Below are 70,680 nucleotides of genomic sequence, written 5' to 3'. Positions count from 1 at the left end.
TCTGGTCGCCCAGGAACCAATTACAAGAATTTCCCAACCAAAGTCTGTTCTTTGAGCAAATATGGATGTTGCTATTTTAAAAGGTACTCCGACAGAGCACACAAGTGGCGTTCCCTACGCGCCAAGTCCTGTTCTGAGCCTGTCACCAGCGTGGATCATTGAATCAGGCCCCAGCTCCGTGAGGCCTGCTCAGGCATTAGCCCGGTCTTATTACCTCCGAGGACACCGAGGCAGAGAAAATCCGACCTGCTCCAAATCCCACAAGAATGTCTGAGCTGGGATTTGCTTCTGGAATCTGTGAACTGAACCACGGCCCTCCGCGGTGAAGGAAAAGAAAGATCCCATAAGGAAAGGAGAAGCCGGTCCAGCTCATGAACAGGATGGAAAGTCACTGAAATGTAAGGGCAAAGAGGCCACCGGCCCGCAGCGTCGGAAGGCTGGTTGTGACGCACGCACCATCGACTGGAGACGGTAGAGCCACCGGGTAAGGGGCGAGGGCACGCTGCAGACCCCTAGCTGTGTGCCCAGGCCACTTCTCGAACTGGCTCAGTTTCTCCAACTGTAAAAAGGGGGTGGGAGTGGTAACCCAAGTTCTAGGCATTAAGGACTGCTCCTAAAGCGGCACTGGCTCTCATCTCCCCAGAGCACAGCCTTTGTTATTCCCGTGTCTCTGCTCATTTCGACACACCCTGCAAACAGCCATCACTCGCCCCTCGACCGTCTGAGAGTGGTGGTGAGTCAGCATCCCCCACCCCGGCCGACTCCATGATGACCACGCGTGGACCACAGTGGCTGGTGATTTATGACTGACTTTTTCAAAGGTCAGAAAGGGGTTGCAGCTGGGGCTGTGGGTAGTTGCTCTCATTTCAACACCAAAGCCCTGGACGCGATTTCAGTCAAATGGAAAACTTGGTTTCCTCACTCTACCTGTTTCCTCATCTGTGAAATGGGCAACTCCCTGTCAGAGTTACCTGTGTTCTTGGCATTCAGAGCGAGGTCATGGACCAGCAGGAGCCCGGGCTGGGAAAAGCTACCGTCCCCACATTCCAGATGAGGAAACAGATGCTCAGAGTGGTCCTGTGATTTGCCCAACTTCTGAGGCTGAGGCAGCTGGGGGACACAGTCTGTCTGATGCTGGGGCCCTCATTTGGACCACTGAGTCCTCTGCCCTCTGCGTCTCCCAGCTTGCGCCCTGTGGAACCCCGGGTCTGGCAGGCTGCCTGCTCCCACTCTCCACCATGGGCTTGTGTCCCCACGACTTCCTCCCCACGCTGGGGAGGCGGCATCGTCCTGCAGGAACCAGGCCCCCCAGGGCCATCCCAGGAAGTCTGGACACACACATGGCCCCAAGCAGACAAGCCAGAACTTGAACAAAGAAACCCCCAAATGTCACCAACTTGCAAATTCAAATGGGCATTTGGGGCTGCCAGGCTGGCATTTTTAGCCAAGTGTCCTTCCTGGCCACTCTGGTGCTGAAATCCCTTCCTTCTGACTGTTGCTCACGGGTGTCAGCAGGGCAATCACTGGGACAGGGAATGTGACACCAACAGTGACCCTTCAGGAAGAGAAAGGCCAGTTGCCTCCACATTCCTGAGAGGAAGTCCTCAGACATGCCCGGGGACGTTGGTGGCCAGTATCCCTGGAGGCACCTTCCTCAATGGCTCGAAATCTTGTCTCTGGATTTGGAAGTCCTGGTTTCTTGTTGGGCACAAATTTGGTCCCCACCCAGGGACACCCCGGCCATCTCCGGGCTGCCGGAGTTAGGCAGGCAGGGTCCCGCCACCCTCATCACCGGGAGAGACAATGGACAGAGGGCCAGGGGGAGGCAGGAAGGCCCCCGGGGGAGCGGATGCTGGACTGAGCCCTGATCTCATCGCTGGCGCGGCGTCTTGGCTGCACGTTCACTCAGCCGTCTTCGTGCGTATTTATTTGTTTCTTATAAAAGTAACAGGACTCCCTTCAGAAACAGAAGGCAAGAAATCACCCACACGCCTTATGTTGAGGGTCCGCAGGACCATCTCACCACAGAGGTTTGCTAGAAGGATGCCTGTTTCCGGCATGGGGGTGTATTCCTGGCTAAAGTGTACTGCAGCAACGGGGTCAGGACACGTAGCCAGATCCTACGGAAAAACCCACAGTTACGAGTGTTTCCAATGGAAAGTCAGCGTCCCCTCCAAGTGCATCTGCTGAAGCCCTACCCCCGCCTTTGATGGCATTTGGAGATGGAGGCCTTTGGGGGTTCCGGTGGGTTGGGAATATATGAACCCATGATGGAGAAAGAACAGGGTTCAGTTCGCTCCTTGGTTTTTCAGACCAACAGTTGGCACCAAAAGGCAGCCATGCAGACACCTTACGGAAAGGCACAAGGGCACTTTGGGGCTCTCCCATGTGTGCTGCTGATGGGGCCCCTAGGCTGCCCTGGGCGAAGAGAACCTTTTCTTTGCTCTCACCTGGTCCAGACCCAACTCTCCCCTGCTAGGCACCTATCATCGCCCCCTCTGGGGCTCTTGGAATGCAGTGCTGTGCTCAAGCCCTCCTCCCTGGACCCTGGGCTCTGTCTGCATGTGCCCTAGTAATGTGGAATGCATTGGCGTTTGCTCCCAGTTTCCACCGACCCACCCCCCCCCAGCCTGGGCGGGGGCTGCTCTCCGCCCTGCCAGACATCTGCCCCCGGGATGCCTTTTCCTCCTTGTAATCATCCTGGACGTTTTCTGTCCTCTGCAGTTCCCCGGCCCCCTGAAGTTCTAGGAGGATTCTGAAACCCCTTTCCTTTGAGTGGGAAGACACCTTTCCAACCAGGTCTGTCTTGCTCAGGTTCCTTTAGCTGCTGGTAAAAGGGAGTCCGTAACCTGGACAGTCACACGGGGCCCCAGCTCTGCTGTCTCCACCTTGGAGTCCTTGTAAATGTTCGAACAAGAAGAGCCACAGTTTCCTTCTGCCCTGAACCGTGCACATTACGTAGCCGGTCCTGCGTAAAACCATTCAGGAAGTTCGAATCACCGAAGGAGAGTTGTTGGAAGGAGCAGGAGGTGTCTCAGAGAACACAAGGCGAGACTGTGGTTGGATCTCACAGGGCCGGAACCAGGGCTTGGAAAACCAAGAGGAGCCCAGAAGGCCCCTATGCCCCTCCTCAAGGGAGACACAAGGACGATGGCCTCACCCAAGATTTAATCTCATCTGTTCCAGGTTCCATCCTGCCAGCCATTTCCAGGGATGGAGACGCTGACCGGCCCGGCTTGGGTCAGGCGTCCAGTCCCCGTGGAACCAGATCTGGCTGAGGGGTCAGTGTCCCGCGGCACCCACCCAGCTTCCGTGTGGAAGCAGAAACCAGAGTCAGCAGTTGGCAAAGAACAAGCCTGCCTTGAAACTTGCAGCGAGACACATTCCAGAGCCCCAGGGCTGCAGGGGCTTAACCATTTCCTGCCCACTCCCCCTCCCCCCACCCGCCCCAGGGCCTCCCTTCCGGGAGGGGGAGGGAGGTCCTCAACCCGACCTTCAGACCTTCAGTCCGTTTCCAGCGGAGCTACGGATTGAGGGAAAATCCTACCGCATCTTGTCATTTTCCTTCTCCTCTTGTTCAAAAACCAACCAACCAAGTGAACAAATAAAACTTCATTAGCGGGCCGGGACGGTGGACACAGGTGTCTGGGAAAATGGCTTTTTGGAAAGAAGCTGCACCCGTGCACACGTGGGCACTCGCGTATGTACACACACACGCACACACACGCAAGCACGCATGGATGCGCGTTTCCTAAGACTCTCAGATCCCTGGCCCTCCCGTGTCTCACGGCAAAGCGCTCTCTGGGGGGCACTCAGAGCTCCGGGCGGGACAGGGGCCTCTCCGAAGGAAGTCGCTAAGCCTCTGGGAGATAAACCTTGTTCGCTTCCTTCCTCTCAGCGATGATTACAGCCAAGTGCTCCAGCAGTCCTCGCGGGAACAAAGGCCCAGTGTCCAGCCAGGCGCCTCCAGCCCGACCTCTTCTCCATCAGGAGTCGTGACCTCACCGTCGTTTCACAAAGCTTTCCCGGCTCTGAAATGGCCACTGCCCGTTCTCGGGCTGCGTCCCGCAGAAGACCCCCGCCACCACCTCAAGACTGCCATCCTTCCCACAGTCCCCTCTCCAGCCCCGGGGGGACTCCCAGCCCCCCAGCCGCAATGCAGCCAGGCCTTCTGCTGATGCCACCCTGGCTGTCATCCAGGCTGGGGGTGGGGAGGGCCTTCTTCATGGGGCTCTTCTGCTTCCCCTAGAGGATCGCCCTGGTGAGAGGACCCCGACCTGCAGGAGGGCCGGGTACCCTGGAGGCGTAATAAGCACAGGCTTTCCGGTCTGCCCAGGGCCCACTTCCCGGCCGGCCCCCGGGGGTGGGGTGCGGTGACTTCCCAGCTCCCTGCCTCTGTCTCCTAGTCTGTGGAAGGGGGATGATGACAGTAAGGCTGAGCTCGCAGGGGTGCCGAGCGGCTCAATGCGGTCACGGTCACGTGTGCGGAGTGCTTGGCAGAGGGCCGGGGCAGTGGTGAGTGTGCGATGAACTCTGGCCAGCGGCCGCCAGGGCAAAGGAAAACTCTGTGCCTCCTCGTTCAAAGGCAGGAAAAACCTTTCTCCTTTCTTCTGCAGCCCCCCATCCCCCACCTGTCATGGTGTTTTTAATTTATTATTTAATGACACTTCCCTGGGGCAAAGGACGCCCTTGGATGAGTCAGTGGAAAGCAGCCTTGGTTACTGGGGACAGCCAGGGGATGGTGCGGGCCGGGAGGCCACCAAGCCCCACGCGTGCTTAACTGTCCCCATCGCGCTTCACTTACAAAACACAAACGAAAAGATGAAATTATCAAGACTTTCAAGAGAGCTGCCACAGAGAATCAAATCCCGAGCGCAGGCCCCCCTCGAGCAGGGACCCAAATACCCACAATGCCAGCCCTGACTGTGGCCTTGCCTTCGTTTACCCATCCCGACTCCTGATTCCAGAAAGCCGTTCGTTGGATAAACAGTGCCTAACCCTCTGGGAGTCTCTCCTACAGCTGAACTCAGATGCACACGAGCCACTCCACTCCTTGGGACGCACCCAGCAGGATGGGTACACCTGTAAGAACGTGTACTAGAAGGTTCTTAGCAGCACAACTCACCCTGAAGATGACCCCAATACCCATCAAAGGTTGAATGGTGAAAAGAAAAAGAAGTGGTCTGTCCACAGGACAGAAAACCACCCAGAACAAAGGAGGGTGACCAGTGGACACGGCAGCAGAGCCGGGTCCCACGAACATCACACAGAGCCAGAGGAACCAGACACGAACGAGCACACCAGGTGTGTGTGTGTGTGCATGTGGACGCGTGTGTGCGTGCATGTGTGGATTGTGTGTGCATGCACGTGTGTGTGTGCATACAGAAGCAGGACAATGAATCCATGTGGTTAGGTCCAGGATGATGCTTAGCATTGCAGGGGGGCTCGGGGGACACGAGGCAGGGCCAGGTGGCTGGTCACGTTGATCTCAGCGCGGCAACCCAGCTGTGTTCAGTGCACGTATGTGCACTGCTCTGGGTATATGCTGTCTCAACAGAAAGTAGAAGTGAAAGGCTCTAACAGCCTTTCCCAGATGCCCACCATGGGGATGATTTAGGGGGTCAAGGAGCTGGCTCTGGACAGCACCCCAGGTCCTCGCTTTCCTTTGTCTTCCTGTTTGGCGCCTCACACGAGATGTGATTTCGCGACACTCAGAACGCCTCTTAGCGTGCAGTAATGGTCAGAGAGAGCCAGCGGGCTCAGTACCGAGAAGGATGGTGTCTTGGCATCCTCTCGGAGGCCCCAGAGAGGTTCGGCCAACATGGGATGAGCACCTACTATGTGCCAGGTCCTAGGGACACAGGATAAGGACGTCTCTGCCCTTGAAGAGCTCAGGGTCTGGTGACTGTCAGAATGATGACTTCCCTGTACAGCTCGGTGTGTTCAGTGCTCCCCAGGGGGAATCGGGAAGATGGGAAGGCTGACACGGTTCTAGGGGCTCGTGGCGAATGGGGTGGGCACTACCCCAGCAGCTCTGATCTGTTAGGCCTCAATCTATTATGGGATCAAGAGGCACGATAGGCCAATAGCAGGGGTCCTGTCCTTCGACTTCTGACTTACCGCATGGAAATAGTCACATGAGAGCAAAGTTCAGCTCCAAGACTGCTCCCTGCAGCATTGCATAAATAGGGGAAACGTCAGAAATAAACTGTATTTCTGACAGTGGAAGACTGGTCCTAAGAGGGACAGAAAGCAAAATGAGGGAATGTTGTACAGTCCCTGGAGTAATGTTGGGGAGGACCACGGAGTGGCCCAGGGACCATGGACAAGCAGAGACTCCCCTGCGTGCCAGCCCATGCACTAGCCCACCAGTTCCAAGGCTGCGGGCAGAAGACGTGAGCCCTCTGGGTCAGAAGAGGGGTGCACGACTCACAGCCCCACAGCAATGCGAGCTTCCACTCTGCCTCCGTCCCCTTTGGTCCAGGCCCCTGAGGGGCGATGAGAAGCCACCCAGTGTGCTCCTCCCCAGTGAGGAACCTTGAGCTCAGGAAACCCAAACCTTTCTGCTGGGCAGGAAGCCTGCCTGACCTCTGGTCCCAGAGTGAGACTCTGTGCCACAGGGGGCAGAAACCCACGTCGCTTTTGGATCGGAGGAAGACACTACGTCTAACCAACAAGACATTTTGCTCCACAAACAATCTTAAAAAGAGAGTCCCGGCTTCTCCTTACAAGACACCCAGATCCCTGGGAGAGCCACAAACTGTGCCCCACACATGATGCAGAGAAACAGGGGGGGTCACCGTGAAATGGTTTACAAAACAGTCCCCAGGTCCTGTGTGACCTTGAGTTCTGGGGAGGCACACGGGCGCGTTCTTGTGAGCACGAACCTCGCACAACCTTGGAGGCAGGCGCCATGTATTATCCCCATTTTCCAGATGAGGCTGACTGAGGCCTGGAGAGGTCACGTCATGGGCAATCAGCACAGCTGGATTCTGAATCCAAGAGACGTGTCCGCAGACTTCATGCCCTTAAAACCAGTTTCCGGGGTGCCTGGGTGGCTCAGTCGGTTAGGCGTCCGCCTTAGGCTCAGGTCCTGATCTCAGGGTCCTGGGATCAAGCCCCGAGTCGGGCTCCCTGCTCAGCAGGGAGTCTGCTTCTCCCTCTGCCTCTGCCCCTCCCCCCCGCTTGTGCTTGCCCTTGCCCTCTCTCTTTCTCTCTCGAATAAATAAAATCTTAAAAAACAAAACAAAACAAAACAACCACACCACTTTCCTCTGTGCCTTTTTATTACTGGACAAACACCTCCCCCCACCAAAAAATACTGACTGAGGCTAAGACCAAGCGTAGCTGGATAGGAAGGCCGCGTAGTAACAGGCAAACGCTTAGGATTAAGTCAAAAAGGCCGGCTAGGTGATGTACGGACAGCGGTATCAGCGGCTATAAGAAGTGCGCACACATGGGGGGCAGGGCGCCGGCACAGAATACACAAGGCTACCCCGATCGGGGCTCGCTCTCCGACGCTGAACTCCCCGCCTTGCGTTCTTCTGGTCTCCGTTTCCTCTGTGTTCTACGATGCGTGATACTTTCACAGTGACAAAAGGCGCACATTTAAGATGACAGAGCCCATGTGAGGCTGACTGCGAGCTATGAGGGAGAAGGGAGGTCGAGTCCAACCCAGCCCAGACATGGTGCGCTCCAGTCGCGGAAGCGGTGGAGGGAGAGAAGCTTGAGCAGACTCCCCACTGAGTGCGGAGCCCAGTACAGGGCTGGATCTCAGGACCCTGAGATCAGGACCTGAGCCGAAATCACAGTCAGATGCTTAACCGATGGAGCCACCCAGGTGCCCCTTAAGAGTTTACTTTTAAGTTATCACCATACCCAACATTGGACTCGAACTCACAGCCCCAAGATCAAGGGTCCCATACTCTACTAAGCCAGCCAGGTGCCCCAACTGAGTCCTTGTTTAAACAGATATTCAGGAGCACCTGGGGGGCTCAGTTGTTAAGCGTCTCCTTCGCTCAGGTCATGATCCCGGGGTCCTGGGATCGAGCCCCACATTAGGCTCCCCGCTCAGGGGGAAATCGGCTTCTCCCTCTGCTACTCTCCCTGCCTGTGTTCCCTCTCTTGCTGTCTCTTTCTGTCAAATAAATAAAATCTTAAAAAAAAAAGAAAAATAAACAGATATTCATTGCTTTCTGTCACTGGAAAATAGGGAGATTTCAGGTAAAATCCATCTTTCTTGGAATACTTGCCTTGCTCTGACCCAAGAGTCCCTCTGTTGGGATAGATTCAGTAGAAACGTGCATGCGTGTCCCCCAAAAGGTGTGGGCTAGAGTCCTCAGGACACTTCTCTCCATTCCAGCCCCCCAGCCCGAGGGACCACCCGACACTCATCGCGCTACTGAGACTGAACATATGTGTTACGTTCACAGCGTCAACTACAGTATGTTAGCGGACAGTGAATGACTCACAACTTACACCCAAAACCTGTGTGAGTTTCAGATGGAGTGTGGGGATGGGTTGGGCAAGAAACCAGACACAAGAGAACACCCCATGTGCAAGGTGTCAAATACTGTCAAAGCCACCCAGGTGCTAGAGATCAGGACCTGGCAGGGAGTGGGGAGGGGATGGGGGTGGCCATGGGGACAGTGATGGCAGGGGGTGGGGATAAGGTGCATTTGAGTACCTTTTTTGGGCATGGATGTTCTACTTTAAAAACCTCAAAATGACAAAAGCAAGTATGACAAAAATCTTAACATTAAAAAAAAAAATCCAAAGTTGTGGTTTCTTTTGAAAAGGCTGAGGTTCTAGAAACCCAAGCTCTCATTCATTTCCAGTGGTGAGGAGAGGCTGGCTGTGCTCCCGCCCCCCACCCCAGGGCTCACTTAGCCCGACCACCACCTCCCTGGGGCACCTGGGTCTGCAGGCTGTCATTTCCGAGGAGCGAGGAGCGGAAGCCCGAGCTCCCTCCCAGAGAGGAAGTGGTCAGCTGGAGGCCACACAGCCCAGTGGGGGGCAGAGCAGTGGACGGAACTCAATTTCAGGGCCCTCAGGCCATCATCCCATGCAGATTAATGTCATTTGGGCTGGAGGGAGGAAATGTCACCTTCAGGCTGATGCTTAAGTCTATGACCACAGTGATGGGGGTGGGGGGTTGTACAGTTGGCCCTTCCCCTCTGGGTGCTAATTCCGTTGATAATCAGGGATGGGCATTGTTTCAAGTTCTGCTGCTCTTGAATTTTTCTCGCATTTTTAAAGCAACTGGGACCCACTGGGAAAGAAGTACTGACCTCCAGGTGAGTCCAAAGGTGAAAGGTGACAGTGGCTGAGAGCACCACTGGGTACCCTTCCCAAGATCCAGGACACCTGGGGGCATTCATGCAGGCCGGTGTCCACTGGGCTGCTGAATCAAAGCAGCACAGAAATGGAAGATCTGGGATTCAGCTCTCTCTACAACCCCCGCCCTCTTACTACAAGCGGTTTCCCCGGGGGCAGCTTCCAGGAGCAAGGCAGGCAGGTCTTCAAGCGTTCTCCCCCACCTGATGCCTGCAATCCCACCACAGAAGTTTCCATCCCTACAGCCATCGCTCTTCCCCTGGAGGGGCACTCCTTTGCCACTCGGTCCTTGGCACCTCAGTGTGGAAAAGTAGCTGAGGGCAGGTTTTCCTGGGTGGGAGGAGGAGCCCTCACAGACGGCTGGACACCTGCGATCTGAGGGTCCAGGTCGGGGAAGGACAGGCCAGGGGACTGTGTCTGGGTGCAGTCCTTGCCCTCCAGAGATGGACAGTGAGCCAAAATGGAGCCACATGTCCTGGGCACGCAGGAGAGACAGCAAGCTACACAGATGGGAAGAGGGCTCAAGTCACTTAATCTGGCCGAGCCTCCATTTCCTTATCTGCGCAGTAGGTGACAGGAGGGCTCCTGGAGGAGGACCGTCATGGACATCGCAGAAGAAAGGTAGAGCATGAAGCATGGTGCCTGCCGTGCAGTCAATACCAGGGGGTGCCCGTGGGGCTGGCCTGGGCCTTGCGGTTCTCAGCCAGTCTTTCAGCGCAGTGTCGTTCGCCCGGACCCGGCAAGCTGCTTCGCCCTCAACCCTCCCTGGGGAACTCTGTTCCCCTGGGTCAGAGCAGGAGGGATCCCTGAGGACACGGGCGGGCAGCGCGGTGGCTAAGGGACAGAGCCAGCCACCCCGAGGTGCCCTCCCCGTAACTTCCGGCTGTAGGAGGGGACCTGGCGAGGGGACCTGGCGAGGGGTCGGAGAGTCCACCAGCGAGGGTCTATCTGCTACGTCGCACGTTCCTGTACATGCGGATACAAGGAATGAAACCTGCTCGTCTCCCGCTGCTCACCTTAACTCTGCCGCAGCCTTTCGTCCTCGGGCATCTTCTGAATCGCCAGACGACAGACAGGCGGGCGGGGGGGCTCCGTCCCCGAGCCCACCCAGCCTATCTGCGGCGACAGTGTCCCAGCCCCCGCCTTCCCGTCAGGAGCCTGGCCATGTGACCGACGTGCCACGTGACCGACGTGCACCTGGCAAGTCGTGGGCCCTGGCTGTAGCTGATTGGACCAATGGTGGTCACCTGACTCAATCTGGGCCAATCAGACGCTTCCCCTTTGCGCGCGCCTCCGCCATGCTGTGGCCCTTCCTGGGGGCTCACGAGTTTAAGAGCCCAGGGCAAGCATCTTCGTCCCGGGTGGGGAGCCGGCAGACTGGCAGTGACGGAAGGCGGAGGACGGGTGGACCAGGGTCTCTGAGGGCCCTCCTCTGGCTCTCACTCCCTCCCCCGGGCCCCGCTGCCCGTGGTCCGTGCGAGGACACCACGCGTCTTGCCAGAGTCTGCCGTCTCCCCTCCCGCCGGCCGGGGTGACCTGCACGACCGCGCATGCGCAGCTGCGCCGCACCTCGCCACTGGGCCCGGGGCAGGTGGCTCGTGTTTGAAACGATTCAGAGCTAAGGTCTTGGGAGCAGAGACCGCAGCCTTCTGGAATTCCAAGTAGCCGTGTGCGGGCGCAGCCTCGGAGACCTGGCTTCTGCCGATCACCGGGGAGGCCTGCTTCTCCCTCCTTCTGAAGACAGCGTCGAACAGCCGCCTCTAACAACAGAAGAATCAGCCGCTCTCTGATCGGGCGCATCTCCCCGAGTCGCGAGAGCAGCGTGTTCCCCAGCCTTCCCCGCTTGCCAAATGTCTTGTTACTCTCCTGTCTGACGCTCTTGCCACCAAAAAGGAAACACGCTGTCATAGACATTCTGGCAGGGGTGGCTGGGAGGACGACGCCACTTGTAATTGTGTTTGGGTTGGGAAGCGAGGGAGGGGTGAACCGTGGGGGCTCATCATTGGCTGTGTGGCCTTGAACAAGACTCCCCAGTCTCTGGGCCTTGTCGGTGAAAGGAGGAGCTGGACTCACGTATGTTCGGCTCCCTTCCCTGGGGGCTTTGTAGACCCAGACAGGGCCGTCCTTGCCCCAGGGCTCCCTCCTGGCAACCCACAGATGGGCCCGGATCCCTTCCATGCAGCGCAGCAGCCAAGAAAGCAAAAGGGCAAAGGACAAACAGGTTTGCCCCCATCCGACCCCCATCGGGGCTTCTTGCACACCAGAGCCATGGTGTCTCACCCTTTACCAGGAAAGCCGTCTCCGCTATTTCCTGGACACGGAGGCTTGGACCCCCCCCTCCGCCCCCCCGAGAGCTTTTGAAATATGGATTCATTCCCCTTTAAATTGGTACATTTCACCTAGAACCCAGGTTTCTTTCTTTTTTTTTTTTTTTTTATAAACATATATTTTTATCCCCAGGGGTACAGGTCTGTGAATCGCCAGGTTTACACACTTGACAGCACTCACCATAGCACATACCCTCCCCAATGTCCATAACCCCACCCCCCTCTCCCAAACCCCCTCCCCCCAGCAACCCTCAGTTTGTTTTGTGAGATTAAGAGTCACTTATGGTTTGTCTCCCTCCCAATCCCATCTTAGAACCCAGGTTTCTGAGTCTTCCTGAAATATTGGATGATCTGGCAAGATGGAGGCTCACCCCTAACCCGGTGAAGTTTGCTGAGCTGGGGGGTGCCTGTCACTTTGGAGGGAGCACCAGCTCTGCCTGGTACTACAGTCTACACAGGAAGGACCCACCATTCTGAAGTGCCTGGAACGTGCGTCTTTCAGTTTTCAAACCAGACAGCTCAAATGCCAAACCTGGGCAGTTAGTGACCCTTGTCCCCACGCAGACCGTTGGCTCATACACACTCCCTGTCTGGCCCTGGAATTAGAGTTTGGCAGACCCCTTGTTAATGATATGCTAATAGTATGTTGACCAGGGGCATCTGGGTGGCTCAGTGGGTTAAAAGCCTCTGCCTTCGGCTCAGGTCATGGTCCCACGGTCCTGGGATCGAGCCCTGCATCAGGCTCTCTGGTTGGCAGGGAGCCTACTTCCTCCTCTCTCTCTCTCTGCCTGCCTCTTTGCCTACTTGTGATCTCTGTCAAATAAATAAAATATTTTTAAAAAAATAATATGTTGATCATACACCACCCCCCATTCTTTTGCCTCTAGCCTGACCCCCTTACACCTGCTCTCCACACTGACGAGTTCATTTCTCTTGTCTGGTGGACAAGACCACTTTGCACACCAGCAAGGGAAGGGAGTGCTGGGGCCCGATCCTCCTGAGAGCAGACCTGAGCTGGTCAGGGGGAGCAGAGGGCCGGCAGCAGCCGCCTTGACATTAGGGGGAAAAGACACACAGTGTAGTCTTCAGGGTCGCCTGTGGAACTGAGTCCCTGCTGCCTAGGGCTGCTAGGGTGGTCACAACCCCTCCCATCGCAGCCCCTTCCCCTCCCCATCTCACCTGGACTCCCCTGCTCATGTATCTTGGACCACTTCACGCATAAGCCCCTCGCACTGGAATCCTTGCCTTGGGTTCTATTGGTTTGGGAACCAAATTGAGCCAACCGTGCAATTCCCAGCACGCAGAGGGGCACTCAGGAAAGCCTTTTTGAGCAAATTTGTGAAGCAGTGGGTTTCCCGACATGTGCGAAATCTTCCTGCTAACCCAGAGGTGGCCCCCAGGGGGCCCAGAGCCAGGGGCTGGAGTCAGACCTGGACCCTAGAACATCGATGTCACCGGCCAGGGTCTGTCACTGCCCCTCTGAGCCTCACCCTCATTTGTGCAATGAGAATACTTCTCCCACAGAGTGCTTGGGAGGTCAGGGGGGTGGGGGCCGCCAGGCAGGAAAGCTCACAGCACGTCCCGGCTCAGGGAAGCACTCTCAGACACAGGCTTGTATGTGGTTCTCGCCATGTTACTGGCATCTCTACCCAGACCCAAGGACAAGACCCCCTGCCCCCGCCCCGCCACCCAGTGCCAGACCAGCAGCAGCACGGGAGGTCTTGTTGGCAATGCAGATCCTTGCGCCCAGCCCAGACCCGCTGGGTCAGAACTGCTGGGGGTGGGCCCAGCCCTCTGCATTGTGACGTGCGCCACAGGTGTCAGGAGGGCTGAGGGAAGGGTGAGCTTTAATACATTCCAGTGATTATGTAGCAATTAATGTAGCAACTGTTCCTCCATGTGGCCTGACGTCACCACCCCAAGTCGCCAGTCTCCTGCCATCACATTTAGGAAGAGTGACCTCATCCCAAGGGGACCACTGAGCGCCAGAGAAGGGACGGGACAACCTTAGGGCCACAGGACCTGGACAGGCAGGCTGGCTATCCCTTGTGTGTGGCCCTCAGCCAGGAGATGGAGTCCCAGGGCCCTCCTCACTGGGCTAACAGGGGCCTGAAGGGAAGGGGCCCTCAGATCATCCTAGGGTGGAAGTAAGAAACCCTGAAACAGGAGCCCAGAGTTTCAGAGTGGAACCCCCAGGACACCATGAAAATGGCCTCTGGTGTGAGCTCTTCCTTTTTCAATGGAAATGGTGTATCATGAATAATCAAATAGCTATCTTGTCCTGTCTCTACAGTGGGTTCCCCGGGGTTCCCAGAGCATTTGGGAATGTGGAGTGTGGGTCATCACCACCAGGGGTCCCCAAGATCGGGTCCTCTCACTGCCAGGGGTCACCAGGACAGGACTGGGTTCTCACTGCCAAGGTCCCCAAGATCGGGTCCTCATCACCAGGGGTCCCAAGGACCAGGTCCTCACTGCTAGGGGTCCCCAGGATTGGGTCACCACCAGGGACCCCAGGACCGGGTCCTCATCGCCAGGGGTCCCCAAGAGCAGGTCCTCACCACCAGGGTCCCCGACGGGGGTCGTTTATCCCAAGTGGCATCTATACCTTCTTCCTCCTCACCCAGCACCCGCTCCCCTGCCATCCCTGACCCTCCCTTCCACTTTACGGAAGATTCTTCTACTGCAGGGCACATAACTGGCGATGTCCCAGGGGCCTCTGGAGAGTCTGTGTACAACCATCTCAGTGTCCCCCAGTGTTTATGTCACAGGCGTCATCAACACAAGGTTTTAGTATCTCCCCACATTCCCTCCCAGTCCTTGTCACACGGCTAGTATTTTAGGACAAAGACAGTAGCCCCTGTTTACTGGGCACCCACCATTGGCCCAGGTGTCCTCCCCAGTGCTGGGAACAGAGAAGGGAAGCCAGTAGCGGGACAGGGAGGCAAACGGGGGTGGGGGTTGGGGAGCAGGGAGACAGACGGGGGGGGGGGGGGGCGCAGGCAAACCCGTGGTCTCAATGGGGACATGGGCTAGGAAATGTGAACCGGGCCCAGGGCCTAGAGAAGGACCCGGGGTACAACCTCAGAATGGGAGTCAGGCAGGCCTATCCAATGAGGGGCCTTTGCCGACAGACTTGGGTTCAAGTCCCAGCTTCGCTACTTGGCTCTGGGATTCCGGGCAAATAGCTTCTGCGCCTCTGTATTTCCCAGTCCCACCACCCTCACAGACGACCGCGGGCCATGCTTGTCACAAACACCGCAGGCCACTCCTGCAGTGGGAAGGGTTCTCGCTCCCCTTCCCCACACTGCCTCCCAGTTTCCCCATCAGCGTGGAGGCTTTCACGGCTGGGCGGCATGGGAGGCCCGGAGCAAGCGCTTTCCCACACAGAAATGAAGCCTGAGAGCCGAAGCTAACGTGACTGGAGACCTTCTGGCTTGATGGCCATTGTCAAGAAAAGCCTTTTAGAAAAAGTTCCAAGCCTGAGCCAGGTTTTAAGGCCCCTGTGGGCTTGTTAAAGCCAGCATTTCCCTCCACATCCAGGCAGCCCTAGGGAGGGCGCCCCCCCCCCCCGCCGCCGCACCCCCAAGAACTCTCCAGCACTCCCCTGGCATTGGGCCGGCCCCTCCCTGCTCTAGGACAGCTGGCGTGCCCCCAGCCTGCTCCCAAAGGCCTGGCCGGGTGGGTGGGGTTTTTCTCTTTCCCTCTTTCATCCAGGAACAGCCCCAGCCCCCAAGGCCAAATCAGCACAATGCACCAGGCTGGGGAGGTCAGAGCCCTCCCACAGCATCTGCTCCTGGTGAACATAAATCCAGCAAACCATCCCCTCAGGGCATCTCCCTGTCACGCAGGGCTGGGGGTGCGGGGCCCAAAGGGGGCCTCGAGATGCTCGGGGGAAAGTGACACACACAGGCTTGCTTTTCCTTAGATGCTGGGCAGTGCTATGGAAACAGCTAGCCACACAGGCAGCTGAAGAGAATGTTCTAGAATCTCTAAAGAGCCTGGCAGGAGCACGCTGGGCCTGGAGACCGACCGAGCTGGGGGTGTCTGTCTGGGGCTTCTGAGACTCCCTCATCGTGGAACCTGCTGTTCCCGTACCACTTGTTCCCTTGGCAAAGGAGCCAGCCTTTGGGGCAAAATGGCTCCCTGCTCCCCACCACCCCCGCCTTTCCACGCCCCCGCCCCTCCATGCTGTCCAGAACTGCTAGAACGTGCTTTCTGAAAAGATTCCAGTGCCTTTTCCTTAAATAGCCAAACCTGGGGCCTCCTCTGCAAATCAAAAGGTCTGAGAACACGCAGCCACCACCATGTGGGCTGAGAGCTGCCCTTGGAAGCGGGGTGCGACTGCTTCCCTGGGCACAGTCCCCACCTCTCTGTGCCATTCCCCTGGGCACTCAGCCTCCTTCCCAGCCCCCCGCCCAGAGAGGACACTGGAGGGCCACTCTCCCAGTGAGGATGACAGACCGCACATCAGAGGAAGGCGAGGAGGGGTCAGAGGTCAGGCAGGCACTCAGCTGCTGTTTGGGGGGCCTCTCCCACAAGTCGGAGCTTGAGGAGGAGAGAGCACGAGCTGGCTTCCTTCCGTGTGCGCCATACCCCCGCTTGCATATCCGACCTGCACAAAGTAAAAAGGTTCATGAGACATGGAAAGCAGAGTCGGCTGTCCTGGGTTGTCTGGGGGGGAAGGGAGTGGCAGTGGGGGTAGAGAGAGGCTACTTAATGGGTAGGAGATGTTCTTTTGGGGTGATGGAAAGTTCTGGAACTAGACAGTGCTGGTCGCTGCACCATGTTGCGAATGAGTGTAATGCCACTGGACTGTTCGCTTTAAAATGGTTAAAATGGTAGATTTTATGTTGTGTGTATTTTACCAAAATTAAAAAAAAAAAAAAGGCATCCTCTCCAGGTCTGGTGGGGGCGTGGGGAGAAGGGGGCGGCGTGCGGACAAGCACAGGGCTTCCCCAGGGTAAGCGTCCTCATGACTTTATAACTGAGATCTTCATCTTCTTGCTGCCCATCGGCCAGGAACCTCTCTCGGCCACCTGGCCCCCAGCAATAGAGCATCTCCCTCATACCAAACCCTCTCACGCTTTGAATGTCCCCACCAGGGAGGCCCCATCCATTTTAGGTCAGGCCCACCGAGGAAAATATCCTTTTCTTAAAATCATCAAGTACCGGGTTACAGGTCCTAGCCCCGGGAGGGAGACCCCTTCCTATTGTTCCTTCCTCTGTACTCAAGGGCAGGGATACCCCAGTGTCACTGGCAGTTGTCAGAGAATTCTGCCTGCCACCGTGTCTATCGACGGGGACCACCTTGGTCAACTAAGCTACCTCCACCATCTCGAACACGAAGGAGAATTTAAATAAAATGAGCTCTATCTATGCAAACTGTTGGTGACCCCTCCCCTTGATGCATTGTTAAGTGAAAAAAGCACATTGCAGAACTAGACACAAATATACATAAAAATAACATTTCACAGCTATGCACAATTTCACCTACACATAATTTCCTTTATCAAGAAAATTATATCTAGGCCTGCCTCTGTGTGTGTGTATGTGCACAAAGTCTGGAAGAATACAGGTGTTGAGGTGCCCACCATTTACAGTTTGGTCTGTTTCCTTCCAGACTTTTCCTTCTTATCGTATATACTTCTGAACTACTAGAATTCATTACACTTGTGATCTCCGTCTGTCAAATAAATAAATAAAATCTTTTAAAAAAAGAGAAAAGGAAAGAAAAGAAAAAGCTCATGACATAGTCACTAGTTTAATTTGCACATTTTTTAAAAAGATTTTATTTATTTGACAGAGAGAGAGATCACAAGTAGGCAGGCAGGCAGAGCGGGGGGGGGGGGGAAGCAGTCTCCCTGCCAAGCAGAGAGCCCAATTTGGGGCTCAATTCCAAGACCCCGAGACCATGACCCAAGCCGAAGGCAGAAGCTTAACCCACTGAGCCACCCAAGTGCCCCAAATTTGCACATTTTTAAGGCACATAAAGGATAACTGGTTCACCCCCACAGGCCCTTTGAAGGGATGACCCTGGGCATCCTTTTCAAGCCAGTCTTGTTCTTTTTAGCTTTGAAATATCCCTTAGTGACTCTTGAACTTACTCATTGCTAAGTGAGAGATTCCAGAAATCGATGCGGTGAGAACCGGGAACAATCCCCCCACCCCACCCCGTGCAGTGTTCTTCTTGAGGAGCAGGAACCGAACGCCTCTGAACAGGGGGGCAGCGGGCTGAAGTGGGTTGTCTACACTGGAGGTGAGCAGCAGCTGGAGATCAGAGTCAGGCTGAGTCAAGACGGAGCCGCCATGGCAGGTCAGGGCAGGCACAAACCCCGGGAGGCCAGCAGGGATGGGTCAGGACCCAGGGAGGTAGCATGAGTCAGGCTCAGTGCTGAAAGTAGAAAAGATTCTAAGTATTTCTGGCAGAAAGTTAGGACAAGGCATTAGATGCTTACAGAGGCGGCGGCCGCAGTCAGGACCTCCAGATGTCGCAGGACTAACCTGCCTGGGCAACTGCCACACTCCAGAGGACTGAGCATCAGACAGCTACGCAAGAGACCATCGAGTCAGGGCACCTGGGTGGCTCAGTCGTTAAGCAGCTGCCTTCGGCTCAGGTCATGATCCTGGGGTCCTGGGTTTGAGCCCCGCGTTGGGCTCCCTGCTTGGCAGGAGGCCTGCTTCTCCCTCTCCCATTCCCTCTGCTTGTGTTCCCTCTCTCACTGTGTTTCTCTGTCAAATAAATAAATTTTTTTAAAAAAGAGAGAGAGAGACCATGGAGTCAAGGACACACCCTCAGAGTGGCATCCTAGGGCCAAGAGCCCCCACCGCGGCCCCGCACCTGCCTGGAGACGCCCACGGAGCTAGAGACAGGACACCCGCATCCCGAAGACCTTGGTGGCCAAGAGGAAACAGGTCACAGAGACCCCCGTTCCCATGTCCCCCCGAACCTTCCAATTTCATGCGAGCACGTCTAGCCAGCACACCAGAACCCTAAGGCAAGAGAGTTTGGGGAACTCACTCTGCTTTAGCCTCTGTGTGGCTGCCCAGATGAACCCCTGCTGAGCTCACACCCTGATTCGCGTCCATTATCCAAGTTGTATTGGCCGTTCGGGGTCCAGTGCCTGCCAGGATTAGCCAAGTTCTCTCCTGAGCGTTTCCTGCGTCACCGTGTATCAGACACTTCCCAGCAAACGTACAGGACGGGGACTGTGTTATGATTTAAAAGGTGATGAATCAGAGGCCCAGAAGGGTTCTGTAACTTGTCCGAGGTCACACAGCAGCTGGATGGCAGAGCGGGGATTAGAACATTATTTAACCACCTGACTTTCAACTGATGACGTGACCTCAGAGCTCCCACAGTTCATCTGTGATTGTCTTTTGAAATGAGAAAACAAATCCGTGCTTCCTAAGTGCAGTTGGTTTGGCAGACAATTGTTGCAAAATATGGGACGTAGGGGGCCATACACAATAGAAGGAATCCTCTGTTGGGGAAGGGCCAGAATCTACACAGATCTAAATGATCCCTGGGGCTCCCTTTCAGAGCTAACGTTCTGTTCTGAAAGCAAGCCTGTTTCCGCGATTAGCGCCTGGAACCTTCGGAAACTTCTCCGAGCTGAAAGTGACTACCACGGGGTTGGAGGGGTGGGCGGGGGGTACTGCTTCTTGGAGGATACTCTGTGATCACTGGTGAAGCAATATGGTCCCAGGGTTGCCATAGCAACTCCCTATCTGGGCTATTCGAACGACAGAGAGGAAGCATCTTCTGTTTCCAGCCTGTTGTGGCTCTGAAGAGGGAACCCTTCATTCATTCAACAAATATTTACAAGTGGCATCCTGGGGTGGCAAACACAGACACTTATACCGATCAGACTGTTAACATCAAGGAGTTTTTGTGAAAGGGTAGCAGGGGATTAACCAAGCATGGGGGGCTGCGGGGCCCTGGAAAGCACCCTTCCCCCCCATCCAAATGGACATTCATCTCAGTTCCAGACCCCCTCAGCCCTGCAAGAACGTGACCCCAGTGTGATAGATCTTTTTTGGATTTGTCAAGAGCAGTCGAGAGCTGGGTTTCGATGTGAAGTCTTTCCATTTCAAAACACGAATGCCTATTCAAAATTGGGATGGGGCCTCTGAGAACGGTTGTGGAGGTCGTGCACTGCTCTGGGGTCACCCGTCTCATGTAAATTCAAGGGAACAGTGTTCCTGCCGTTGTGCATTGGCAAACTATGCAGTCCCACTGTGTGACAGAGGACCAAGTCTGGCTGGTGGTTCACCAGCTTGCCAGTCCCAACTCTAAATATCCAGCCTTGGACGTGGGACTGAACTAACGATTGTACAACCATCCAGCAGAAGACAAACACCATGGCTCTGGTAGTTTTCGCGGATGTGAAAAAACACTCACCGTATATTAGTAGGTGGAAAGAGCAGGTTATGGAAATATCGACAGGGGGCCCTTGGGGGGGGGCTCAGTCGTTAAGCATCTGCCTTCGGCTCAGGTCATGATTCCAGGGTCAAGCCCCGCATCGGGCTCCCTGCTCTGCTGGAAGCCTGCCTCTCCCTCTCCAGCTCCCCCTGCTTGCGTTCCGTCTCTCGCTGTCTGTCTCTGTCAAATAAATAAATACGATCTTTTAAATAAAAATCAACAGAGTATAGCCTCAGTTTTTGAAAATAAAATGTATTCTCGGTGAAAGTCAGAAAGGCTGTACCCTAAATGTGAGAACAGCCGCCTGGGGCCGGTGGCAGAGCCGCTCATTCTGGTCTTTGTATTCCGAGTCTCCATTCTCTAAATACATTAATGATGGCAAGTGATACTTACCAAATGGAAATTTCTCAACTTATTTCAAAAATTCTTCGGAAATGCCGAGTTTCTCGTTGAGCCAAAGGGAGGAGAATAGGGCTATGGTCAAAAATAGTGGCCCCCAGGGCGCCTGGGGGGCTCAGTCGGTGAAGCGTCTGCCTTCAGCTCAGGTCACGATCCCGGGGTCCTGGGATCGAGTCCTGCGTCGGGCTCCCAGCTCAGCAGGGAGTCTGCTTCTCCCTCTACCCCTCCCCCCCGCTTGTGCTCTCTTTCTCATGCTCTCACTCTCAAATAAGTAAATTTTTTAAAAAACTATTTTAAAAAATTCGCGCTCCTCCACATATGCATGTGTATTGCCCTGAGGTTTGGACACGGACTTCCCGGCCCCCCACCCCCGTCCCGGTCTGTGACTGCACCGCCCAGGGACCTGGCTTCTTGCCTTCACCACACTCCAGGTGTTGCTAATGCAGGCCCAGCCCCTGCACGTGATGAACCACGGGGAAAAACCACCATCAGGCTCTACCGCGGCAAAGATGTTCTCATGAGAGTAGCTAAGAACCGCTTGCTACATTTGCTGGAAATAAAGATTCTGAGACAGTCCCCCAAGTCATGGGCCACGGGTGGGTGAGTGGGGTGTGGGAATTTTACCTGCATTTTAGCAAATGTGCCACGTGATTCTGCTGCAGGCTGTCTGGGGACACCCTCTGAGATACAAGCCCTTTTAGGTGACACCCATTGGCTGAGGATTCCCTGGACTCCGACTGTGTGCCAGGGACCGGGCCAGGAGCTGGCAGAGCTGGGCGGCCGCAGAGACACGCCCCTGCCTTCTGGACAGGACACAGGTCAGAGCCCGAAGCAGGAAGCACCCCCAGATTTGGGGGAGTCAGCCTGGCGGAGGGTGCCGGGAGCCTCTAGCAACATTCTTTCTCTTGATCTTTCAGACCAACAGCGTGGGTCCAACAGCAACCAGCCTCCTTTCAGTCGGTGTTTGGATCTTCAAACTCCAAACTCACGCCCCTGCGCAGCCATCCGCCTGCTGGGCTCCTCGGCCAACGGGCTTCTGGCTTTGTCCCTTCGCTTCCCCCGACTGTGCCATCAGTCCTACGTCAGCTGAAGTCACCTGTTCCAGGTGAGCGGTCCGACGTGTCCTACCTACCTTGCTGTGTGTGCTCTGTGAATTCTCTCTTTTCAGATCTGTCTCAACATCTGTATTCCCAACAGACAGGAAAATAGAAAAAATAATCTAACATAACATACCCCTACCCTCCCGTAACACAGATGCCTACCTTTCATCGTCTTCTGTTCAGCTCTTTTAAAAAATAAAGGATACCAAAGAAACGCTCATAGAGTCTCACTCAGACACCACCTCCCTCCTCCCTCTGGCCCCGGGACTCAGCACCCCTCCTCCCGGCACTCCAGGTTCTTGTCCCCGTATGCATATATTCCCTTATTTTGTTTGAAAATGTAGCTCCACAGCCTGATGACTTTGCACATTTTAGCCCCGTACCTTGATGTTTTGGGATTTACAGGTAGAATCCCATCAGGTGTTGCCCACGCATGGTTTGGCGTGGCCTTGGCTGTGACATCAGACTCGGGAACTGCTGGGATCAGCCAGCCTGAGAATGCGTTCAGGTCTGCCCTAGCTCTCTTGAGTTGACAAAATAACGCATGGCAGAGTCAGCTCTCCGTTCCAAAGAGCCTCTATTCTCCCTTATCCCCCAGCTGCAGGGCGGTACCCCCAGACCATGGATGGGGCTCCTCGTTCCAGGTCCCAGCCAGCCCCCTTCCCAGGCTCACAGCCTGCAGGTCTCCACAGAAGGACTGGCATCGCTCTTGGCCTTGACAATATTTTCTCCACCAGCCCCTCCTGCCCCAACCAGAGGGAGCCAAGATCCCACACCTGCCCCAGCCCTGGGACAGACACACTCCAGCCTGGGCAGCAGCCTCCCTAGCGGTATCTTAAGGCCCCTCCAGGGACAATTAAAAGGGAGTAGCAGTAGGGGAGCGAGTGGAAGCCCCTGGAGATGGGGGAGCCGGTCAGTTGCCCCAGCTAGGTAGACAGACACATAAGCTATGTCCTCGTCCTCCAGGGATGGATGGGGGACAGAGCCAGAGGCGGGAGCCAGTTCCCAGGTGAGGAAGCCGGGACTCTCCTCCTGCCCTGCCTCTTTGCCTAACTCCGCACGGAACATCTGACCCAGTGGGAGCAGGTCGGGGTTCTCCGTAGGCTTGGACAGCAGGGCGGGGCCCCACCGGCTCCAGGGCCCTGAGCACTGATTGTTGGCTGAGCGCCTACCATGTGAGAGGCACAGGGGACACTGTCCCTGCCCTGGTCACAGTTACTGGGGAAGGGGGAGAAGCAAATGATGTGAGGAAGTACCCTGGGCTCCTACAACTGATCACCGACGCTGGGGGCAGGAGTGCCGGGGTGGGGGGCTTAAGGCAACACAAAAGTCTTCCCTTACAGCTCTGGAGGTCTTAAGTCTGAAATCAAGGCGTGGCCCAAGCTCCAGATGAAGGTGGCTCTGGGGGAGGACACTGCCTGCCACTCCCGCAGCTGCTGTGGCTTCAGGCGTCCTTCCTCCGGCCCCTGCATCTGTCTTCAGCTGGCCTCCTCCCCCGCGTCCCTGTCTCAAGCCTCCCTCTGCTTTCTCTTATAAGGACCACCTGCCGTTGGTTCAGGGCCCGTCCTAAATCCTGGATGGTCTCGGCTGAATATCTTTAAACATAAGTACATCTCAAAGACCTCAGGCCCAAGCATGGATGTATCTCTGGGGACCGCCATTCAGCCCAAGACAGAGAGCGGGGTGGGAGGGACCTTCTAGAAGAAGCAGCTCAGAGGAGAGACCGGTCACTATCCAGAAGGAGGGAGTGAAGGAAGGACGACCAGATCGGGGGTCCAGGGAGGGAGGTGCACAGTCCTGGTCAGAGAGACCAACAAGGCCTCCTGGTCCCTTGTTCCCGGGAAGCTGAGACTTGAGCCCAGGGCAAGGAAGCACTCTTAAGGGCCTTTAGCAAAGGGCTGATACGCAGCTGTAGTCAGGGAGGGGAATTCTCTTCTAAATTTGGGGCAAGCTTTTCTGATGGGCAAGGAAGGGCCTGAAATTAAAGCACAATGTTGGGAAGAATTAAGTCTTAAAAATGTCTTTCTCTTAGTTTTATGACTTAAGAACTTAGGCTCAAACATAAAGGGAGTCTTGGAGGCGCCCGGGCTGCTCGGGGCTGGGAGGCTCGTGAGCGCTGAGAACCACGGCGGGGGACAGGTAGGCCCACAGGCTGTCGTGGAGACGACTTCTCTCAAAGTCCTAAGCGAGCACAGGTGTGACGGGAGTCCCCCCTCCCAAGCCCCATCCACATGGCAGCCTGCTCTAGCAAAACACACCACAGGAGGGGTTTGTGTTCTCTTCCGCCAAACTTAGAGCTAGCATGGTGGGACCCTGGGCTGTGGCACCAACCAGCAGGGATAGAAGGGTAAAGCGGAGAAACAGAAACCTCCCCCAAGGATTGATGAGCCGGGAGCAGCGAGCTCCCCAGAGGGCACAGAGACACCAGGGCAACGGTCGGCTTGTCCTACCTTGGGTGGCCTCTGCCCCTGAGCAGGAGGGTGCCCCAGCCCTGGCAGTGTGCCTGGCCACAAACAGGGTCACACAAGCTTTGGCACTCCTCCCACTGAAAGGGGAGGTCCGTGTCCCCTGCCCTTGAGCTTGGGGAGCTCATGACCGCTTCCCCAGGAGGGTCCCGTGGAAATGCTGCCATGTCACTTCTGAGGCTCAAAGGCGAGGCACCTCCCTCTGGTCCTCGGGGACTCGCGCTCTGGGGGAGGAGGTCCACAACCCCGCCGGGCCAGAGCAGGCGGCCACGCTGGGTGCTCAGGTCCACGCCCCACTGAGCTCCTGCACAAGCCCCTGTGTCTGCCGCCAGCCACCAGGACGTCCAGCCTGTGGACCTCAACCAAACGAGACCCCTGCCGGTGAGAACCGCCTCGCTGGGCCTTTCCTAAATTCCCGAGTCCCCAAATCCAGGGCAAAATAAGATGGTGGTTGTCGTCCGCCATTCGATTTTGGGTAATGTGGAGCAGCTGCTGGACGACCAGGTGGTCATTCCGAGCACATGTAAGCAGAGACTTGGGTCCCCAGAGCTCCATCCCCAACTCCTCCATCAGTGGTCAGGGCTCAGGGCCAGCCCAGGCTTTGGGCGGGGACAGGAGCTGGAAGAGGGAATTCTAGGCGATGGTGCCCGATACCTACTGGGTGCTGGTTACAGGGATGGAGACATGGACCGGCAGGGCCTCTCTCTGCCCTCAGAGACCTCCCAGTGTCAGCAGGTGCCTCTGAAATCCCCACAAAGGCCTGAGCTGCCTCTTGACATTCAAACCAAGCTCCTTGACACATAAACCCAGCTTCATCCTCTTTGCTCTTGCCGGGAGCAAACATCCCCATGGAGCCTCTGTCTGCAGACCCCTTGACCCCCCCAACCTCATTCCCATTGCCCACGTCACTGCTCCTCTCCGTCAGTTCCCAGGTGGTGTCACCTCCTCAGGGAAGCCCGCCTTGATGCCTCTGACCAAGCCCAGTACCTTCAGAATTTTCCCTCCTAGAACCCGGCTTCGCTTCCAGAAGGGGCTTCTCCTTATCTGTAATTGTCCCGAGTTCTCTGACCAGAGCTAACTAACACCCACGAGCCGCAAAGCCGGAGACCTAGTTTGGCTCCCTCTGTTCCAAGTGTCAGAAAAATCTGGGGCATGCAGAGCTAACAAAACCCAGTGGTGGGCCTGACGTAAGGAGAGCTGAGCCCCTACGGGACACCTTCCTGATCGCGGCTGCCCCTTCTGCCTTGCGACCCATCCCAGCCGTCAACATTTCTGCTAAATTTGCAGACGGGGAACCCGAGGCCCAGAGAGGTTAACTAACTTGCCTCAAGCCACACAGCTACAAGCAGAGGGGGCAGATATTAGCACCCAGTCATGGCTGGGGGCGGGCTAGAGGACTCCTTCCCACTCTGATTTTGGGTTCTGCCCCATCCCCAACAGAGGACAGGGAGACCTGGGTCCGAATCCCAGCTCTGCACTTGCTAGCCAGGCGGCCTCAGGTGACGCACATGCTCCATCTCCCTGAGCCTCAGTTTCCATAAAACAGGGACACAAATGGCCCCCGTTTCCTCAGGCTGTTGCTAAAAATGAAATAAGGGACTGAATATGGATGGACCTTGCCCCCAGTGGCTCCACCAACGCCTGTTAGATCAGAATACGACGATGGCCTCCCTCTGTCCCGTCAAAAAAGCCGCTTTCCCAGACAAACCAGACAAGCCTGTTTTTTGAAAAACAAAAAAAAAACATTTATTTCTGTCAACTGTTTGAGGACAGATGCTCTTCCTGACCCCAGTACAGCACAGATTTCCTACCCCCAAATGAAACGAGCAAGGAAAAGAAGAAAAAGAACAACATGAACCGTGCTCACGAAGGACCAAGCCAATCTCATCTTCCTTTGGAAAAAAAAATCCTTTTGAACGTGCGCTGCTGACCCGGGATGAACGCCACAGACCTTCTGGTGCCGAGGGCGGGGACCCGCTCCACTGGCAGCTCGGTGGCAGCCACTCACCGCCCCCAAGCACAGAGGGCCTCCCCGAAAGTGATGCATCGGCCCCCAGTTCTACCCGGAACTCCTGCCGCGCACCCCAGCCTCCCTCCCAGGCGTCCTCGTCGCTGGGGGAGCCCCTGAAGGGAAACTGGAAGGACTCCTTGTCCCTGCTGGACTTGGACCTGTGCCCCCGCTCTGTGCCACGATGAGACTTCAACCCTAAGGGTAGGAAGGAGCCGCTGCAGACTGCAGGCCCATGCCGCGGCCGGGCAACTGTTAAGGCAAATTTTCTTGCTTCTGTTCGGTCGAAGTCGGGCCTGAGCGTCTCACTGCCGAGCACCGTCCCCGTCAGACGGATCCCCAGCTTAGGCAACCCTGAATCGGGGGGGCGGGTGAGGGGCCCCGGAGCACGCTCAGGGGTTGGGGGGGGTGGCCTGAGCCTGATACATGGGATAGACGTGTGTGCGGGTCAAGGCGACACCCCGACGGGCACGGTGGCCTCCTCCCCCAAGCAGGTGGGTGCAAAGGGACACCAGACGGCGGCCTGGCCCCCCGGCGATGCAGGCTGGTGGCGGGAGAGGCCAGGAAAAGGGTTCACCACAGGAGAAGCTTCCACTCTGCTGAGGTGCGTGGCCTCGGCATCAAAATGATTTTTCCTTAGAACAAGCAAAAGCGGGGGAAAAGGAAAGGGAGATGAAAGAAAGATGTTCCATGAGCTTCGGGAGATAAGGCGTGGGGGGGCACTCAGGAGGGGAGCGGGGAAGGGGAGGTGGGCTGCAGACAGGGGGCGCGTGTTGCCTCTCACGGCGTCTCCTGTCCCTGATGGGCTGGCGGGCTGGTGGCTGAGGCCGCGGTCCCCTCCCCCGGGGAGCAGGCGGGTGACATTGCAAGGGGAAGGGCGAGGGCGGGGTTACTCGGTCTGCGCGTCGTAATTGGCGCCCCCTGCCTTCTTGAGCTCGCTCTTAATGAAATCTTCCTCCAGCTCCTTCCGATCGCTGATCACAAACTCTTTAGCAAAATTCTGCAAGAACAAAATAAAACACAGAGTTCCCGTGAAGAAGGGACAGGATGAAAGTGTTGCTCACAAAACACACCACAAAGTCCTGGCGCCGAGAATACTATGAAATGATCAAAATAAAAATTTGGTGGCAGCATGGTTTGGCAAGAAGAGGAAAAAGTCATGACTGGAGATCAGGAAGTGGGTGAAATCGGGATACAGTGTAGAGACAGTATGGGGGCCGGGGATAGGGGTGCTAGGGACAGGTCCTGAACGGTACCTTGTGCCCATTTCCATGGTGTGAACATTCGCACCATGGTTGGCTGCAGTCACATCAGCCACTGATGAGCTGAACAGGAACAGCCACTGTCCGCCCTTGGAGTGCACAGACTTCAACCATAAATCCCCATGAGCCTGGCCCACGTGACATACTCAGTAAATCTCTGTGGCATGAAGGCGCGCGGCAGGTGACGTGGCTCATCTGAGAACACCGAGCCACGAAGAATCAACAGTTATTTTGCTACGTGGATCCCCAAGACTTCAGCAAACACGGACAATTTCAGGACGGTGAAAGAGGAGAATACAAAGAAATTTGCCAAAATAGGAGTAACAAATCAGAAGGTCAGAATATCATCAAAAAAAAAAAAAAATCCACAAGAAAATAGCATAAACAATGACCACCATTCCTTAAGTGCCTATGGGTACCAGGCATGGTCACACATTGGCAAACTTAATTCTTTTTTTTATTTTATTTTTTAAAAATATTTTATTTATCTATTTATTTGACAGAGAGAGTGACAGAGCACAAGTAGGGGGGACAGTGGAGAGAGAGGGGGAGAAGCAGACTTCCCGCCGAGCAGGGAGCCCGATGCGGGGCTCAATCCCAGAACTCCAGGATAGTGACCCGAGCCAAAGGCAGACACTCAACCATCCGAGCTACCCAGGTGCCCCAGCAAACTTAATTCTTAAAACCCTTTAATATGATCCAGGAACTCGATCCCTAGAGAACTACACAAAGGGAAAGAAAGCACACATCCCCACAGACACTCGTCCACTAATATTTGCAAAAGCATAATTCCTAACAGCCAAAATGTGGAAACCACCCAGATGTCTTGGACAGAAAAGCTCTATAGTCTGTCCGGGCGATGGAGTATTACTCCGCCGTAAAAACGAATGAGGTGCTGATACACAATATCCTGGATGATCAAAACCATTGAGCCAGACATGAAAGACCACGCATACTGTATGATTCTGTTTATAAGAAATGCCCAGAAAAGGCAAATCCACGGAGTCAGGAAGTAGATTTGTGGTTTGAGGGGAAATGGGAGGTGGTGAGTGCTAATGGGGATGGGGTTTCTTCTGGGGGGATGAAAATGTTTGGGAACTAGAGAGGGATGGTGGTTGCACAATACTGTGAATGTACTAAATGCCAGTGAATCGTAGAATTTAAAATGGCTAATTTTATGTTCTCTGAATGTCACTTCAATTAAAAAAAAAAAAAAAAAGACTACCAAAAAAAAAGTCACCAAGCCTCCAAGAAGAATGAGTAAACCAAGAGAACACTCAAGGTCAAGTTTCACAGTATAAAGACAAACTGTCTGCCATGCCAAGCCATTAAGATACTAACAGGGAGCGGGAGGGAAGGTTAATATTTATCAAGCAACCTATACGCGCCAGGTGCAGCCTCACACATCTTCTCACTTAATCCTCCCTCAGTATATTAGCTTGCTTTCTTTCTTTCTTTTTAAGATAAGACCCACGGGGTTGGGCTTGAAGAGATTGTGTAACTAGCCCAGAATGACTAAACAACCTTCTGACCCTCTCTATTCCCATCCCACCATCCTGTGCGGCTAAGCATCGGTGTCTATCTTCAGCACAGTGACTGAACACAAGCTGGACGTATGGGCCAGGAAGGGGAACCGAGAACTGACATGTTTCTCAACCTGAGCCCCAGTGCCAGGGAGCGGGGGCACGTTGGGGGGGTACGCAGAGAGAAGAGGAGGAGGAAGCCAACAGCTCAAGATGCCTCTAGCAGGAAGTGCAAAGTTCCCCTGCTGTGTGCTATCTATATATGGTGACTAAAGAAATATGAGCACTCCTGTTCACGTCTGTTAGCCATTAGGAGATTGAGATTAACAAGAGGTTTGATAAGGCACTAAGAAATCTACAGGGAAACTGTACATGGAGCTATGCAGAGTCCAACTTAAATCCAGAAGCATATGGAAAACAAATCACAGCCAAAATAAGGAGCAATCCAGAATAAGAGAGTCTAGTAAAAATGTAACATAACAATAAACATAAATGAGCAAAATTACCCCCGCAAAATAGCTATGTATCAGACTACCAAAAAACACCCCCCCAAACTCTATACTAGATACCACAGACATGATTTAAAAACCAGAAGGTGAGGCAAAAATGATTATAGCAAAAAAAACAAACAAAAAAACCCCACAGAGTGGCAACTTCACCTGCTCCCCCGATGGGAGAAGCATCTGCCTTCCAGGGGGCCAAAGGAGTGGGAGGGGGTGGAGCCATGTAGAGGGGGCCCCACCAAGCCTCACAGCCCACCCCCCCACAGGATGCTCAGCACCCCCAGAGGCCTCAAAGGTGCACTGACACTTCCCCTCAGGGTGTGGATGCTACAGAAATTCCCCAGAAGGTCTGAGTCAGCCTAAAACCCAAGTCACATCGGTCCCTCCCTTCCCCACTGTGGTTCCTTCCAGCAGTCCTCAGAATGGGCCTTCCACTTGGCACAGTGGACACCAGTGCCCCCAGGAGTGAGCTTCACTGTGACCTTTCAAAAAGAGGCAGAAACAGCAAAACCAGCCCTGTAGGCAGCTAGACCCTCAATCTGGGAACAACACACTGGATGGGAAGGAGCCTACATAAGGCTAGCACATAGTAGAGGACCACAGAAAGCACATCTGAGCAAAGCACAGCCACCGTCCCCTTTGCTCACACCTTTACCCTCAGCCACTGTCCCTAGCACCCCTCCCCGTGTCACCAAACGCCTACAGGGCAGACACAGGTGACAGCCACAGGAGTCCTGACTCTGAAGCAGTGCTAACACACAGGGAATGTTTCATTTTCTAGCAAAAAAAGGGAAAAAAGAACCAGGCAATACCAATTTTCATAGGATTCTTATCTAAACTTTACAGATCCAAAATACTGCCATTTTAACATGGAACCAATAGACTAAATCATTAATGGGACCTTCCATGTTCTTTTCTGTGCAGGAACTTTTCGAAACCCCGTGCACATTTTATACACATGGCACAAAGCAAGGCATGCAGGCCAGACCCCAAGTGCTCAACAGCCACGTGTGGCTGGTGACGAGGCGGGTCTAGAACGAACAGGAAGAGTCTGAAAGAATAATGTACTCCGTCAAGGAGAATCACGAATCATAAAACAGCTCAGCAGATAGGAGTGGAGGAGGGGGAGTTTTTGGAGACCAGGAAACGTTCACTGTCTTGATCCAGAATTTAAAAACAACAACAACAACAAAAAACCCTTAAACTCTGACATTCACCCCCTCATTTGATTAAAAAGCAGAGAGGGGAAGCGATTCCTCCTGGGGCACACAGTGGCCTCATGGCAGGGGCCCCGGTGCAGGGGGTCGGGGGGGGCAGGTTCTAGCCTGGTCTGTCCTGTCCTCTCCCTCCCTCTGCTCCAGAAGGCCAGTACCTCCCACTACAGCCTGTCATACCCTCAAGGCCACCAAAGCCACATGTCAAAGGCTTCAAAGCAAGAGGGGCCTGTCTGGAGGCACAGTCATCTGTGGTTCCAGAACGATCTTCTCTGTCATGTCTAGGAACACTCTGTCCCTGGCTCATAGCTTCCAGAAAGGGTCCCTCCCTCTTGTTTTTGAGACCCTCCCTCTAAACCTGACTCCAGGACGGCCTCGAGACTATAAGCCGGTTCAGGACACGCTTGTCCCTGTGGCGTTTCTCAAGCGCATGTGTTCGTGTTTCAAAGGCGTGACAGACACTGCTTCCGGTGGAAGCTTCTGGTTGCTCTGTGCCCAGGAAGGCGACTCCAGACAAGGATAGGTTAGAACCAGGCTCTGGACGTAGTCCAGCATCTATCTGCAAGGCCGTTTTAAAAAGTGCTTAAATATTTGCCTACCTTTGGTTTTAAACCATCTCACTTTTTTTCTAACTTTTTTTTTTAAAAGTAGGCTCCACACCCAGTGTGGAGCCCAATGTGGGGCTTGAACTCACAACCCTGAGATCAATATCTGAGCTAAGATCAAGAGTTGGGCACTGAACCGACTGAGTCACTCAGGAGTCCTTAAACCATGTCCCTTTTAGACGGCTCCCAGCGGCCTGGGTTTAAACCCCAGCTTTGGTCCTGAAATGTGCTGGGCATGGGCTTGGGGTTTGGTCCAAACACAAACAGGAACGGTTGTCCGCTTGCACCTCCAGCAGTTGGCCGTCCCCAAGAACCCCACTCCCCCCACCTCCCTGGGACTTACCACCCTTCCCTCCAACACACTCCACCACCCCCATACTCCACTCCCCCCGCCTCAGTCTCCCCGTGTGCAAATGAGGACAACAAGACCTACATCCTGAGGCTGTTGGGAGGATCTGATGAGCGCACATAGGGCTTGGACACTCGGTGAGGGTTCCCAAGAATGACGACGTGGTATTTTAAGTGATCCTGGGTTCCCCTTTGTTCCCAAGACTATCAGGGGAATCTGAGATGGAAAGTTTCCTGAAATGCTCAAGAGTGAAGGTACAGGGAGTGGCTGGTTCCTCTTCTCTCACCCACAATGGTTTCTTCATCTCCACCATTTATTTTAATGAAGGAAAGTCCAGGCAATTCCTCAAAATAACCAAAGCAAAGACACGGACACCTCCTCGCCCTTGCAGAGAGAAGACAGCAAATCCAGCTGCAACCCAAAAGCTGGGCACCTCCAGCCACTGGGATAGAAGTGTCGGGTGTGCTCCCCAGAACGCTATGACTAACCTATGCAGAGAATGTGAGTGTAGAGAAAGGTCTGGGAAGACAAACTGATGAGTTTTGGACATGTAAGTTTGTGATGTCGGCAATGCACACTTCTACAAACTTGGGTGAGGGAAGAGAGGTGACCTTCATTGTATCCAAAGAGAAGGAAAGCTAATGCCATTCATTCTTCCAACAAACACATGCTCGCTAAACACCTGTTGTATCCTAGATGTTCTCCTAGGTCCTGGGAAGGCAAAAGACTGGTGCTGAGGGCTCTCTTTGAGAGTCTGAGAGCAGAACAAGAGAACCAGATGGGCCTCTAGAGACGTCCCACGGGAAGCGGTCAATGGTTCTGGGCCCTGGTCTCTTGCTCCATGAAAGAAGAGGGCAAGACAACAGGTGGTCCCGGCACTTTCCCACCAGCCATCCATGACTTCGAATCTAAGCCACCAGACAACATGGGACCAAATTCTACGTAGGATGCCAGAATCTGAGGGGCAGTGGGGAAAACTGGCACAGGAAAGTCAACTGTGGGATCGGAGACTGGCTTTCAACAGGAAGATGTGTGCTAGCATCAGGTCCATCCCTAACCCCTGCACAGAAATGTGGGGAACAGAATCCTCCCCCGCGTGTGTGCTGGGGCAGGGGGTAGACGAGACACATGCTGGCCTCAACAATGTATCTTTTCCCCAAGTGGGTGAAGATCAATTATAGGCCAAAGACCTCAGTGTGCTGAAGGAAAGCAGTCAGTGCCCCCTGCCTGCATCGTGCTAGGAGAAAGGAAACTTCCAAGGAACAAGTACCAGATGAAAATGCCCAGAATCAAACCCACCGGGCGTTCAGCTGCCAGCCCCTCCTGCGCCCCCCACACTTGCCCTCCTACGACCATTCTAAGGCACTTCAAAGGCCCAGGTTTTTAAAATCCTTCCAGCAAGGTATAATTTACTCAAAAAGAACAGGTTCTTGTAACAGGCATGAGTCATCCTAGAAAAGGGGAAAAAACAAACAGCAAAAGGGCACGGTCTCGCGTTTGGCAGATTCAGGAACAAAGGCCCCTGCGTCACCCGTGCAGTTCACAAATGACATGACCCTACTTCGCTAGGGAGAAAACAGAGGACAAGGGAGAGGCATTCGGTCACATTTCATGGGGGCACTGGGGATTTCGGTTGCATCTGGACCAGTCAGAAGCCCCAACTCCCCTGTGCTGATGTCTGACCATGGCCACATCTAGAACGGAAATGGCAGGAATGTGGGAAACAGGCTTTGGTCCTCCCGCACCCACAGCAGACATCGTCATCAATCATGGCACTTTTCTCACGAGTCCAGACTCGGCATCAGAAGCCTTCTTAACCCACAGCCCTTGCTATTGATCGACGGACAAGCACAGTTAACCCCAGGCTTATGTTTTCCATTTCCGCCTGGTCAAAACTGTGCTAGCCTTTCTTCTTGGCCACACCCGCTTTGGGGAATTTTTCCCAGGAAATAATTCAACAGATTATTATAATATATCCTCACAGATGTTCATTGTCAGCAAACACCAGATTGTCTTCCCATTTCAACAAAACCTGAGTAACTAGATAGTATCCGCATCGAACACTTCATATACAGCAGGAATTTAATGCCATATTTTATTTAACTTTTACAATCCCATGAGTTAGATATTATCATCCCAAATTTTCAGAGGGAGCTCAAGTTCAGGGAAGTGAAGTGGCCGATAAGAGGTCACGCCTGCTGAGTGGTGGGCTGGGTGTGGCCCCCACCATGAAGCCTGTGCCAAGGTCATTACTAGGTGCGGGCACACCCACCTACCACGCTCCCTGAACAGAACAGTATTCAGACATTAAAATTATGAAAACCAAAACCACATTCATGAAATCGCTATGTGAGGTGGGGGACTGTGGCTCGTCATCATTTCATTTCTTCATTTCGTCTGAACCATTTTTAAAAAAACCACAGCACCCTGGGGGAGAAAACAGGCGGCCTGGGGCTGGTTCCAGAAGGGACTCTCCAAGGCAGCGTACCCAGGGACAGACACTGGCAAGAGAAGTACAAAAGTGAGGAGTGTCCCATGGAAGGGACGAGAAACAGGACAAATGTGAAGGACACAAGCTACAAAGAGCACAGGCAGCTCCAGCCCAGCAAGATCGTGGGGTACACACATGTCCCCCATGAAGAGGAGAGGACTGGACTCAGGGCTCGGGCGCTCTAGTTAGGTCCCTGCAGCAGGGAAACCAAACCATATGCCGGTGACTGTGTCAGGAGGCCAGCTGCTGGCGGGTGACCAGGCGGGGCCATGCCACCACTGGCTGGTGGAGGGCTGGGACCCATCTGGGGATTAGCGAGGGGGTACCCAGGCCCCAGCCCGCTGGGTAGTGCTCTTGGCTTGTGCAAGTGGCTGCCATTTCTGCTCCAGGCTCAGAGCATGGGCCATCCTCCTCTCTCCCCTAAGAACTGTAACTTCCTGGGAGCAGGAGCACAGACTGGGTCCCATGGCTCCCCACAAGGTAAGTGGGCTCTGATCCTCTACCAGCTGCTTCTGCCTTGGCTCAAGGACACATGCATCCAAGCCTTCATATCTGAGTAGTGGGTGTAATGACAGCACCCCACCCCACCCCGATACCCACACAGCCTTTCACAGGCTGCCTGGGGCTTTGTATTTTTGATCAGGTCCTCTGTGTCTTAAACACAGGATACAAGCCACAGAAAGCCCCCTTGCCTGAGCCCAGGCCCAGGTGAAATGCATGAGCACAGAAGGCCCTTTCTGGTTCAGAGAATAAAGGGCCTTTCCATAAACCACGAGCTTGAAGAAGCGCCCACATTCCTGGTGAAAACAAACAGCTCACACCCTCTGGAGAGCCTCGAAGCAGCCACAGCCAGTCCCCAGATTACTGGGTCCCCAGAGAGCTGGGCCGCAGCGAGCATTCTGAAGGGAGGGCAGGAGCCCCAGAAATCTCATGACACGGACGAGTGTGAGTTCTCGCAGCCGACCCAGGCGGCCGCACCTCCGCTTGCTACAGGAACAGAAGCACAGTGTTTGGAAATTCCAGTCCACCCCCAAACCCCTCCCTGCATGTAACCGGTTTCCACAATTTAATACAATCCCAAAACCAGTTGTTGAACATTTAGGAATGCTCTTCTTCTGTTCTAGGAATATACAAAAAGTAAGACAGTCTGAGGCCTATGTGAACAGATTCATTTCTCCACTTTCTAGCACCTGTTTTCGTACTCCTCTAGGCACAAGGGTGCTCTGTAAGCAGACATGGTCCCTGCCCTCGAGATTATCTTCTAGGGTCATTTACTTATAATTCATGGAAATCTATCGTTCATGGGATCATCGTAGAAACACAGAAGAAGGAGCGGCTGATTCTGAAGGGGGCTGGTGGGAGAATGGAAAAACCTTCACCAAGAAGGAAGGTTTTGAAGGATGAATAGAAGTTCACCAGTCACCCAAATAGAGAAACCCTTTCTCCACCCCTTGTATTTCTTTAATCCTTCCAACAGCACCATGGGAATTTACACTCTCCTTTCCATGACAGCTCCTTCACAGATTCAAAAGATAAAGCTACTTGCCTGAGGTCCCGAAGCAGAGGGCTGAAGGGGCCAGCAGATCAACTTGGGCCTCACGCCCCCTTAAGCCCATGATCTTTTCCATTTGACACAGCAGCATTTTTTTTTTAAAGATTTTATTTATTTGCCAGAAAGAGAGAGAGAGAACGAGCACAGGCAGACAGAGTGGCAGGCAGAGGCAGAGGGAGAAGCAGGCTCCCCACAGAACAAGGAGCCCGATGTGGGACTCGATCCCGGGACCCCGGGACGCCGGGATCATGACCTGAGCCGAAGGCAGCTGCTTAACCAACTGAGCCACCCAGGCGTCCCGAGCAGCATTTTTTTTTTAAATCAAGTGCTGATCAATGATATTCCATTTCCAGTTTTTATTTTAAAGGCCCTCCATCAAGAAGATGGAGTAAGTTTAAAAATAAATCTAAGAGGTTTATTTCCCACACAACTTCTCAGAGCCTTTAATGGGCCATGTGAATCGACAGAGGTAGGGTTTCCAAACCGCATGTGGACTCAGAACATTTTCTTGGTGCTGAGGACTCTGGAAATGGGCAGCAGGGACAGATGACCATGTTGGGGCTCTGGGACTAGGTGGTCTGGGCGCCAGGCAGGGCTCCGCCATGTCCAAGCACTGGGACCCTGAGCAAGTGACTTGGCTTCCCTGGGACCCAGGCCCCTCATCTATAAAATGGGGGTAGGAATAGAACCGGCCTTGTTGCAAAAAATTAATTATTTTAATAGGGGAATGTCCTTCAAAGTGCCAAGCACATGGCAGGGGCACAATAAAACTACTGTTATGTGCATTATTAGCACAGTGGTACACAGACGTGGCCTTCTGGCTGGAGTGTTAGCTATGTCTGGTCTCAGCCCTGTGGGGTGAGAGGAGGTCTAGCATTTACGCTGACCCCAGTCCTGGGGTTTAGAAGCCGTGAGAATTCCCACTAAGCCATTAGTTCCACACTGTTGCTGAAACGTCCATCCTTCCTGTCCCCGCTGCTTGTTGGGGGCAACACGGCTGCTCTCGTTTCCCAAGGCTGAAAGCAGACGGACCCTCTAGTCTCCCCACCCCGTGAGCCTTCATAGGGTGTTAAAAAATAAATAGAAGGACCACATGAGTAAAGCCATTCTGGACGGAGTCTGCTCTAAATCAAGACAGCCTGGGCCAGTCCGGACAGCAGGCCCCTAGCAGTGGGGCCTGCATTGTCCCCGTAATCCTGCATAGGCGCCGGAACAATGGCCCGGGTGTTCTGTCCCCGGCACCAGCCGGGCCCTTCTGTGCGGCAGGCAACAGGCGGGGTGGGGCAGCCAGGCCTGCTGTCCGTCCGGCCGAGCCCCCCCTCCCTCTGCAATGGACCCTGGTCTGGGTGTCACCACTGTCCAGCCCGCCTTGCCTGGAAGCCCATCTTGATTGTCTTGCTTTCCCCTGGTCGTGGACCCATCTCAGTTTCTCAGCCTGGCACAGAGCACAGCCTAGAGACTCACGGTCAAAGCTTCTGACTTTGAACTCCTCTGGGCTCCAGGCTGGATCTGCTGCTCGTGAGCCAGGGCTTTGGGGCAAGTCCTAGCAGTGCCCCAGGCCTCAGTTTCCCCATCTGCTAATGCACCTGATAGCAGGCCCGGGGGAGGGATGAACCGGCTGACATCGGCAGCGACAAGGGTGAGCAAGGCCGGGACCTCTGGTGGTGCTGACAGTGGGGACTCCAGTCCAAGCCATGTGCAGGCCAATGAGGCCACGTGGCTCGACCACAGACTTATCATCTCCTAAGGAAATAATGCACAATGAAGATGGAGTGCCAGGCCTTAAGGTCTTGTTGAAAAGGGGAAGCCGGGGGGCTCTTGGGTGGCTCAGATGGTTAAGCATCTGCCTTCAGCTCAGGTCGTGATCTCAGGGTCCTGGGATCGAGCCCCGGGTTGGGCTCCCTGCTCAGCGGGGAGTCTGTTTCCCCCGCTCTGCTGCACCCCCTGCTTGTGTTCTCGCTCTCTGTCAAATAAATAAAACTTAAAAAAGCAAAGAAAAGAAAAAGGGGAAGCTGGGAATAATAGTTGCTACCACGTCCAGGTCGTTACCTGACGTGGTTCTAAGCACCTCCTTCTATTTGCTCAACTGCAAGCGGCAGACACTGCGTTACCCCCGTTTTGGACTTCAGAGGACTGAGACCCAGAGAAGGTAAGCAACATACCCAAGGTGGCCAGCAAGTGCTGCAGCTGGAAGGTGAGCCCAGGCCAGCCGGCTCTAAGAGCTGCCCTCCCGCCCACAGCACCGCAGCGCCCCTCCCCTGACGAAGTAAGCCGAGGCTCCTTTAAAGGAACGTCGCCCTAGACAAAAGCACCACATTTTTGAAATGAAAACGTTTCCGAGTGTGTCAAAACGGAACATGACATAGCAAGTCAACCCACTCTACTCTTCATTTCATAGATAAGGAAACTACAGCCCAGGAAGGGAGAGCGACTTGGCCATGGCCAGGCAGTGGGGGCATGAAGACTGGTCTTTTCGGATTCTAGTGTCTCTTACGTCCATTTCTATCGACTACATTTCATGCAAGGTACCAGGATATGGGTCTATTGCTTCATTACAATAAAACCCGGGGGGTTATTGGCAATCTGACAGTCAACCCACTTCTTCTTCACGTGGAAATCATGGCAAGAGGCAGGTGGAGAAGTGCTATGGGCCACAGTCCACAGGATCCAGAATGGCCCAACTGGAAGGTCCCTTAGAGAACATCTGTTCTGAGTCCCTATGAAACAGAGAGAAAACTGGCAGGTGCACCAGGCTCAGCACGATTTTAATGACTGTGGAAAGACACCAGTGTGCCGGCATAATTGACCCTTTGTAACAAATGGGTAGATTTGCAACTGTAGCATACACATGAGCTATCGGGATAGCTTCGGATAATAAAACCTTTTATTTATTTATTTATTAAAAATATTTTATTTATTTCACAGAGATCACAAGTAGGCAGAGAGGCAGGCAGAGAGAGAGAGGGAGAAGAAGGCTCCCTGCTGAGCAGAGAGCCCGATTCGGGGATCGATCCCAGGACCCTAAGATCATGACCTGAGCTAAAGGCAGAGGCTTAACCCACTGAGCCACCCAGCTGCCCCAATAAATAAACCCTTTTAAATGCAGAAGTGACAAAGGCAAAAGGTAAAGGTCAAAAATGTCTCACTGCACCTGCAGTTCGAGAGGGCATCCAAGCTCCCCCACCCCAGTGGACATGGGTGACTTTCCCTTTTTATCTACCAGCAACCCTTTCACACCTGGGAACATGCCTGAGCTGCCAATCATGAAGCCCCGCCTCCCTGCCCACGGGATGTGCATGTGACCTAAGTTGAGCCAATCAGGGTCCTTTTAAGGGAATGACAGACACCAAGGGCTCCCTCTTCCCCCGGATCAATAGCCAGAAGAACCGGGCGCCTGGGTGGCTCAGTGGGTTAAGCCGCTGCCTTCGGCTCGGGTCATGATCTCAGGGTCCTGGGATGGAGTCCCGCATCGGGCTCTCTGCTCAGCAGGGAGCCTGCTTCCCTCTCTCCCTCTCTCTCTGCCTGCCTGTCTACTTGTGGTCTCTCTCTGTCAAATAAATAAATAAAATCTTTAAAAAAAAAAAAAATATCCAGAAGAACCACCATAGCTGGACCGTTGCTGCTATACAGAGGCCACTGAAGCCAGACCCAGAGAAAAGAGAGATGAGAGGAAGCTACTGCTGGAACCCTGGATCCAGCCACACCTAAAGTCCGGAAACCGTGCGCTTCCCAGTTTAGAAAGCCACTCAATTCCCCTTTTTTGCTTCAAGGTCTTTGAGCATTCGGACAAATGGATGATAACCAACAGTCCCCAGTGAAACTTCACACCAAAGAATTCTATTTCCCAAGATCAGCCTCGGTCCCCGGCTCACTCAACCAAACTGAGCCGAGTTCTAGACCTGAAAGGAACTCTGCAGCCTGCTCGTGGGACGGGGTTTCCTTTGGAGGTGAACGGAAACGTTCTGGAACTAGATAGGGATGGTGGTTGCCCAACACTGTGACTGTGCTTTAACACCACTGAGTCATACGCTTGAAAATGGGGAAAATGAGCAATTTTATGTCACTGCATTTTACCATAATGTTTTAAATGGGAAGACAAAAGGAGACCGGCAAGATTTAAAAGACCGTCCCACTGGCGAGTGCTCTCTCCCCACACGCCCTCCCTTCCCTGCTGGCACGAAGGCGCAGGTCCAGGTTGGCCAGCGGGAAGAGGAATGCGCATGGAAGGTGGCATTCAGCAGGAGACCTTTGGCCCTGAAACAGGCACTCGGGTATTTCTCATTCTTCTCCCACAAAGGAGAACCCTGAAAGCTGGGTAACCATTAAACCCCAAACGGACCTGGAGAAAAACAGCCTGTGGAGCTGAGTAGGGGGCTCTCCAGAACCGGGGTGTTAGCCAGTGATGCTGGGGAGGATGGGAACTCCATGACATTTATGAAATAAACACTTACTGTCTCCCAGACCTGGTGCTAACCCGCTCAGAGAAGACCAGCTGATAACTCAGACCTTTTTAAAAATGATTTTCGACGGGACGCCTGGGTGGCTCAGCTGGTTAAGCAGCTGCCTTCGGCTCAGGTCATGATCCCAGTGTCCTGGGATCGAGTCCCACATCGGGCTCTCTGCTCATCAGGGAGCCTGCTTCTCCCTCTGCCTCTGCCTGCCATTCTGTCTGCCTGTGCTCGCTCTCTCTCCCTCTCTCTCTCTCTGACAAATAAATAAATAAAATCTTTAAAAAAAATGATTTTCGTACCTGTGGACTCTGGGAACCCCGCCTCCTGAAAACGTATCCCAAAGAAATAGTTCAGTGGGAAAGACAAAGGAGCTGCATTTATTAAAATGTTGGTTGGAACATTACTTATAAAATAAAAACTGGAAGCAGCCCAAAAAGCCAACAACAGGGGAACACTGAGTACATTACTGTGCACCAGTACACCGAACCGCACACTCAGCCACCAGAAAAGCGCTCGTGACAAAGACTGCAGCAGCATCATTTATGAAATTACATCGGTGGGGGCGGGGGGGGGTGGCGCCCACCTAGAGTGTGATTTTCGGGCTGAGATGCGCAGGGGTCGGGGGAGCTTGCCTCCAGAGCTGGCAGGAAGAATGGAAAAGACATGCCACGATAATGCAAGGATGGGAATTCTTTTTTCTTTCCTAACATGATTTTTTAAGACCAAGTTTTATTTGTGGGATAATTTTAGACCTACGGAAAAGCTACAGGAGGGACGTAGGGGAGTTCCCACACACCCCACACTCCATGTGCATGTCGGCTAACATCTGACGTTCCTGCGCTAAGCTGGCACAATAGAGAAGCTGACCCAGAAATGTTACCATTAACTAAACTCCAGACCTGGTTCCGATTTCACCGGTTTTTCTGTTCCAGGATCCAATCCACGATACCACGAACCATACAACCTATTCTTGTGTTTGTTCTGTTTTTGGTTCTTACAATTCAGTGGCTTTTCACATAGTCTCAGATCTGTGCAACCATCACCACACTCAACTGAAGAATCTCTCTATCTGCTCAGAAAGCAAGCCCATGTCACGTTCTGATCATGGGCTGTGAGAAACCCTTTTGCAAAAGGAAGAACCCTTTGGAAGGAGAGAACTCTTCCTCACCTCCCTTCCTTATCTTTCTGGAAATCAGACTTTCTCTTTTCAGTGGGACCCCAAACCCTCACCCCACATGAACCATCTCGGACGTTTCTGATGGTATCAATTTTGGTTACATCCAGACCAGAGAAGCACCTGGCAAGAGAGCCCTCCACGTAAAACTTAGGAAACTCAGGGGCAAAACCCCTCTTCCTACTAACCTAGCAAGGGCTGGGGAGTACAGGTGTTTTTACTAGCACCCATCATGTGCCAGACCCTGGTTAGAGGACATGCACGAAGTCTCCCGTTGTGTCCTCACGGCCACCACTGGAAGTCAGCCACCGTCACCCATGATCCAAGTAGGCAGTGGCCACCACCTTGGTCATCCTTCCAGCTCCCTTCTTCACGAATCACCTCCCCCATCCTAGAGGTAGGCCCTCAGCGGCCACGTTTCCATTATGTGGTGGTCACGATCACAAACCCAGCTATAGTCCCCTGCCCGCACCCCACCAACAACCCTGGGAACATGTCCTTAGTGGCTCTGGGGATCCAGAGATGTGGCGTGGCTTGCTTTCCATCCTAGGAGCTCAACCCAGCCCACCCCGTCCCTGGGGATGGTGATCTCGGTGGGATGTGACCCACCCAGACCCAGAAAGGACCCAAGACCACTAACCTGCACGACCTCCTTCACCAGGGTCTTGTCCGTACCGGTTTTGGCTCGCTGCAGCCCGCTGACGTTCTCGCCGATCCACGTGATGAGGGCGAACTTGGACCTCTTGCTCATGGCATCCCCCGTGGTGAAGCGCACGAAGGCAAACAACCGGACGTCATCTGTCATCAACAGCAAAAACAGGGCACCGTGCTCAGTGAGAACATTCCCAGACTTCGCTCCCAAGGAGGAGCCATGAGCCAGAATGCTCTGAGAGCAGCGCGGCAGGAGCCCAACACTGACCTTGGCCAACGTCCCCTCATGCAATCCGGCGACGGCACCCCAGGCTCCGAGGCCCATTGCACAGCTGGGAGCAGAGGGGCACAAGTGACATTCCCGAGGCCACGTGGACATTTCAAGGCCATGGTGGTATGGGAACACAGGCCTCAATGGCCATTAACCCTGAGCTCCCCACCCCCAATCCCTCACGTAGTCAAGGAAGGCTCAGATTCTGGGTCTGATTTATCAAGACCTTCCTCAGGTCTTCTTATCCCCCGAGGTGCTGCTTGGAATGGGAACCGAGATGGGGGGTGGATGGTGGGGGGACAAGGTGGCCCTGATCTTGGCATGGGATATGTCTCTAGGACCACTGGGCATGTCTAGCTCGTGGCTGGATGGTTAGCGCAATGAAGAATGCTGAGTATGGTTCCGTTGGGTGTGTCCTGCTAGTTACGTGTTACAGATCTGTTGTTATTAAAAGGCCTTGGGTGGGGGGGTTGTCCCACTGGTCCACATCCATCCATCTTTTGTTTTATTACCACGCTTTTTTCCATTATCGTCCCTTCCGATGGCCCATTATAAAATATTATAAAAATATTGGCGACAGTCTTGAGATTTTAGGGTGACCCTGCAGAGTGTGCGTTTCCCACAGGATGGGCTAGGGTTTCTCCACCTCAGCACTCCTGATTCTTGGGGCTGGACCACTCTTAGTGGTCGCGACTAGCCCGTTCAAGGCACGGTTCCTGAACGGCATCCCTGGGCCCCGCCCACCGGAGACCAGTATCAGCCCCCCATCCCAGTTACAACAACCAAAAATGTGGTCAGACATTGCCCCGCGTCCTCGCGGAGGGGGAACTACCCCCAGCTGAGAATGAACTTCTGGGTAGTTTGTGTCCCCATCGAATCAAGACCCTCTACATTTCCCACCAACATTTTGTGCTCAGCTTAGCTCCTAAATAGTCCGTATTTTAATTGCCATTATCGGAGAGAGCTCATCATTGTCCCTAACGGGAGATGGTTGCCCAGTACCAGCTTTGGGCTCTTCACCTCTGGCTAGCTGCTCGGCTCAGCTCTTCTGTTCTCAAAGGGCTTCTAGCTACTGCCTTTAGGATTTCTCAAGTCCCCAAAGAGAGTGGAGAGCTGTGCTGCACAAGCATCTGTGTGTGTCTCTGAATCACTTGGGAATCTCCCCAAAATGCACATTCAGAGCTCACAGATCTTGGATGGGCTCCTGGGTGACGCTGATCTGTGAGTCCAAGGACCACATGGGGGCTTCTCTGTGTATTTTCTTTTTTTAAATCAAGCATCTTCCTCCTTAGACTTCCCAGGTGCCTCCCTGCTGAACCCCACAGAGCGTATAGGTTTACAGAAAGACCCAAGGCCCCAAGCCCTCTGAGTGTAAGGAAGACCATCTAAAGCTGGTTAAGGTCGCTGCCTGGATGGGAACAGCAGAGCCTAAGCAAATCCTGGCCTATGAACCATGCCGTCTCATGGGCACCCAAGGGAGCCAAGGAACACAGCTCTCCGCCAGTCCCAGGCTCCTGATTTGGACCCTGCGGTCCAGGCCAGGCAGCTCCACGGCACTGATGTCTTAAAGGGAACGGATCACAATCACCAGTCACAGTTTATAAAACACACTGATATTTCATGGTCTCAGGTTGGCTTTATAATGATGCTGTGAGGTGGGCCACAGGGGAGGGGACACTGCTGTCGTCTTCATCAACAGGCACTTCATTGTGTTACAGATATGGCTCAGAAGTCATGGGATGGGGCCAAGGTGACTCATGACAATAAGCCTGGGTGGCCTGGGTGTGTCTGCCCGGCCAAAGGAGTCTGGTGGATACCCACTGTGGGACTGGACCATGGGGTCAGTGGGGACAGAGAAGGACAGTCGCAGGGATGTTTCACAGGCCAAATCAACAGGGCTTGGTGGCAGACTGGCCACGGGAGGGAAGGAAGCAGAAGTCCGGGGACTCCCAAACAGGGTGAGGGCTCCAGCTCTTATCCCCAAGGACTCGGACTTAATCCCCAAGCACTGAGCCTCAGCTGCCTCGTCTGTAAAATGGGGTGATCTTTTTTGGTCCATCCTTTCCTTTTCTTAAAAAAGAAGTCACAGTAAAAGGTTAAAGCCACAGAACAGAAGGCTCATCCTTGTAACTACTTTACAGGGTACAATTCCGCGGCCTCGAGTACACTCACGATGCTTTGCGACCCAACCACTACCCATGACAGTCCTTCCCCTCCCCCTCCGCCCAGCCTGAAGCAACACAAATCTGCCTTTTGCCTCTGGATCTGCCTACTCGGGACATCTCATGTAGATAGACGCCCACGATCTGTGGCCTTCTTTCACTCAGCACATTGGTGTCATCGGTCCCCCCCTTTACAGCTGAATAATACTCTCGGGTATGGGTATGCCCCCTTCTGCTCATCCATTCACCTGCTGAGGCACATCTGGGAGGTTTCCCAGTTGGCGTGATTCTGCACCTCCCTCATCAGTTACAAGGATTAAATAGGAACACTGTGCACCCAACCCGCCCGGCCACGGTGAGAATGCCTCCGTGAGGCTGCGGCCACGGGACGGAGCTGCCAGGTGGGTGGCAGGATGGGGGAACTGAACGTACGCAGCCACGCGTGGCTGGTGCAGCCTTGGGGGGAAGCCCCCCCCTTCCCCCAGTTCCAGAGCTGCATGTGGGAAGCCAGCACGCTCCTCTGAGCAGCTGCACGGCCGTGGTAGAGGAAACCCAGACGCCGTGGCAGGGTGTTTAATGAAATTGCTGCCTTGATCAGAGAGGGAGGCAGGGCTATACGCTGGGAGCCTCCCGACTTGCTCATGCCAAGGCAGCCTGTTTCCATGGGAACCACTCTGTCTCCCATCCCCATGCTGGAAGCCTGGAGGCTTGGGTGCCTGTGTCGGCAGCTGGATCCCCAGCGCCCCATCACTGGCCAAAGCCTCCACGTGGGGAAGTTCCAAGCTGTGTGTCCCACGTACCAGCCCAGGACCAGGCATGAGATAGACGCACAAGAAGTGAGTCCCGCCACCCCCACACCCCCAACCAAGGGCACGGGGAACTTGGCGGCAGCGGACCTGCCCCAATGTCATTTACATTCTACTGACAGGAGGGACGGGTTTTCCTAGGTGGCTGCTGGGCGCTTATCTCATAATGCTGTGGCCAAAATGATTGCTGACATTTTTGAAAATCCAAGAGTCACATTATGCTTACAGATGTGTACAGCCCCAGACGCTGAAAAGTCAGCTGAGTCTGCAAGGGAAAGCGGGTTTGTCGGAGCGACATTGTTGGAGCTGCCCACACGACCCGAAGCCTCTCTCCCCCACTCGCCCTGAAGGAGGCTCGAGCTTGCTCTGACCTCCAGCTGGCTGGTGCAGGGGGAAGTTTTGGTTCTTAGTCATGAGTTGGGCCACCTTCCTACTTCTGGACAAACGGGGCTGACAAAACACACGTGTGGAGCATCTGAGTGGAGAACAGCCCCCCCCTCCCTTTTCTCCTGCGGGCACCCCGCTCACTCACAGGAAAACGTGGGTGTACCACCAGAAAGGCAGAGCGAAGCCGCATCGTATACGGGGAGAACGCGTGAGTGTGCACTTGCACGCATGTGTGCCTGGATGTGTGTGCACGCCCCTGTGTGTGTGTGCACTATGATGGCAGCTGGCCAGGAGGGCGTGGGGACTGGGGACGCCTGTCACCCTCATGGTGCTGCTCGGTCCCCAGAGGGCCCGCGGCACATCTTTCCAGCCCAAGGCTCCGGAGCTGGGGCTGCAGCTCTGGGTAACCCCCGTGGGGGGAGCTGGGCCCAGGCCTCTGCACTGCCGTCTACACCAGCTGCTGCCTCAGCTAGTCCCCCTCTGCCTTCTGCTCCCCACCACCCAGGCTGACAGGCCAAGCTCTGGAATCCATTAGAAGCACCCCCACCTTCACACCAGCTCCGTGACCTGGACCAGATGCACGCCAAGCTCTAAACCTCCCCGTCCCCAAAGCACAGTCCAGAGGCAGAGGTAAGGATTACAGGAAAGGGGATCTGTGCTGGGCGTGGCTCCCAGGTCCTCACCTCTCTGCTGAAACTGCCCCAGGCGGGGGCCTCAGTGCCTCCAAGCACTGCCAGCCCCAACCGTGGCCTCCCTGCTTCTCCCTCTACTTGGGCTTTCTGCACCCACCACACTTATGCTCACTCCTCTGCATTTAAAAGCAGGGGCGTGGGGCACCTGGGTGGCTCAGTGGGTTAAGCCGCTGCCTTCGGCTCAGGTCATGATCTCAGGGTCCTGGGATCGAGTCCCGCATCGGGCTCTCTGCTCGGCAGGGAGCCTGCTTCCCCCCCCCCTCTCTCTCTGCCTGCCTCTCTGTTTACTTGTGATCTCTCTCTGTCAAATAAATAAAAAAATAAAATCTTTAAAAAAAAAAATAAAAAAATAAAAAAAATAAAAGCAAGGGCGTTCCCAGGCACACAGGCGTTGGCCACTGTTCGTGAGCACTGCTCTGGGAGCACTGCTCAAGGACCTACTAGGTGCCAAGCACAATGCTAAGCACTGGGGAGGGCAGATTAGACAAACGAGGGTCCTGAGGATAACAGAAGCCATTTACTGAGCGCTGACAACATGCCAGGCACCGTTCTAAGTGCATACATCTGTTGGCACATTTCTTTACCCCAAGACTGTCTCCATGTGGTCGACACAGCTCCCAGGCCCATTTCCCAGCTAAAAAAACTGAGGATCAGAATGCGGATGCAGTCAGCAGCCAGAACCCACTTTCCCTGCCCATTGGAGCACCGTTCCCAGAGGAGGGCCCCCTGGAACCAGCAGCGTCAGCAGCCCCCAGGAAACCATGGGACCGTGGCTGCTGGGGGTCCAGCCCAGACTTGCTGATTCACCAGCTCTGGGAGGATGCACCCCTGGGGGACTCTGGTGCCTCCAAAGCCTGAGAAGCACTGATCTAGAGAAAGCGGGGAAGGGAGGAGAACCCACACCAGCCCTGGCAGGGGAGGGGTGAAACAGAAGTTCTCAAGGGCAGAGAAGCTGAAGCGCCCTGAGTTCAGCCCACCCCCTTCCTTCCCACCCACACTTCTTTTAGTTTGAGGAAGTGATCGTGAAAAGGAGCTTCCTGTATGGCCTGGCTTCTCCACATCAGAATTTACAGACTTAGAGGCATCTAGGCGGGACTCCTGAGTATCTCATCACCAAAGACCATCAGGACGGTCCTCCCAAGACTCTCCCTCGCTCAAATCCCACAGCCCAAGGAAGAGAAGCGCTCTTCTTCTCTACGGAGAACAGAGCTACGGAGCTTCGGGGCCGTGACACAGGATAGCAGGGGTCCTTTCTGTCACCTCTGGATCGTCCATTAGACCTGAGACATCATGGGGGTGCCTGGGTGGCTCAGTGGGTTAAAGCCTCTGCCTTCAGCTCAGGTCATGATCTCAGGGTCCTGGGATTGAGCCCTGCATCAGGCTCCCTGCTCAGTGGGGAGCCTGCTCGCCCCCCACCCCCACCTGTCTCTCTGCCTACTTGTGATCTCTGTCAAATAAATCAATAAAATCTTTAAAAAAAAAAAAAGACATGAGACATCACTGACAAGGAATCACAAATGCATCATGAGATCACACAGAGCCCCGTCTTGGAGGAGACATCAGCCCGCGACAAACCAAGGCCGGGAGCGCCATCCTTAAGGACTGTCCGTGCCATCACCAGTTGTCCTCTGGACAGCACTGCGAGCTCAGAACCCGGGCTGATTGCACATCAGGCCTCGTCCCCGAGTCCAGGCTGTGGACACCCGCCCCTTCCCACCCAGCCAACGTCTTAGTCATTCACATGGCATGAATAAACCTGACTCCCGAAAGAACCTGACCTTCTAGGAGGTCTTGGAGGCCTCGTGGTGTGAAAGAGCTCCCGTGGCCCTACAGCCCCGTCAGCTCAGGATGGAAAGACGCCAGGCAGGGCCTGCTTGGTTCCGTGTCCTATTTCTCCCTGCAAGGTCCTTGCCTTCATTTACTGAGCAAGTTAATACACAACATGAGGCCCTCATTGCCAAGTTCACTGGCATGGTCTGGCACCAAGTAGGTGCCCAGAAAGTCACTGTGGTTACTTTTCATTCTCTCCTCCACAACGCCTCCCTGCCTTCATCCCCTTCTCCACCCTGCGTTTCTGTCCTTTCTCTCCCATTGACAATCTTTCCTCCTCACTATCTCCTCCTGAGCTCTGTCTGGGGCCGAACTAGCAGGAGGGATTCAGAAGCGAGAGATGGGACGGAAGGAGGACTGGGGGGTGATGCTAAGTGCTTAGGACAAGGTGGGTGTGGGAGGAGACATGAAGAGAAGAGATGACCACAGAGGGCACGGGAACAGAGGAAGAAAAGGAGGAGGAGTCAGACTTTGCTGGGACCACTGCAGCCACCAGAACAAGCAGCCCTGTATTTTCCCAAAAACTGCAAATGGTACAGAATGTCCACCTAGCTCTCAAGGACTCCCCCGCCCCTCCTACCCCAACTTGAAATTCCCTTCTGCTCAGGTAATCACCAAGAGGCAGATTCTGATCACACCATCCAGCATTCTCACCTGGGTGGACCCCATGCAAGGCTGCACTGACTGAGGACTCCCACCTTCTCCCAAACGGGACCCTACTCTTCCCCTCTGCCTCTCCTTGAAGCCAGCCCTGGATGGAAAAGGGACAAAACCCAGAGGGTTCTGTTTACAATTGTTTTACAAATACATTTGTTTACAAATGCTCTGAACACTTTTTTTTTTTCCATTTCACACAGAACACGAAGTAGAGAAGAGTCAGCACATCAGTACAAATAAGCAAATATCAGGGTCTAACCACCTGAGTGGCCGCTCTGTGCATGTCCTGTGGATCCACTGAGCTACTTTTCTATTTGTCCGGTCGCTGTGACATCCCACAGCACCAGGCACACAGTAGGCACCACTGCACACCTGCTGGGCAACAGAGAGACAGAAGAGGCACCTCATTTCATAATTTCCGCCCAATAGTGAACTTCAGAGAAAGACAAAAGAAAGGGGAAGGAGACACAGGGAGGAAATTGCCCCAGAGCAAGACAGGATTGCAGCTTGCTCTAAAGCTGACCTTACCTTATATAGACTCCTTAAGAAGTTATGCAAACAAGGTTCGGTAAGGAAGAAACCAACCCACACACCAAAAAAGCTGAGCTGTCAGCTTCCACCAAGCAAGCTCCGAGCTCCCTGGAGCGAGGACGAGAGGAAATGGGAAAGAAGTCGTGCATCCTGCTGCCCAGGGCGAGGGGATGAGTGGACAGTGGACAGCCCTCCCTTCCGGCCGGCGGCTCAGTGCGGGGAGCCCAGGCAGTCACAGACCAGGACCTGGGACGTGGAAAAAACATTCTCCCTGGGACTCTGAGGACAGAGGGCTTTTTGGGTGCCCTGGGGAGGGGACTGAGGCCTGAGGCCGACAGCAGCCAGTTCCTCCCTTGAAGAGACCTATCGTTCCTGAAAAGCCCCATATTACCCACTCTCTTTTTCAAGGTGATTTTTATTGTTTGCCCTCATGGACAAAACAACAACGGCCATGACGAGGATGACGAAAACCTCTGGTCCCACTCAAGAAATGTTTAGAAAACACGAAGCACAGAAGAAAAAAAAATAATAATGAAGCAAGCCCATTATCCTAGGAATACAACCCCACTGTATTGGTTGCTCGGAGAGCATGAATGGAGCTCTGGCTGCCAAGCTCAAGACCGCGCATGCATACACGGTCCCCGCACTTGAGGCCACGGTGCGCGTGCAGGTGGATGTCGGTGACCTCGTTCCCCGAAGCGGGAGACTTCTCCAGTGATTCCTTACTCGCTGCATTTTCATTAAACGCAAATGACCCAGCTTCCTACTTTGATGGAGAACACGAGAAAATGGAGTACAAGATAGCCAGAGGAAAAGCAAGATGATTACTTGGCTAGGACCCTCCGGGACTGGACTGATCCGGATACCCAGATTACCCGGTAGCAGAAGGCTCTCCCCCAGTGACAAGACACCAAGATTTTTTTTTTCTTTTTTCGATGGTTACTTTTACTTCCTTAAATGGAAGTCTGCGTGCAATACCCAACTCTACCTTCTGGCTTAGAGAACAGAGGCCATAACCAGTTCCCCCAAGGAGGAGCCCGTGTCTCCCGCACCTGCAGCAGGACACCCTGGGGATGAGGAAGTGTGTGACTGTCCCAGTGCAAAACTCCCCTGTAGTGCTCGGCTCTGCACTCATGTTGCTGCGTCCTCCACGGCTGTTAGTCTGTCATCTGACAAACACTTACTGACAGTCTGTGACGCGGGGGGCTTTGCTGAATAAGACACAGTCCCTACCCTCCAAAGATACCCCGTCTAGCCTGGCAGACAAAAACAAAGTGTAATTACACAATGTCGTCAGTGCCCTAGCAACAAGGTGTCACAGGGCGAATGGGAACATCAAAGAAAGAAGGAAGCTAATTGGGCCTGGGCAGTGGTAATCAAGGCAGGCTTCACAGAGGTGGTGACGTGTGATCTGGGTCTTGAAGGACAACCTAGAATTTGCCCAGCTAACAAGATAGGGACAAATGGGCTCATGGTAACAACTCGGGGGAGAGATTCTGACAGAACTCCACAGGTGAGAGCAACAGCCTCTGGGGGCAAGTCCAGATGCCTTTCTTTACCAGCCATTCTCTCTATCTCTGATGTGTCACAGGCTAGAGTAGCATATAACTGACTTATTATTACTGTGTATAAAATAAGCATTTAAAGGCTCAGAATGGCTCTCCTGAGGGCTCCTACAGTTGGCTCATCCCTACACTGCAGGAGGGCAGCAGTCTTGTCCCCTATTCTATCAAATACCCACGACAATACCGGTCACACTGCACGTGCTCGGTACAGATCCCTGAACACACGAAGAGCCCTGGTCCCCTCTGCTATGGCCGCTGGAAAGCTTTCCAGTCCCCCCTGTCGGCTGCATTCAGTTCACTAAAAATGCCGTCTTAGAAAAATAAAACCAATCCCCTTCCTGGATTTTAAAAGTGTGGCTTCCGTCCCCCAGGGAGCAGGAGTGAACAGACAGGCAGAAACAATCAGATGTGGGCAGACAGAGAGCAGGTTGAATGGCTGGTCTAGACAAATGTGCCCTTTAAATAAAAGCACGTGGGAAAAGCAGACCGACACAACGTTGCTAGAACTATCGAGAGATACGTAATGTGGGGTCCTAGCTACCTTTCGTGTTCATGTCCCCAAGTATACTGTCCCCAGGGGAACAAAGCATGCTCCAAACCTCAGCAGCCTGGGGGAGCGCCAGGAGACCCAGGCGGGCGCCCCGGCTCCACCTCCTTCCGCGGAGTGACCGTGGTCCCAGTGGCCTCCCCCCCATCCCCGGTTCTCTGGATTGGGGCGTGGCTTTCCCACCTCTGCCTCGGAGCCCCTAAGTGACGGGGACAGAGCTCACAAGTGGGTTTTATCCCTGTGGCTGTTAAAAGCCCGGTTTTCAAGTCTGCCAGCACACTTACAGCTGGCGCGTTTTACTTTTAGCCATTCACTTATTTGTTAGCTCATGAGAATATATAAGACAGAAGCTCCACCTTTTTATTTTTCTTTACGTGCTCATTTCCGATGCAAGGGTTTCAGGCAATGAGACAAACAGATCGCCAGCACCAGCCCCGTGCCAGGCACTGGATCAGAAGAGAGGAGGGCCCAGCCCTGGGCACTGGGTCTCCGGATATCAACTCTCATCAGAGCTGATAGCTAAAGCCCTCGGAATGGGGCCCAGCACAGAACTGGTGGCAAAAAATGCCAGACCGTGAGACAAAAGGTCAACTATCACAGAGCGAATGGAAGTGGCAAGGAGTTTGGAAACCCAGGAGGTCAGATGCTCATGGCAGGTGGAGGGCCCAGGGCACTGATGCATCTGAGGGGCCCCTGGGGATGGAGGGTCACCAGGGGGATGGGCAGCTCTGAAACAGAGGGAACAATGGCAGAGCAAAACATGCTGACTGGGGGATTCACCACAAAAAGGACCAAGGCGAAATGCTAGAAAGTTCTAGAACAGAAGGCATGGGACTAAAATGCTCAAGTAAAACCCAGAGCTGTCACCGTGACCCACAAGGCCTGCCATGCTCTGGGCCCTGCCAGCCCTGAACTCCACCCTCCACACAGGCTTGCCAGCAGCCCTGCTGGATTTCTGTCCTCCTGCTTACCCCCCCCCCTTTCTCCTACACATTGTAAAGACTGAGAGACTGGGGCACCTGAGTGGCTCAGTCATTGAGCCTCTGCCTTCAGCTCAGGCACGATCCCAGGGTCCTGGGATTGAGACCCGCACTGGGCTCCCTGCCCCGCGCGGAGCCTGTTTCTCCCTCTCCCACTCCCTCTGCTGTGTTGTCTCTCTCACTGTGTCTCTCTCTGTCAAATGAATAAATAAAATATTTTTTAAAAAAAGACTGAGAGATCAATTACATACCATAAAAAGGCACATCCCCTTTGAAGTGTACAGTTCATTGGTTTTCAGTATGATCACCAGGTCCAATCCCAAAACATTTCATCATTCCCCAAAGGAGACCTCATACCCACTAGCGGTCACTCTTCCTCCCCTGTCCACACCCCACCAACCACCATCTGCCTTCTAGCTCTACGGACTTACTTGTTTTGAAACTTTGAACACATGGGGTCATACAATACATGGCCTTTTGCGCCTGGCTTCTGTCCCTTGGCATAATGTCTCCAAGGTTTGTCCAGCGTATAGCATGGATCAGTATTTTCTTCCTTCTATGCTTGAGTAATAGTCCACGATATGGAGAGAGGCACTTTGTCTGTCCTTCCTGAGATGATGGTCATTGGGGTGGTTTCCACCTTTTGTCTATTGGGAATAACACTGCTGGCAATGTTCATACACAGGGCTTTGTGCAAATGGGTGTTTCCAAGTTTGGGTTTGGTGTTTCCTCTTGGGTAAATACTAAGAGGTAGACTTGTGAGGTTTAAACTTTTTAGGAACAGTCGAACTGTCCTTCACAATGGCGCCACCGTTTTCCTTCCCCACCGGCAGCACACGAGGGTTCCAAAAGTAGTTTTCATCCCTTTTTGGGCTATAGTCAGTTCAGATGACCTCTCAGGCACATCGGGTTAGACCAAAATCATAAAGTCAGAATTCTACCCCGGGCACCGGAATCACGAGCTGCTTGTCAGAGGCCACCCCGGGTTGGCCACTTCAAGGAAGGCAGAAAAATGGCCTCCAAGCTGCGTATTCCCACAAATGGGCCTCTGGCCAGAGATGTGGGCCTTAGGTCTGTCTGTTAGCATTCGAGAAAAGACCTCGTGGAAAGCAATTGTGAGTGTGGATCCTAAGAGTTCTCATCACAAGGAGAAATTTCTTTTCTTTCTCATTATGGTATCCATACCAGATGACAGATGTGCGGGAAACGTCAGTGGCGATCTTGTCACAGTGCGAGTAAATCAAACCTTCCCGCCGTATGCCTCACCCTGAGAGTGACGCATCAGTTATTTCTTGATAAGGCTGGGGTGCAGAAGAAAAGAGCTTGCCTGTGGTCTTCCCTCCTTTTTTTTTTTTTTTAAAGATTTATGTATTTATTTTAGAAGGGGTTGGGGCAGAGGGAAAGGGAGAAGCCAACTCCTACTGAGCTGGGACCCCAGTGCCGGGCTCCATCCCAGCACCCCGAGATCATGACCTGAGCCGAAATCAAGAGTTGGATACTTAGCCGACTGAGATGCCCAGGTGCCCCTTCCCTCCTTGTTTTAAAAAAAATTTTTCAGTTGCAGGTGTAGGGAAGCAGCCCGGTGTCTAGAGTGGTGGTCAGGGAGGCGGATACTAGGAGAGGAGAAGAACTGGGCCTCTGTGCAACCTTGGGCCAGTGTCTGCACATCTCTGAGCCTCCATTTTCCCATCTGCGGGATGGGAATTACAATAGGGCTTACCTAATTGGGCCAGAGTGTAGATTACACGAAATCATTAGATCACGGTGGCTGGCAAAACAGTGGCTCCCAAAGATGTCTGCATCCTTATCTCAAGAACCTATGATGCTGTGAGCTGACAGGACCAAAGGGCCTTTGCTGATGAGATTGTTAAGGATCCGGATGTGGGGAGATCACCCTGGGTGATCCGGGTGGGCCTGCCATAATCAGAAGCGTCCTCACATGGGGGAAGAGGGAGGCAGGCGAATGAGAACCAGAGAGACAGCATCATGAGAAGAACTCAACCCACTCTCGGTGGCCTTCAAGCTGGAGGAGGGGCCGTGAGTCAAGGGCCATGGGTGTCTCTAGAAGCTGGAGTAGGCCAGGAAACAGACTCTCCCCCTGGAGCCTCCAGAAAGATCACAGCCCCGCCAACACTTGACTTTAGCCCTGTGAGGCAGATCTTGGACTTCTGACCCACAGGACTGCGAGATGATAAAATGACATCATTGCAAGCCGCTATGTTTATGGGAATTTGAAGGCACAAGAAAAATGAGACAGGTGACCATAAATGAAGTCCAGAAGCAAATCAGGACAGAGAGCAAGTTGATTTCAAAATGCACTGATGATGGGGCACCTGGGGGGCTCAGTGGGTTAAAGCCTCTGCCTTTGGCTCAGATCATGATCCCAGGGTGCTGGGATCAAGCCCCGCATCAGGCTCTCTGCTCAACGGGGAGCCTGCTTCCTCCCTCTCTCTCTGCCTGCCTCTGTGCCTCCTTGTGATCTCTGTCTTTCAAAAAAATAAAATAAAATCTTTAAAAAAAAAATGCACTGATGAAATGATGTATGAAATGCTGAGGGAACGGCCCTGCCGTTAGGTCAGACATGGGCTTTTGGCGACCTGCCCCTGCTCAGGCAACGGAGCTGAATTTGAAAAGCCAAACACATAAAATTAGGTCGGTGGGGAACGAAGCCCTACGGGAGCCCTGAGGCAGGAAACCCTGGCCAAAGGCCAGTGCTGGCAGAGGCAACCACCAGGAGACGTCCCTATGGGCCACCAGGCTGCTCGGTTAGCAGGGGGATAGCAGGCCTTCCAGGGAGGAGCTCAGCTCTCCAACCTTGCAGGGGATGGTCACTCATTCATCTATACTCAACCAGCATCTGGGGAGAATGTCAGGTGCTGTTCCAGGTGCTGAAGGTCCAGCTGAGAACAAGACAGACCAGGATTGCAGCCAAGGAGCTCAGACTTCAGCAGGAGAGTCAGACGACAGACGTGACTCGAGAAAGTACTAAGTGCGGTAGCCCATAACTGCCCACATCAGGGAGCGACACACCCTTGGGGAGAAAGAGACTGAGGCTGGCTAACCATGATGGGTGGGGGTTCACCACCAAGGAGGCCACCACCACAGCCACAGTCCCTCTCTCCAGGGCCTCGCCATGAAGTTGAATGTGATGAGCATCGCAAAGGCAAGGAGGGCATCTGAACAGAGGGGACACTTGCCCTGGGCCCTGACGAATGTATAGAAGGCCTCCAGGAAGGCAAAGCGGATCAGGACAGTGCAGGAACAAAGCTGGGGGGGCTGGACACAGATCCAGGCTCAAAGTCCAGTTTGTCTGTTTACTATGCCATCTTGAGCAAGCAACTTTGGACTCTCCAAGGAAATGGTCAGATTCTTCATCAGTAAAATGGGATAACTCCTCCTTACTCCTTTCATACACATCTGTCATAGATAAGAAACGTTAGATGTGCTGATATATGCAAAGTGTCTACTGGGTTTCTGAGCGCCCACGAGGTCAGAACCCTGGGTGCCGAGGACGTGCACTAGAGGGCTCATAAGGGGCACTCCGTGTCATCTCTAAGCATTTGGACCTTATGTGCAAAACCCACCAAAGCTTCCAAAGGGAGAGGAGTGGATGTTACCTAATGTGAGGTTTAGAAAGCTGCCCCTGGCCTGGGCGGCAGGCTCACTCCGCACTCAGCAAGGGGCTGGGCACACCGTAGGCACTCGGCACATTTCCTGGAGAAGGAAAAGCCATGATCAAGGGTGGAGCTGTGGGAAATACCCACACTTCTGGGGCAGGAAGGGAAAAGAGAAGCAGCAGCAGGAAGTGAGAACAAGAGAGACGAGGGGCGTAAAAGGAGAAGTATGTGAGTTTGCAGGGGAACCAGAGGGAGGGGAGAGGGTGTTTTCAGTAAGTCGTGCTCACTGGCAAATGCTAGAGGGACATAAAGTGGAATAAAGACAAAGAAATGGCTACTAATTTTGGTAATCAGAGTATCAAAGACCTGTGGGAGGGGGTTCCATGCTCTAGGTGTGGGGGGGCGTCAGACTATAATGAGGTGAAGGAAATGAGGGGAGACGAGGGGGTGCAGGGAACACCTGGATTCAGTCCCCAAGCCATACTTCCAACAAGTCTGCATTAACTCCCAAGGATTTGCAAGGAGCAAAAACTCAATTCAGTGAAGTGAACACTCTTCCTGAACAAAGGACACCTTACTGACCAGGAAAATGGACATGTAGCAGCCTTCCCCAGGGAAGGGGAAGGCCACGAACTCAAAAGCAAGCACCAATATCACCCAGGAGGCAAATCCAAATGTACCATCACAAAGCTCACACATCTGATGACACGAAGAAGCAATGCAATACAGCTCGAAACCTCCCAGCGACAGACGTGTGGAAAAAGAAGGCAAGGAGACATTGTATATTGCAGAAAATTATGAAGGTGATGGCTCAGTAGCCTTAAGGTGCCACTTAAAAATCATAACCCAGCATTGTCCTTGGAATAAAAGGGGTACTCAATCAAAGTGTGTCGAATGCACAGACTGATAGTACTTTACATAGTTCAAACCACAGTCATGGATTTCAAACTTCCTTTTGACCTCACATTCCCTTTGACCCTACAAGACAATATCTCTCCTGACCTCTTCTCTCAAATTTCTGAAATCTGTACGTGTGGGGGCCGCTAGGGCAAAAAAAAATCCAAGGGCAGAACAGAAGGAGAACCTGACCACCGATTACACGCGTGTTGTACCATCACACATGCGGAAGCCACGGACAAGTGGACTTCTCCATTTGCATCCCACCCCTGTACCTTTGGCAACAGCCAAGAGTCTGTCCTTGACCAAATTTGAACCTGGTCTTCTGAGCTCTTTTCAACTAGGTCTCAACTTTTGGGCCTCTGCGTTCCTCTGCGTGTTACCCAATTTCAGCAAGAATCCTGCTAAGTCAGTTCAACCGGATCCCCCATGCTCCAAGTCTGATCATCCCTTATATCTAATCAGGTTCCTTATCCTCCATCACCTGCCTGGTGATGTCTGATCACCAGGCCCGCCTGCAGCAAGGATCCTGTCAGGTCAGTTCAGCCAGAATCCCACCTCAGCCCTGACGTTTCCTCTTGGTAATTCCCTACCCACTGACCTTCACCTTGCTCCCTGGCTCCTTGATGATAAATTTGTCCTTTTCTTCGTATGTATTCAGAATTGAGACTGGTCTCTATCGCCTCTTGGCCTTTGGGCTAAGATCAAGTGTAGAATTGAGACTGGTCTCTCTCCCCTGTTGCAAAACTCCACTGTATTGATCCCTATGCCCGTCACACAGTGCCCCTCAGTGAAGTCTGCCTTACTATTCTTGAGCAAGTGTTAGAATAAATCTGATTTTCTTTCTTTCTTTCTTTCTTTCCCTTAAAGATGTATTTATTTATTTGGAGGAGAGAGATCTCATGAGGGCACAAGAGGAGTGTGAGGGGCAGAGGGAGGGCGAGAAAGACTCCTCCAGCAGACTCCCTGCTGAGCAGGGACTCAATCCCAGGACCCTGAGATCACGACCTGAGCCGAAATCAGGAGTCAGCCGCTCAACCGACCGAGCCATCCAGGCCCTAGATCAGACTTTCTTCAACAGTAAACACACCTCCATTTTCCATACCATCCTGTCGCCCCTGTAGGCCCTGCCCAGGCCTACACTAACGCATTCCGCTTCTCTTCCAGGGCGTCCAACAGACCAGAGAAGGAGGCTGCGAGAGAGGAGGTGAGTGCGTGGTCAACGATGGCCCTTTTCCAAGCCTTTTCTTCCACGTCTACGCCATGCGGTCGGGCAGCCTCTCCTGACAGCCCCGAGGAGGGCCCCGCTACCTGCACCCACGCTCATTCTAGCTTGAGGACGGTTCTTCTTCAAAGGAACCCCAAACCCATCCCTGACGTGTCTGCCACCTGGTCTTCCTCTGCCCCGTGGGGTGCGGTGCGCGTGGGACACTGTCGGGCGGCGGCCCCTCCTATGCAGAGGAGGGATCTCCAGGGGAGATCTGCCCGGGCTCCCGAGCCGGCCCTCCTCGGAGAGCTTTGGCATTCCTTGACCGGCCTGGACTCCCTCCCTCCCTTAGCCGGTCCCGGTCACCTGCCTCGCGGTTCCACAGGCCGCGGCCCTTTCAGAGCCACATGAAGAGCCTACCCCACCGGCCTGAGTTTCAACAGCAAATGTCCCCCGGAGAGAGCTCCAGGCATGGCTGGCCCCAGGAGTCCAGGCCACGCCGTCCGGGCCCCACGCCCCATCCCTGGCTCCGTTCCTGAGTCCTCACACCGGTCCGCGCTCCGTACCGTACGCGGGTCTCGCAAATCCCAGGCCCTTCCTTCTGCTGCAGCTCTGAATCCCAGAGGAAAAGGGATCTCGCGGGAACTCGTTTCCCAAGTATCAGGGATGGAGCTGATTGGCTTGACACGAGTCACATGGGCCCAACCCTGAACCAATAAGTCAACAGAGGGCAGGGCTTACTCTGATTGGCCAGGGCTGGGTCACGTGCCTTCCCTGCAGGGCCTTGCAGCATCAAGTCAGCTACTTCGGCTGAGCAGGATCATAATAAAATAGGAAAAGCCCCCACGCCCCCAACCCCACCCCAAGGATGAGACGCTGGACAGACAAAAATATCAAACCCCACTTTTCTCTGTGAGTGATGATTTGAGCAGAAGACCCCCAAGGCTCGGCAAAGCATCATGGGAATATCCTCTGCTCCCAGAGCATCCTCTAGCCAACATCACGGGGCATCTGACCCCGTCAGGCTTCATGGCGACACGGCCCTCCACGAATGCTCATTTTGGTAACCGGCTCACACTCCGCGTTTATTTCAACCTATTCACTGATGTGCGACACCTCTCAAGAAGGCGCTGCGTTGGCAATAACCAAGGTTCTGAGCGATGACTCTGAGCCGGAGCTGCCCCACCAGCTTTCGGCATACCATGTCTACTTATCCCCACAACAACGCCGTGCGGGACATGCCATCATTATCCCCATCCTTCGGAGGAGGAAACAAAATCTGGGAGACTGGGAGACTTGCCCAAGGTCACACTGCGCATCAGGGCTCCGGATCAAGGCAAGACAGCCTGGCTCCAGCACGGGTGCTCGGAAGCCACTGACTCTCAGATATACACCAACGCGAAACTGGATCCATTCCCAGGTGCTTGGATTCGTTTCAAAATAAAACTGCTTGCAACAGAGAATTCTGGTGTCTATCAACAAAGAATTCACTAAATAATGTGACATTTATATGAGAGAATATTATGTAGCCATTGGAAAGGCCTGGCAATGACAATAAAACATCAGTTCCCCAAGGAAAGGGACTTTCTCTGTTTCTCTATTTACCCTCAGTGCTTAGAAAAGTACCCTGCAAAGAAGCCACTCATATACATGAGAGGAGGGAGGGAAAGAGGGAAGGAGGGAAGGAGGGAGGGAGGGAGGAAGGATGAATGAAAAACAGAGCAAATGAATTAATGAACCAGTTTCTGAGTGGTAAAACTTTGAACTATATCTAGTTTTTATTCCTTTCTTTTCACTTAGTCTTGCCTTTTCACTATTCTACTAGAAACATGTATTATTTGTAAGGTACCAAAACAAAACATGATTTCAGAGACCGTGTGAGCTGCTGCTGGTCACATATACAAGATCTGTGAGCCCTTTCTGCTGTAATTCAGGGGTACCACTGGTCCCCTGATGCAGTCCTGTACCCACTTCCTCCCCCTGGTTTCTTTACCCTCTCCCACCTTTCTGGTGCTCTCAGACCACACACTCTGCTTCCACATCAATTAAATTCCACCAACAAGGTGACAATCACTGTAACTACCACTTAGGATATCCTTGCTGCTGTGGAATTGCTTCCTTGATCCTCCTAATGACCATGTTATAGCAAAGGTGACCTGCCCCAGGTCACCTAACTGATGAGACCTGGAACCCAGGCCATTCAACACAGCCTACACCTTTAACCACCGGGCAGTAGATGCTTATGTACCGAGCACCTTCTGCGTGCAGACCGAGGCCAAAGGTCTAACACACATCCACATGGGTCTGAACGCCTACTGCTTGCCAGCCTGGGGTTGAGCGCCTACTGGGGCTAATCAGGAGCTGTGTGCCTACTGAGCACTGAGCCGGGGTGTGCACAGAAAGCACAATGCCATCCGAAGAGCTAGGAGAGCAAAAACAGTAAAAAGTAACAGTAAGCACAGCCTGGTGCATCAGGGTCCCATGCTCTCGTTTTGAATGTGTTATTTCAGCTAACACTCCCAGTCACTGTCAGAGGTAGGCACTGGCAGGATCCCCGTTTTGCAGACTAGGAAACTGAGGCACAGAGAAAGGGAGGTCCTTGCCCAAGGTCACATAGCAAGCAAGAGACACAGCTGGGATGTGACTCAAGAGCTTTTCTAACTCTGGGTTCTTGAAATAAAAAAGACATCACTCTGGGCTGGCTGGGGGGCAGAGATGGGGAAGAGGAATTCTGCCTGGAGGGAACCTCCAAAATCAAAGTTTGGAAGGTATCATCAGGCTGCAGGTGCACAAAGAAGGGTGTGGGCATGATATGCGGGTGGGGACAAACTGACTGGAGCTGCAAGCAGACAGCCAGTGCCAAATTCCACGGGCAAAAGGGAGCCACAGAAGGTTAAGGAGCAGTAGAGTGACTTGGTCAGAGATGGGCTTTAGGAAAAATTACTCTAGCAATGGGACTAAAATGGATATAAGACAAAAAAGATCAAGGGCTAAGAGATTGTTGCGATTGGTTTGCCTCTCTTCTGGAAACAGCCTGCCTCCCAACATACACACTGCCACTCTTCCCTCAAGAAGCCACCCTCCCCGGGGCACCTGGGTAGCTCAGTGGGTTAAGCCTCTGCCTTCTGCTCAGGTCATGATCTCAGGGTCCTGGGATCGAGTCCCGCATCAGGCTTTCTGCTCAGCAGGGAGCCTGCTTCCCCCTCTCTCTCTGCCTGCCTCTCTGCCTACTTGTGATCTCTGTCGAATAAATAAATAGAATCTTTAAAAAAAAAAAAAGAAGAAGAAGAAGAAGCTACCCTCCCAACTCAGTTTCCTGGTTTGGGTGGGGCTGCCCCCTCCCCAGCTCCCAGGGTGGGCATTGACTCAGGCCTAGCCAGCCAGAGTCCCTCTGACTGGTCCAGGATGGGCACAAGAACCCAGCCAGGGCAAGGAGTGTATGTCAATCTGGAAACTTCCCCTGGAGTCACTGGCCAAGGGTCTCCCTCCCTCTCCCCACAGGGATGGCTCTGCCCAAGGCCTGGAAGCCAGCCTGGCTTGTGGCCATCTGTATCACCACTCAGGAAGATGATGGCCTCCTGTCCCCAAGAAGAGTAAGAAAGGAGAAAGGCAGAGCTAGGGGAGGGAGCAGGGAGGGGGTTCTGAGTTTGGGCAGCCTCACCTGCAGCTAATAATCCCCTGGGCCTTCCTAACCATGGAGGCTACAGACTGACATTTTGCCTAAGCTAATCTGCGTGAGATTTCTCCCTCTGCACCTGCAAGGTCTCAGGGGACTGAGGTGCTGGGCGGGGTGGTGAGGTTTCAAGAGCGGGGCCACTGGTGGAGTGATGAGTGCCGAACGAGGGGCCACATGCATCCAGCACCAGAAGAGCCAGGACACAGCACAGGGAGCTCCAAATTCTCCTAGCAGAAACAAGACGAGAGTCCTTCCAGAAAACAGCTGCAGTGGACAAGGAGAAGCCAGGCTCGGGAGCACGAAGAGACGAGAGGGAGAAGCAGAGCACAGGCGTGGGAAAGAAGGGTGCGTCAGAGAGAATGCCAGAAGAGGGGCTGTCAGGGAGGGGAGAAAGCCCAGAAGGAAACTGTCCCCCTCTCCCCCCACACCCCATCGCCGATGGAGGGAGAGACCAGGTGCTGGTTCTGGCTTCCAAGCCCTCCGACCTCCTTGTTAGATGATTGGAAACAGGAAGGCTAGGCCAGAAGGGGAGCCTGTTCTCATAGCATGGGCCCCTCTGGCTTGTCAGGACACCTGCCTGGGAATTAGGGGCTCAAAGAGCCCTCCCTGCTTCATGTAAGTGGGCAAGCATGTCTCCTGCAACCTGCAAACAGTTTCATGGGGCCTGACCAGAACCTATGAACCTGAAGAAGCCTCCAGGCTGGGAGGTGAGAACATAAACCACTTCCAGGATGCCTGGATGGTTCGGCCGGAAGTGCAAGCAACTCTTGATCTCAGGATCGTGAGTTTGAGCCCTACATGGGGTATAGAGATTACTCAATACATAAAACTTAAAAAAAAAAAAAAAAAAATCCTAACCCACTTCCTTAGAGATGAGGCCAAGACTACAGGCCTTCCAGCCAGCCTGCCTGGGTTCGAGTCCCAGGTCTACCACGTCCTATGTGATCACAAGTCACTTAACTTCCCCAGGTCTTGCTGTACTCATCTGTGGAAAGGGACCGATCTCAGTCTTGGAGATAAGGCACATCAGGTGCAGCGACTTGCATATGTAAAGTTAATAGTAGGAGCTCTGAGTCCTCTGTCACTAGGTTATGAGGACACGGCTGGGGGAAGGAACACGTGTCTCCAAGAGGAACCAAAGCAGACACAGCAACCATAACTTGCCTATACATTTGTCCAACAGATGGCCAGGGAAGGCAGGCAGATTTCCAGCCAAAGCAGACGGAGCCTTCAGATCCCACAGCCCATTCATAAGATCAACAAGCAGCAGGGAAAGCATTTTTAGTGCCCCCGCCCCCTCTGCCAGGCACTCCCATCCCTGCTTCCCTGCTGGCTGGGGGAAGGGTCAGAGTAACACCCCACCCCTCACCCCCTGCAAAGCCCAAGGGAGGAAGGAAGTGTTCTCTGAAGGCACCAAGCCCTTCCAGCTTCGCCCAACGGCCTGGAGCATCTGTTCAGTATCTGTGCGCTTTCATCCTTGGGTCACCTTCTCCTTCTGGGTGGGGAGAACAATAGCTTCAGGAGCAAAACCCAGTCTGATGGGGGAGGTGGGGGGGGTGATGGATGGTCAGCAGGAGGAAAGAAACTGCTAGTTTTCTGTTCTTGAGTTCAGTGAAGGGGGGAAGCTGGCCTGGGAGACAAAGCCTCTGATCCAACAAGGCAAAAAATACTGCTGAATCTCTTAGATGTGCACCAAACTGGGGGAAAGCCAAGATTGGGCACTTACTCTACTTGCAAGAGCATTTGCCAGGGGGAGGAAGAGTAGAAGTGGTAGAGAGAAAGGGCTCCTGAGTCAGGGGCCTGAGTTCAAATCCTAACCCATGGGCTCTCCATGAGAGGCCCTCCATGCATTACTGAAAGTGAGTTGTTGCTGTACCTTGCACATGTGATATTTTAAACCGACCCTTTACAAAAGCAAGGAGTGGCATTTAGAGGCAGCTCACAGGAAGACATTTTAATTGGGAGAACATTAAAAAACGAAACAAAACCTTTGTATCCCCCAGCCCAGGGGCAGACACTTCATAAATATTCTTCCAATTAGACTAAAGGCAAACTAGCACTTGGTTAAGGAAACAGTCACAGAGGGGAGCCGCCACGTGTTGCGTGGCACAATTTTGAACTTTTTCTTTGTTTCACAAATGACCGTGTAGTTTTCTATAAGCACTGTGTTGGAGCATTTTCCACACACGGACTCGCCAATCCTCAGAACAGCCTTCCAAGATTACAGGTAAGGAAACCAAGACCCTGAGAGGTTAAGTAACTTACCCCAAACCACATAGCTAGGAGGTGGCCACTTGGCAATTCAAACCCAACTTGCCAGCTCAGGGCTCCTGCCTAACCTCCAAGCTACACTGCCTTTGTCTGCACATCTGCTTCAACGCTAGGGACCAGAGACCTGGAGAGAGTTCATTCTCTACTCTGGGCTCCAACTGGTCCTATTACCAAGGAGGCTGAGCCTTTTGCTGCTACTGAAAGGTCTGTGATTCCATACACCATGTGTTCCTTTCTTTCAAAGGCTTAACACACCCCAAGGAAATGAAAGAAGTTTACAAATCGTAAGCATTTTCCTTGATGACTTCTTACATATGTACACACCTGTGTACCCACCTCCCAGATGGAAATATGAGCCATCTCCAGCGCCCCTGAGCCTCCCGTGTGCCCCTCCCAGTCAGTGGCTATCTACTTCAAAATGTGACCACCATTCTACTTGTCACACCACAGATTCGCTTTGCCTTTTCGTTGGTGGCTCTGTATTCTACCAATAAAAAACACGCATGTGGGACCAGCACGCTCACAATGAGCTTGGGAGAAGGGAGGGGACAGCTGACAGTTTCTTTCTCCTACAATAAGCCAGGATTGTGTTTTTATTTTGGCTCACTGGCCGAAGACAGGGGATGGTGGGGAAAGCTTAACGCGAGGTTGGAACCACAGAGAGTGGACCCTTGAAAAAAATCAGTGACCCGCAGGGAGCAAAGGAGCTGTGTCTTCTGGAGACAGTACTGCAGGGAGCAACGAGCGAGCAGGCGGCCAGCTCTGTCGCTCTGGATGTCGAGAGGAGAACGCTTTGAGAGGCTTTTAAAAACCTCAAATCGGGTTCCTCCAGCGTCCGAGGCACCCGGGGTGGCCAGGCTCCTCCCAGTTTGGCCTCTGCAGCTCCTCCCCCTCCCGCGTTGACAATCGCCCGAAAGATCAGGAATTGCCCCCGAAGGCGCGTTTCCCTACCTGTGCACTCCCGGATGAAGTCCTGGTACTCCGCTCCCTGCTCGCCGGGGACGATGGTGGAGCCGTCATACTTAAAAGTCACCCTTTGGATTGGGAGAAGAAAAAACACACACACACGTCAGCGACGGCAGTAGCTGCACGGTGCCGAGCTTCCAGCAGGACCATCTAAGAGATGCTCTGGCCGGGGACAAGCCAGCGCTGGCTTTCCACGCTCCTGCGTTAAGGCTGCGGGAGACAGCTCGGGATGACCCTTAATCCGTCCCGTGCGGAAGCCGGCTCCGTGCCCCAGGCCCCCGGCGAGCTCGGGGAGCGCGGCCGGGAGAGCAATGGAAAGTTCCTCACCAGATGACGGCCGAGCCGTCGTCGCGCACCAGGTTGTACGCCGCCCGGCAAGCCTCCTTGTCGATCTTGGTGGCCATCGCCGCAGGCCCGCAGCGGGGACACTCTGCCCCGAGCGACCGAGCGCGCCCCGGGCCGGCCGCAGGGATTGGAGCGCGGCGGGGACACGCGGAGGGAGGGCGGCAGCGGCGACAGCGACAGCGACGCGGGCAGAGAGCGGCGAGCTGCAAGCGTGGCGGCGGCGGCTCCGAGGGCGCACCGAGCGCGCGCCAGGACCCAGGCGGCTCCACCACGCCCCCCTCTGGCCATTGGCTGCCTGACCTCGAGGGCGGGGCGTCTTGACTCGCCTACGACCAATCCCAGTCCGGGAGGGTTGCGCAACTCCGCGGCGGGGGCTGGAGGAGGGGCTTTCCGCTCCTCCCGCCCCCTCTCTTCTCCCAACCCCCTTCTCGGTCACCCACTCTCTGCTCTAACTCCCCCTATTTCCTCCTACCCAACTCCTCTTTCTCCTTTTCCTCACCCCTCCTTACTCGCTCTCCTCCTCCCCCTCCCCTTCCTTGTGTCTCCCCCTCTTTATTCCTTCCCTGGACCTCTCTTCCCCTCCCCCTCCTTGCTCCTCCCACTTCCCTAACCCCTTCTCCTCCTCTTTTACCTCCCCTCCCTCCCTTTCTTCCTCTTCTCTCTTCCTTTTCTTCCTCTCCGCATTATCCCCAACACCAACCCCTTCTCCTTCCTCCCTGTTCCGTCCTCCTCAAGCTCTGTTCCTCCGCTACTCCCTCCCCGGCTCCTTCCTTCTGCCCTCCTCCTCCTCCTCCCTGCCCCCACCACCCAGGCTTCGGGGCTGCAGAGCTCCGTGCCTCCAAAGGGGGCCTCCATATGGGTGACTTAACGCTGCAAGCCGGACAACACTGCCCCCACCCCAGTATCCGGCTCTTTGGTTTCTAGGTGGGGAGGCACTGGAAAGCATTAAGCATTTCAAATAGGAGGGGACAGAAAGTGGATTGCTTCCAAAACGCTGGTGGGATCACTGTTTACTTTGTATTCTGGTTATTTGCATTCACGTCTTATCTCCCCCTTTGGGTTCCTCTGAGTTCGAGAGCTGACTCATTCTGTCTTCCTCGGTCCCTCACTGACTCACTCATTCATTCCTCATCCTCCCATTCCACAAAAGACCGGTTACAGTGCGGAGGCAGGTAAAAAGACCTGACCCGGAAACCAGGCTTCTGAATCGCATCCAGCACTGCTACTTTCTAACTCTGGGCTCTTGCGCAAGCCTCAAAAACTCTGAGACCACGTTCCTCAAATTGGATAAAATAATACTAACCTCATGGGTTTGTCTATGGTCCAACTGAAATATACATATAAACAAATATATTAGATGTTCAATGGAAGGTCATTGTTGTTGGTTACTAAGTAGTTAAGAGAAATCCTAAATAGAAATCCAAAAAAGTCAGGGAAGATGTCCAATTAATAATTAAATTCTCAGGGACAAACAAGAAGAACCAGTCAGTCAGTGGACGGGTAAATGGGTAGGTGGACAGGACCACTTTTTGAGAATAGGAGCCAATGTTGCTATAAATAAAAAGACAAAACAAATAGGGGTTTGAAGTAGCCCAAAGCACTTTCTAACTTACTCCTTGATAAAGGTAAGGATATAATTGGCCATTGGAAAGAAAACAAGGATAGAATCCTACTTCACATCAATAATCAGGATAAATCCAGAAGCATCAAAGACTTAAATATGAAGAGGAAACCGCAGAAGTTGCAGAAGAAAAGCATGGGAAGCTGTCTTCACGAGTCTGGGGTGGGAAGGTCCTTCAGCCAAGTCCAGAAGCTGGAACGAAAGGTGGATATATCAAATATATAAGAAGTCTTCTTCAAGGAAAACAAAACAAAACAAAAAACCCAGAGTGTCTCACACGAAGTGTAAAAACAAAAGATTAAGCAGTGCAAATTTGCAAATCTCTGTGCTCTTGAGCCCCCCAGCTCCTCTGGAGGTCAGTGGTCCCCAGGCCTGGCTGCTTTCTAGAGATCCAGGGATGCCCTGGCCCCACACTCAGAGATTTTTGATGTAATCGATCTGAGGTTCCGCCTGGGGGTTGGGATATTTAAAGGCCCCCTGGGTGATTCTCTTGCACAGCGGGGGGCTGCAGCCACGACTATGCTCACGCTCACATGTGTGTAATTCTTTTCAAGGTTATTCACGGACCTTTATTCCCAGTAGCAGGCGGTTACGAGCAACCTGAGTGCCCGTCAATGGTGGGGCGGGGCGGGGATGGCGGGACAGGACAAATAGATGAGGACAGGGGTCTGCCCTGGAGAATTGAGGCAGCTGTGAAAGAGAGATGGGGGAGGGGAGGTTGGAGTGGGGGAGGGGGGACCTTTTCTGTGGACTGATGTGGAACATTCTACCAGATCCATCATGAGCACACAAAGCGAGGTACAGAGCGATACGTTCAGCACACCCTTTGGTGTTGCTAGCTTTGCGGTAAAGCTGGGCGTGTAAGTGGATATTTCTATTTGTTCATGCATGCATAGAAACCTTCGAAGTGCACACGAGAGAAAAGTCAGTCGCACCTGTCGTAGAGGTGAGGTTGGAAATCAGGCGAAAGGGGAAGGGGATAGAAAGGAGATTTATTCCGTTCTATTCCTGAACCATGGGAAGAAATTATCTATTCAGAATAGATTAAGTAAAGCCTCCCGCCCCCACTCCCTCAGAAAGGTGGCTCCCATCCTGATTATGCCTCCACCGCTCAGCATCCCCAAGGGGCGCCTTGCCTGGGCAGCGCCTTAAGTGGTTGTTCTCCTTCTATTCGTTGTTGTGGTCGCCCCCTGCTGGACGGAACGTGTAAAGGGTCGGGCTTCCGGGGAAGGGGATTCCGAGAGCCCGGAGGTCCGCTTGCCCAGTAAAGGCAGAGAAAGAAACTTCACACCGGAACTAAATGCCTGTCAATCGTGGTTTAAGTCGAAATCCGCACAACATGAAAAGCAACCTAATTCATGGGTCTTTAGAAAGCAGATAAAGCTATTTGACACTTTGTGTAATGCACTGTGTCAGGAACTAAGGGAGTGTTATGAATTTGTTCATTCATTCATCCATCCATTCACCTACTCATTCCTGGAACCGGGCCCGTTAGGTGTCCAAGGGGAATCGCTAACTCCCTTGCCTGCAGGGGGCAGGCGCGCAATGTAAATGAGCTGAGACGCCATCTGCAAGGAAAATGTTTCTGGGGAAGGTGATGCCCTCTGTTCTGCCCTCCCCCGGCTGCCAGTCCCATCTTCAGAACTGGCCCTCAGCTCTGCCCTCCTTGCGATGCAGGAATCTTAGCTAGGCGGATCTAAGCCTTCCACTCGTCTAAGAAAAGCAAAACAGGGATGTCTGGGTGGTGCAGTCCGCTGAGGGTTGGACTCTTGCCTTCCGCTCAGGTCGTGGTCTCAGGGTTGTGGGATCGAGCCCGGGGTCCGGTTCCATGGTCAGCGTGGGGTCTGCTTGAGACTCTTTCTCTCCCTCTGCCCTTCCCCCCTTGCTTGCTGGTGCTCCCTCTCAAATAAATAAATAAATCTTAAGAAAAGAAAAGCATCTGTACCTCTTTATGAAAGCTCTTGATTCTTAAACTTTGTCAAGAGAGATGTTAACATGCAAGAGCTCCCTGTGTGCAAATTCAAGTTAGACAAGTACTCCTGTGGCCCTCACGGGGCTTACAGTCTAGTAGGGGAACAAGCCGCTCCTTCGGTGTGAACACTATTGCTTGTCAACAATAGAAAATTCTATTCAGATAGGCTTCCACAGGGGAGGGCAAGTAATGGCTCAGAGACTGAAAAGCCCAGAACTAAGCGGGCTTCAGGCATGTCATGATCAGGGTTTACCCCTCTGTCTTTCTCTGTGTCTCTGTTTAGCCCTTCCTTGTGCATCAGTTTCCACTTCAGGCAAACGCTGCCCCTGTGACCAGCACAGCCCACCCCAAGCACTGCAGAGCTGACCTCCGACCCAGACCTCCAGTGATACCCTCAGAGAGGCTTTCCCCTGCACCCCAATTTAAAAAGCCCCTCTGTAATGTCCACTGGTCACTCTCTATCACATCACCTCCTTTTTGTTTCCGCAGCACTAGTCACTGTCTGAAATCATCTTTTTCCTTAATCTCTTTACTTGCCTATTGTGCAGCCGCCCCCAGAAGAACGTTGGGTCTGTGAGGCCAGAGAGAGTATCTGTTCTGCTTACTGTCGTAGGCCCATGTCCAGACACAGCACCGATCCCAGACAGACGCAGAGTTTGCTGTCGTTGACTGGATGGATGGAGGATGAAGGAGAGGGAAAGACCAAAGAGGAGGATACTTGCAAAAGGATAAACATACAGATGAAGGGAATACCATTAAGAATCCAGTAATAAACTCTTATATTTATGGCCAATGGCTTTTCTTTTTCTTTTTTTTAAGATTTATTTATTTATTGGGGTGTCTGGGTGGTTCAGTGGGTTAGACCTCCGCCTTTGGCTCAGGTCGTAGTCTCAGGGTCCTGGGATCGAGCCCTGCATCGGGATCTCTGCTTGGTGGGGAGCCTGCTTCCTCCTCTCTCTCTCTCTCTGCCTGCCTCTCTGCTTTCTTGTGATCTCTCTCTCTCTGTTAAATAAATGAAAAAATTTTTTTAAATTTTATTTATTTATTTAGGGGAGCCTGAGTGGCTCAGTCATCAAGCATCTGCCTTCTGCTCAGGTCATGATCCCAGGGTCCTGGGATTGAGACCCACATTGGGTTCCCTGATTGGTGGGAAGCCGACTTCTCCCTCTCCCACTCTCCCTGCTTGTGTTCCTGCTCTTGCTATCCCTCTCTGTCAAATAAATAAAGAGAATCTTTAAAGAAAAAAAGATTTATTGGAGAGGAAGCAAGATGGCGGAGGAATAGAAAACTGAAATAGCGTTAGATCCCAGGAGTTCAGCTAGATAGTCATCAAACCAGTGTGAACACCTACAAATCCACCAAGAGATCAGAGAAGAAGAGCAACAACTCTAGGACCAGAAAATCGACCACTTTCGGGAAGATAGGACGTGCATAGAAGTGAGTCCAAAGCAACGGGAAGATCGACCGCAAGGGGAGGGGCCGGCTCCTGGAAGTGGTGGAGCAGCAGAGCACAAAATCTGAACTTCTAGAAGTCTGCTCCATGGAGGGACATCACTCTGGAGGCTAAGCAGGGGTGGAGCCCTCGCAGGGACAGTGTGGTCTCAGGTCCCACGGGGTCACAGAAAGACCACAGGTGTCTGAATGTGGCAGAGCTCGCAGGTATCGGAGCGGGGAAGCCGGCGGCAGAGCTGGAGCCGAGGAGTGAGCTCTCAGCTCAGGGTCACCTTAAACTGTGATCCGAGTCACAGTCGGGCCACTGCTCTTCGAGCAGGGACCCCACAAGTGGCAGATCCGGGGAGACTCACCTTCCTCCTCTGGAGGCAGGAATCTGCTGGGTTTGGAGACTCC

At 53.6% G+C, this 70,680-nt stretch overlaps 1 protein-coding gene across 1 annotated transcript; it reads right to left on the bottom strand.

The window, feature by feature from the left end:
• Positions 1-25,769: 25,769 nt before the first annotated feature.
• COTL1 (coactosin like F-actin binding protein 1) lies at positions 25,770-65,476 on the bottom strand. The gene is made up of 4 exons (XM_047711643.1): positions 65,222-65,476; positions 64,880-64,962; positions 41,822-41,979; positions 25,770-27,057 (listed from the first exon to the last, which is right to left on the bottom strand). Exons 1-4 carry the CDS (start codon positions 65,296-65,298, stop codon positions 26,947-26,949), a joined length of 429 nt encoding a protein of 142 aa, XP_047567599.1. The 5' UTR covers positions 65,299-65,476; the 3' UTR covers positions 25,770-26,946.
• Between the last annotated feature and the right edge of the window lie 5,204 nt (positions 65,477-70,680).

Source organism: Lutra lutra, chromosome 17, assembly GCF_902655055.1.
Source record: "Lutra lutra chromosome 17, mLutLut1.2, whole genome shotgun sequence".
Lineage (NCBI taxonomy): Eukaryota > Metazoa > Chordata > Mammalia > Carnivora > Mustelidae > Lutra > Lutra lutra.
This window is presented reverse-complemented; position numbering and strand designations above follow the sequence as displayed.

Excerpts from the sequence above, each read along its gene's own strand:
- COTL1 (XM_047711643.1), bottom strand. The coding sequence starts at position 65,298 with ATGGCCACCAAGATCGACAAGGAGGCTTGCCGGGCGGCGTACAACCTG. Across the intron at positions 41,980-64,879 it reads CTTCATCCGGGAGTGCACAG|ATGACGTCCGGTTGTTTGCC; the intron begins GTAGGGAAACGC and ends TGTTGATGACAG. Across the intron at positions 27,058-41,821 it reads TGGTGAAGGAGGTCGTGCAG|AATTTTGCTAAAGAGTTTGT; the intron begins GTTAGTGGTCTT and ends TTGTTCTTGCAG.